At 44.8% G+C, this 70862-nt stretch overlaps 3 protein-coding genes, 1 long non-coding RNA gene and 1 pseudogene across 10 annotated transcripts; 2 read left to right on the forward strand and 3 right to left on the reverse strand.

Annotated features, from left to right (window-relative positions):
- Positions 1-3557: 3557 nt before the first annotated feature.
- Positions 3558-7857, forward strand: LOC120706179. Of its 3 annotated transcripts, none has more exons than XR_005688216.1 (3): positions 3563-3725; positions 3837-4042; positions 5265-7857. It is a non-coding gene; the product is annotated as an uncharacterized LOC120706179 (long non-coding RNA). The 3 variants fall into 3 exon arrangements; XR_005688215.1 differs by having other exon boundaries at positions 3566-3725; positions 3815-4042; XR_005688217.1 differs by lacking the exon at positions 3837-4042 and having other exon boundaries at positions 3558-3725.
- A 6819-nt stretch (positions 7858-14676) lies between these two features.
- On the reverse strand, positions 14677-18440 carry LOC120706180 (LEAF RUST 10 DISEASE-RESISTANCE LOCUS RECEPTOR-LIKE PROTEIN KINASE-like 2.4). Its single transcript, XM_039990762.1, has 3 exons — positions 17872-18440; positions 16124-16314; positions 14677-16014 (listed from the first exon to the last, which is right to left on the reverse strand). The coding sequence occupies exons 1-3, from the start codon at positions 18423-18425 to the stop codon at positions 14918-14920; spliced, it is 1842 nt and encodes a 613-aa protein (XP_039846696.1). The 5' UTR covers positions 18426-18440; the 3' UTR covers positions 14677-14917.
- A 12531-nt stretch (positions 18441-30971) lies between these two features.
- LOC120706181 lies at positions 30972-33598 on the reverse strand (annotated as a pseudogene). The gene is made up of 5 exons (XR_005688219.1): positions 33198-33598; positions 32971-33066; positions 32759-32899; positions 32589-32669; positions 30972-32473 (listed from the first exon to the last, which is right to left on the reverse strand). The product of XR_005688219.1 is annotated as an alpha-1,3-arabinosyltransferase XAT2-like (transcript).
- Positions 33599-40372: 6774 nt separating this feature from the next.
- Positions 40373-43475, forward strand: LOC120706182 (alpha-1,3-arabinosyltransferase XAT3-like). 3 transcript variants are annotated; one of them, XM_039990765.1, is made up of 7 exons: positions 40373-40806; positions 40913-40993; positions 41187-41282; positions 41370-41442; positions 41476-41639; positions 41793-41885; positions 42071-43475. In XM_039990765.1, the coding sequence occupies exons 1-7, from the start codon at positions 40659-40661 to the stop codon at positions 43258-43260; spliced, it is 1845 nt and encodes a 614-aa protein (XP_039846699.1). In that variant the 5' UTR covers positions 40373-40658; the 3' UTR covers positions 43261-43475. The 3 variants fall into 3 exon arrangements, with proteins under 3 accessions (XP_039846699.1, XP_039846697.1, XP_039846698.1); XM_039990763.1 differs by having other exon boundaries at positions 40376-40526; positions 40599-40806; positions 41370-41639; XM_039990764.1 differs by having other exon boundaries at positions 40377-40524; positions 40607-40806; positions 41370-41639.
- Positions 43476-49734: 6259 nt separating this feature from the next.
- On the reverse strand, positions 49735-56290 carry LOC120706184 (CDP-diacylglycerol--serine O-phosphatidyltransferase 1-like). Of its 2 annotated transcripts, XM_039990766.1 has the most exons (12): positions 54823-56290; positions 54562-54627; positions 54329-54388; positions 53672-53762; positions 52619-52673; positions 52452-52531; positions 52231-52347; positions 52077-52161; positions 51509-51600; positions 50736-50989; positions 50258-50346; positions 49735-50158 (listed from the first exon to the last, which is right to left on the reverse strand). In XM_039990766.1, the coding sequence occupies exons 1-12, from the start codon at positions 54987-54989 to the stop codon at positions 50031-50033; spliced, it is 1284 nt and encodes a 427-aa protein (XP_039846700.1). In that variant the 5' UTR covers positions 54990-56290; the 3' UTR covers positions 49735-50030. The 2 variants fall into 2 exon arrangements, with proteins under 2 accessions (XP_039846700.1, XP_039846701.1); XM_039990767.1 differs by lacking the exons at positions 54329-54388; positions 54562-54627; positions 54823-56290 and adding an exon at positions 54152-54313.
- Between the last annotated feature and the right edge of the window lie 14572 nt (positions 56291-70862).

Raw genomic sequence — 70862 nt, forward strand, 5'->3', positions numbered from 1 at the left:
CTGACTGCCGAGTTCCTTACGACAGCCCGTCATTGCTATCCAATTGGACATAGATGCGGAGGAGCATCCGTGCCAAGCAAAACCGCCTATAGAACTAAATGCGAATGTGAGGGCACAACCATACTGTGCTGTCACCAACAACGTACAGACCCTACGACTCCGTGGCGTAAAGAACCACTTGATGATGTTCTCTAATCTAAGCACCGCGCTTACGTTATTAAACACTACTCTATATCCCCTAGGAAGGCATAGAGCAATTACTTGCGTAAACACCAAACCCATACCAGTGCATCTCTCTAGTAGGTCGATCACAGAATTATGACAAAGCATAACTAGACTATAGTCATCAACTATATAGATATCAATATAAAGCACAATACCAGAACTAGAACAACTAGAAGATGATTCCATTCTTATTGAAATAGAGCAAAGTCTTACAAGAGGAAATGCTGAATATAGAACTTAGGACTAAGCTTATACCAGAAATCCCGCCGGTGAGGCTTGCTCTTGAACTAGAAGACTAAACTAATTCCTAACTCCACTAACTAGAGAATATAGCACAAATGAGAGCTTCTTGAGTGGATCTTCATCTTGTGTGTCTTGAGAAGAGTGAAGGGGAGCTCATTTTATAGGCCAAGAGATGACTTGGGGAGTGTGGAGATGCTCTTGGAATATTCCCCCCCCCCCCCAAGTCCCTCTCCATCCTCCACGTGTACAGGTGGTTAGGCTTGCTTGGCGGTGAATCCCCTCTGCACCGACTCAGTTACCGACATGAGCAACCGCCTCTCCAAAGGGCCAGGCTAGAGGCCTTTGGGCTTGGGTCGGCTGACCTGGGCCTGGTCCCTCTGGCCCAGGGCCTTGGCAGGTGAGCTCCAGGTGGTCTTTGTGGGCAGGGGCGGATTTAAGGGGGGGCTAGGGGGGCTCTAGCCCCCCTACTGCCCAAAACCTCCACTGAAATCAAAGGAGAAAAGTGAGAAGAAAAGAGAAAAAATATGAAGAAAAAGAGAGAAAATGAGTGGAGATGAGAATGAGGAAGAACCAAGCCCCCCTAAGTTTGTAATCTGCGTCCGCCACTGTTTGTGGGCTCCTGTCTTCGGGGATTCATAGTGGGGCCCCTAGATGCTGACATGTGGGCCTCTTTCCCCTTTGATCTCCTGTTGACTGAGTTGACTTTTCTTCGATATGGGTCCAGGTGGTGTACTTCTCCTCTGATTCTTGATAAAAGCCCTGCATTCACACTTTTTCCAGGTACAAGTGGAACTACATTCTTTATAAACCTATATGCATGCAAGCATTGCTCTTTCTCTCTGGATTTGGGACAAGTTGGCGGTCGAATTTGTGTTATAACGACCGTCAATAGTAAACCTATCAATCTCGGCAAGAAAAGCCTGAGCGTCGGCGGTCCTGGCAACTTCACGAATCTATCTCAAGATCTCACTCCACGCCCAAGGAGCAACAATGACAAGAACCCATCATCAAGACCGCCCCCAATCAAGAGCGCATAGAAGGGAAGGCGATAAGATGCCAGCAACCTCAAGGCAGCACCAACTCCTGAGCACGGAAGGCACGAGCACTCATCTTCACAGATCCAGCCAGCGTACCAATCGAGCGAGCCATCCCTATGGTTCCTCCCCTCCAAACTCCTGCCAGCGCACTAGCTGGCCCAAAAGATCTACGGGACCTGACACTTGGCCTCCATCAGGGTCGATCTGGCACCTTGACAAACCAACCGAGCGTAGGGCATCCAACCCCAGACCGAGATCTATGGAACATTGCTCCAATTCTGGGGCCACCTCCGACTACACGCATCAACGTACCTTTCTTGGATGGCATTGTCATCGACACCACGATCACCTCTGATGCAGGGGTAGTCGGTCAGGTTCTCCAAGAACTCAGAGGACCAGCAGTACGCCGAGGAATGATCGTGGGCATAGACACAGAATGGAAGAAACTCGGCAAAGGGAACAGCCACCTAACAACCCTCATACAGATATGTGTCAGCACTCACTGCCTTATTGTTCAGGCTTTACATGCAACAGATGGTCAAATACCGGAAGATCTTTAAAAGTTCTTGGAAGAAGAGGAGCACATCTTCTGTGGCGCGGCGATCGACCATGACATCCGATGACTGCAACTGGATCACGGCATCACCCCATCACACTCTAAAGATTTGCAACTAATTGTCCCGACCCTACATCCATCTTATGCAGACCTCAGCGAAAAAGGGAAACCGTCTCTGGAAGACATAGCAACTGCGGTGCTGTGACTAGACCCTCCGTTACGGAAGGAGAAGGACAAACTAAAAAGAATCGAGATACAAGAGTCATGGCACGCACGCCATCTGACAACAAAGCAAATCGAATACCCAGCTAGAGACGCGTACATGCCTTTCGCGGTGGCAAATCAACTCAACCTGAGTTGAGCAGTCTTCTTCTCCCAAGCCATCAAAAGACGAATGAAGACCCAAGAAGCAAGCTCGAAACTTCTTGGTAGATGAGACCCTTCATACCGAGGGAGATTGACCCATCGCCTGAAGATTCGGAGACGGACCACTACTTCATCCAACGTAGTGCCAGTAGTAACCTACATATAATCACTCCTTTTTCGGGACCTTGCTCCCATTGTATCTTAGGAGTAAACAATTCATGCAATAAAATGCCCTACGCGGCACCCTTCTCTTCATTGTTGGAGTCAACCCCCACGGCCAACCAAGCCGAAGCTTTCCAGTGCTTTTTTTTTGAGACAGCTTTCGAGTGCTTCTTTCAATTGTATACTGGTCAAACTCAAACAAGCCTAACACGACCGTCCTCACCACCAACCGTGGCGTCGTCATGGGCAGAGCCCCAGAAGGCGGCTCGGTCGTTGTCACGGGTCGGGATCGGGACGCAGCAAGCCCGTTTATTTGTAGTTCGTGTACACGTGGCCATGCAATGCATGCGGCAACGGCAAGGCACGGACCATGGCAGGACTGGACCATGTGTCAGTGGGCCTGTGGCACACGGGTGCACGCGACCAGTTGATAAAAAGGCGAAAGCTTCCTACTTTTGTTTCCACAAAACAACTGTTTTCTCAAGTTGTGTGTGAGCATCGCTTTTGTATCTTGGGTGAATTAGCTAAAAAAACAAAAAAAATCTCATCCAACAAAAATTTTATCTACCTCATCTTCTATCCTCATTTTCTATTCAGGGGTGTTGCTGGGCATCTTTGCCTAGCGCTGAGCGCTAGCCATTTCTTTTTGGATTTTGGAGAAACTGTTGGATTTCATTTCTTTTTCACTAGCTATTTCGTTTTACATAATAGCTATATCAGGATTTTAGCTATTCATAAATACAAAAGTTTTTGGAGATGGTTTTACATATGCAATCGATTTTGCAACATAAATGATTAGAAAAGCCCTGGACATGGAAAAGTAGATTTTTAATATAATGTTTCTAGAATGGTAATGACTCTGATACGGTCACTCGTATTTTATTCTAGTCGCACGGCCGCTCCCTCTTTTATCCTGGCTACGTCCAACGAAGAGCCAACTATCTGGCCGGTCCCACATATAAGGAATTGAATAGCCAGCGGCGGACCATTCATTTTATCTGCTCACCCTCTCTCAAGGGTTCTCTCTCCTCCGTCACTCCGTCAGGGGCATCTGCTTCAATCCCCCCACCACCGGCATGCACATCTAGTCTCCTGGAGGACATTTTTGGGGGTTCAAGTCCAGATCAGAGACCTAGGTGAGTGCTCCCCCCTTGCGCCGCATCCATTTCCCCCTCCCCCTCCTGGCCTCCTCGATTGATTTTTTTTGCGGTTTGTTCTGTTGGAGTTCTCTCTCTCTCTCTCTCTAGGGCTCCTTTCTTTCCCCACGCGTTCAGCTGTGATGCGGGAGGGGGCGACGCCGGGGAGCTCTCTCTCTCTCTCTAGGGCTCCTTTCTTTCCCCACGCGTTCAGCTGCGATGCTCGCATCCCCCTCGCCGGCAGCGTGCACTCCCGGATGCTGCCCCCCCCCCCCGCGCGGGGCGGTATAGGGATCGGCGGCGCAGATTAGGCCCAGGTGAGAGATCCTCGCTCCTTGGAACATCCATGTTTCCGCATCGATTTTGACTGCATTTTCGTGTTGGGTGGAGATCATCAGTTCGCATGTGGAATCTGGAGAGGGCACCCGCTGTGGTTGATTTAGACAGATCTGTTCATACGCACCCCCCCTCCCTCCCCCGTGCACCCCCAAATGCTCTGCATCGAGCTCGTCACATTGATTTCTGGGGGATTTTCGTGGTTTGTTCTGGTTTTTGGGGAGGTCAGGGGTTAGGGATTTCACGCTCGCGCACTAACCGCTGGGAATCGTAGCACACATCAATCCTCTGCATTGGGTGGGTGCAGATGCAGAGGATTTTTTTAGCATATACATGTTCATTGGGGTGTCAGGAACACACCCATGCTCACATCCTGTTGGTTTTTTCGCATCAATTAGCAGGGACTTTTACCGGTTTTTGTTTGCATTTTATTCACATTTTTATTCCACAATCCATGAGCGACTAGGGGGATTTTTTGTTGCTTCACTTAGTTTCAGTTCACAGAACAGTATACCTAGTTGCTAGATATTAGGATGTGTGGGTCAAGTATGTGCCTCCACGCTAATGAGCCAACAGTGCTTGATTTTCAGTGGCACTTCCTCTGACATTTAAACATGCTAGTGAACAAGCTAGTGAACTAATATATTTCAGTTACAAGTAGTTCTGCATTTCAGATCGATAGGTTCATCTAGTTGAACCAATGCAAGCAGCAGCGAAATACAGTATAGAGTAGGTAATTAAGGTCAAGAGCTAGCCCTTATAGTTGTCTACTGTATTCACCTATTCTAACATAAGGCCAGCTCACTTCCATAACATGCTTCACATGTAAACATGCAAACATGCTAATAAACTATAGTAATTCAGTTATTTTTTTAGTTCAGTTTAGTCCTGCATTTTTGGGTGGATAGGTTGATCTAGTTGACCAGCACAGGCAGTAGGACTTGTAAGGTATTTAAGATCAGGAGCTGGCCCTCATAGTTCAATTATTTTTTTCATTCACCCCATGTTTTTACTAATGATCAACACATAAGTCATCAGCATCCGCATTTGGATTTGGGCTAGTCTTCGATGTGGAGGAGAGGAACTTGAAGCATAGATTTTTCGATGGGTTCATGCCCTGCGCACCTAAAATCATTTGCATCAGATTCATCGACTAACTTTTGGGTGTGGGACACTCACGCTCACATCCAGTTGATTTTGCAGAGGTCTTGGCGTTCAGAGTGCGCCTGGCGGCGGCGCCAGTGTAGAAAGAACCCGTGCTGGGGTTCAGCTTCGCCGGGTGGCTGCAATCAGCTGAGTTGATCAAGGTGGATAGCAGCGGCTCGTCTTCTGGCTCTGACAAAGATATGAGCTGACTTGAAGAAGAAATTAAAGAGGGCACGAGTCTGTGCAATCAGCAGCTGTCTAGTGATTGCAGATTCAGACACTGGCACATCTGACATCTCTTGATTATTAATCTGCTCTTTGATCAACTAAAAACAGAGTAATGTGGTATATCAACCTCTCTTTTTTTTCTCTGCTTCTTGTTTTCTCAGTAGGCAACAATACATTTTAGTATATAGCATTTTACTTCATTAGGAAATAAAAATGAATAGGAACTTTAGAAATAAATATGGTTCTGCATTATCCAAAAATATAATTCATTAGGCATTAATATGGTTCTGATTAGGCAATAATATGGTTCTTAACCAGGCAAAATAGTTTACTTCATTGGGCAATGTTTAATTTAGAATTTAAGAATTCATTTTCATTGGTTGTTTAAAGTGCAAGGTAATATAAAACTATCAGCACTGGTATTTAACACAGAACCTAGTTCCTTAGCCTGACCACATGGGAGTTAATGCTATGTGCGCAGTCATCTTGAGAGTATATATTCAAAATTCATTAGGCTATAATATGGACTAATTTAGGCAGTTATGTGGTTTTTAATTAGGCAATAATATGGCACTGAAAAAGTAATATAGTTTACTTCATTAGGTAATGTTATTGGACATGTAATTTTTAGTATTTTGTATAGAGATTGCAGCATTCCCACTAGATCTAAAAGAAAAAACTATTGTTCTGTTTTTGAAGCATGATCTGAACTATTATCACAAAGAAATAGGAGCATTCCTACTAGAACCCATATGTTGCTCTTTTCATTAGACTTGTACTTCCTTTTTTCTGTATTGGATTGGGGGGTAGGGGTATCACACTCTTTGGCAAACATTCATGATAGCATGGATAAATTTAATTCACACTGTCATATTTTTATTTTTCAAGGGTGCTTCCTAATTTTTTTAAAAAAACTAAAATCTAGTTGTTAGACTATGCAGCCTTGTTTTCTTTTTCTATACACATTATGCAGCTAGCCTACTCGGCTCTTTTCCTCTTATTGTGGCAGTATTTGTGCTAGATCCTACAATTTTTTATGATACAAGCACCATTGGTTTTTTATTAGGTAATAATATATATAGAAATTAGGCAATAATATTATTTCAGATAGGCAACAATATGTGTTAAAATAAGTATTTTTTGATAGAAGGTTACATGCGGATTCTTAATGCCGCTAGTAACAGGAACAACAACAGTTCGTTTAATATGTATGTGCAATAGGATACTGAACTCATTTTAATTAGGTCTAGTAATAGCAACAACAACCGTTTGTTTAATTATTCATTAGGAAAAATATACTACTAAATTAGGCAACTTATGCTACATCAATAAGCAATTTATCCACTGTGGTTCAACACTTCTATATTCTGGTTCTAGTAGTCTTTTCATATGTCGCTGAATTTTGCTATTTTAGTGTACAGATTAATTTCTAAAAAAAAGTCAGTTTGTATTTGCTTTGCAAAATGGTGCGGCTGCTGCGACGCGAGGCAGCTCGTGCATCCACATGCAGTATGCCCTGAAAACCAAATCTGTTCCTATCATTCCTAATATTTTCATGCATTTTCATGTTGGTCTTTAGCAGAAGGCAAATTTATATATTTCGTTAGGCAATAATACTTGTTAGCAGAGGCAAATTCATGCATCTGATTAGACAACTTTAATTTATTATACTTTTTTACATCTAAAGCATTTTACCCTGTTATGCTATTATGTGATTTCTGAATTAGGCAATAATTATTTCAGCAGAAGGCAAATTCATGTATTACATTAGGCAACTTCATTGAATAATCCATTATTTTTGCCTGCTTGTTTGTTTTAAATTGCTCCTGAGTTTATTATAATATGCCTACAAGCAAGAATGCTTATTGTTGTAAAGTATCATCAAAACATATAGTTGAGCAAAATGTTATGTTCATTCATCATGGGAGTTTATCTATGCTAATACACCACTTTTAACTGTTCTCTATCCTGATACTATGAAATAATATGATTCATGATAGGCAAAATAGTGTACTTCATTAGGTAATCTTTTATCGAGCATTTCATAATTTTTCTTTTATTGGCAGCCTTGAGTAATATGTTACATACAACTACTAGTATCTCTGCAGTTGACAAAATGAGGATAAGATGCAGCTTCATGGGTGAACAAGAACTGAAATAACGCTATACTTAGCTGCCAGTGTGTTTTGGAGGGTAGCATCCTCTAGATTGATGCCTAATTGGTCCCAAATTCCGTTCTGAATCCACAATGTTTTAGTTTCACTACAATGATTCAAAAACATGTATGGTTTTTGGGCTCTACATGCCCTTCCTCATCACCTAGTAATGCATCATCAGCGCGACACTATACATTCATAAGAGAAATGTAACAATTTTGAGGTTTGGCAAATCAATATATTATCTGTGCAATTTTTGTTGCTTCCTTTAGTGTTCAGTATGTGTGCCATCATTTTCTTCCAGCAAGCAGCGATATCCAGGAACATGCACTTTTATTTTATTAACAAAGAAGAGGTGTCATTTCATATTAGTAGAGCTTGCATATTTAAGATCAGAAAAAAATGTGTAGGCCATCTGCAAGCATGTGCACCGTCTAGTGCAACTTTATGCGTGGGCAAAAATATAGCGCCAATAGCTTTTTGCTAAAAGAGGAAAGTTGCCTTATGGTGGACTGCAGCAATTCCAAAAATAGGGTGGCCGTACGGCCGGCCATAAATTAGCCAAGTCCTTCTAGAATTGCACTCAGTAGGGTTTGCATGCCGGAAGAGATAACAATTTTTTATTTATTAATATTTCCTTCCCCCAAATAACAGGGTACAATACAGGTAGCCTATTTGGATGCTGTTGTTTTTCTAATAAAGAAAATCATGGTATAAAAACACAAGATGCGTGCAAAATCATGGTTTCAAAAAAGAGGGTTTTATAGAACTGCTAAAGTACTACTATGCAAAACTGCAATATATATAATTCTCTAACATGCAAATACACCAAAACCTTGTATGTAAACATGGCCTAGCCGCCTAGGATTTTCTTAGCAGGTACTGTAATTTTGTTCTTCGGCTCCTTTATCTGGCATGCATCCACTCACACACTAGTGGAAGGAAGCGAAGTGGGCCCTTCAAACCATCATAGCTGCAAATTGGGCCTCTTTCAAGCCATAGCCTTACCGCATACCAAACAGAGTCTAGAGTGGAGGGCATAAAATATGTAGTCTGCGAATAAATGAAGTTAAAATTCCAAGATAGTATAACAGCTATGCTACGTAATTTTGTGAACTTCACTCATATCGAAATTGATAAATGAGAAATAAAGGAAATAGAAAAAGGCCAAAAATGCAAACTGAAGCCAGAATGGGGCTCGTATCTATCTTTTGGAAGATAGATAAGACATTCATCTTTAAAGCCCACCTTGACCCAATTATCTGCTGCAAACGTATTCAACATTTTAGTAGAATTAACTCAACATTTTGTTAAACATATTCAACATTTGGCTTTCAAAATGTTAAAACTGTAAAAGATAAATATTGAAATTGGCAACATAAAATGTTGAAATATTGATATGAAAATATTGAAAATTTCTTTTCTAGCGACCTCAGCTTTTCTTCTCCGACAGTGGCGTGCAGCGCGCGGCTCGGCGGCGGCGGCAGCAGCGCAGCACGCAACGGCGGAGGCAGTGCTGCGCAGAAGCAATGCTCTACGGCGGAAGCAGCATTGCGCAGCAGCAGCAGCGCTGCAGTGCAGCAACCGTAGCGTGCAGGAGCGCGGCAGGCCGGCGGGTGGGGCGGCGGCGCATGGTGAGGAAGCTGGTTGGAGGCGGAAGAAGATTAGGATTGAGGATATTTAACAAATGAGATGATTTGCATGAATCTCAAACACTGAGGGTAGGGAAGAAAAAATCTTTCGGAAAATATATAGGATTTCCGAGCCAGAATATAGCTCGAATATTAAAATGTCTTGGCCCAGAAGGGCCCAGGAGTATCTTGACTGGGCCGTTCTTTAATGATTTCAGCATCCGGGCTATGACTACATATTGGCTCTTGCGGACGGAACGGTATTTATCTGCGTAAATTTGTATGATGCAAACCTCTCATAAACTGCAGACTAAGTTCGTTATCGAAAAGAAAACTTCAGACTAAGTTTCAGTGCTTTTACAGCCTACTTCGTTCCAATCAATTTTCAGTTTCACGCCAGTGACTGGTGCGTGATGACCTAAGAGAGATGATCAGTAGTGGTGAATCCATGGAGACATGAATGTGAATCCATAGTGTGTGGGTGCTGATTCAGTGTTTTCTCGAGTGTGTGTTTGTTGATGTGGACGGGTGATGTGTCAAGCCGTCGTAAATACAGTAAAAAAGGAAGAAAACGTAACTAAAACTGACAGTTTTAAAACTTGCTTTATTTATACTTTTACATATGCTGGCCTGGGAGAACGCCGTCATGAAGTACATTTAAAAGGAAGACACACAATTAAAACTAGGCAGTTCTTAAAACTTGCTTTATTTACTGTTACATATAGAGACAGTTTCTTCCACGCTTTGCTAACTATTTGTGCAATATTTTGAGTAGTGATGTGCAGGATATAATTTATGAAATATGTGGATAGATGCACATCTTATTTGGGAAATACTTGAAGACCTATATGGATCACTCAAATGCATTGATCAAGAGCAAGTTGAAAATAAGTCACCTGAGGTGTGCTTAACATCAGAAACTCGGACAGATCCTCAGATGACTTCACTCAAAAATCTAGTTGCAGGCCTCGTTTGGTTTTTTAAGTAGTCACATCAAATATTTGGATGTCAATTCGAATGTTTGAATGACAACTTAATATAAAGCTAATTGCATAAGTTGTAATTAGGGCTCTAGACAAATCTATCAAGTATAATTAATGTATGATTAGCAGATGGTTATTGTAGCAATTAATGGTCAAATTATGGACTAATTAGGCTTAATTGATTCGTCTCGTGATTAAATCACGACTTATGAAATTAGTTTTGTAATAAGCCTATATTTAGTAGTTGTAATTGGTGTTTAAACATGCGATGTGACGGAAAGCCTTACCTCATCACGAAAGTTATATCACAAGGTCCAAGGCGCTGGATATCACGTAAGACAGCATCACCCCGCCGATGCGGAACAAGCAAGGATAGTCAGTCGTGGCTGCGGAGATGATGCCGACAACCATCACCGCAGTCGCGACAGCTTTTGGAATCTGATCCCTAACCCAAGTGAGCCACCTCGCGGCCGACAGACCGGTGGCCCTAGCACAGGCGTACACAGGTACCAGAATGGCGAGCAGTAGCATCGCTCCAACCACGGTCCCAATGGCCAAGCCCACTTCAGGCATGCGCCAAGCAGGAGTCACCATTGTAGATCACTTCAGACATACAATCAGGGGCGGATCCAGCACTGGGTTTAGGGGGGCTCCTGCCCTCTAGACCCCAAAAAACAATGGAGCACCCCTTTGAACCCTCACTCTATTTTTTAGAAGAAAGGAGGAGGAAAAAGGAGAAGAAGAAGAAAGGGAGGTAAAGGACGAAGAAATCAACCCCTCCTTTAATCATTCCTGGATCCGCCACTGTGTATAATGTGCGCAGTGGTGCTTGCTGTAAGCTTATTGGGTCAGTGGTAGTACCGATGGCTTCTAAGAAATCGACTACACCACTCCCCTCTTTTTATAAACAATCAGTGTGCGCTTATTGGGTCAACACGGATCCTAGCCTAGTTTGCTGTCACTATCGCAACGAGATATTGATTCTCTTCGATGGCATGTTCCACTGTCAAATTGCTAGTTCTAGCAACTCTCAATATGATTGCTTATTTAGTTTGGAAATTTTCACTATAGTCGTAAGAAGAGATACTCATCCCTCCTTTTTGAAGAAAGAGTAAAATGCATCAGAGGTCCATCAACTTTTAGGAGTGTGTCACTTAGGTCCAACAACTTCAAAATTACACTTCTAGGTTCATAAACTTGTAATTTGTGTCACTTAGATCCATGAACTCTGAAAATTCATTCCTAGGTCCATAAACTTGTAATTTGTGTCACCTTGGTCCATACCCCTCCACCTAACTTTCATGCATTGATATCGCACTAACATGAATCTACACGGTTCCCAGACATTGCTGGAGTTTCGTCATAGTGGTGAAATTTGAGCTCCAGTTTCAAATCAAGTGCATAGGGAGGGGAGTGGGGGATGAAAGATTTGTTTTGGAGGTTATCGACATGTATTGGGATTCAAAGATGGCTTCCAGACTGCCATTGGTGAGTTCTGGACCTTATATTCAGATATAATCCCGTAATATGGGTGGAGAGTAGGGCGTGATTGCTTTGGAAAGATGGAGGAGGTTATAGAGGGACTCAACAATATGTGTACCGTGGTAGGGGATATTATATCCTCTGTAGCGTGGGTGGCCGGATATGGTAGTGCACGTTGTTGTGGCGAAAAATCTTGTGACGATGTTAAACTTGGGTCAACCCAGAGTGGTTCTCGGTGAGGGGTTGAAAGATATTCATGGACAGCTATATCGGGGCGACTTTTAAGGGTCTATAGCCACACGATTGCTCATGGATGAAGTTCATAAATCTAAAAAAAATTGCAATTTCGGAGTTTATAAATTTAAGTGACACAAATTACAAGTTTATGGATCTAAAAATGCACTTTCATAGTTTATGGACCTAAGTGACATGAATTATAAGTTGATGGATCTAAAAATACACTTTTGAAGTTCGTGAACCTAAATGACACACCCTTACAAATTGGTGAACGTGCATTTTACTCTGGAAGAAAAATACTCATAGAGTGGTCACATTGGCTATTCCGAGCACGTCCAACAGTGCACATGAAAAGAAAGAGTGGGAGCTCCACCCGAAGAGAGGACTTTTTCCCCCTTCTTTTACCTTCTACCTTCTCTGCTCGCACTCTCTGGTGTGGGTTTGTTTTTCTACTACTACTTTCCTACTACACTATCTACCACCTCCTTTATTGCATCACAAACGAGATATTGATTCCTCATTCCTATCTATATGGTTGGTTATTTTGCAATGGTCATATTTTGCAATGGTCACTATCAGAGATACCCGTTCACTACTAAAAAACAATTAACCGAAGCGGGCATAAACGATTAACCGAGATGTTTTCCACAAAAGCCTCGGACTCATCGTCACGGTTAATGTGATATTAACCGAGACGGTTTGCTGCCCGCCTCGATTAATCGAATAAAAAAATAAAAAAACAAAAGCCCGCCGAGCCCATCTGCCGCCGCCGCTACTGCACGGGCTATCACGCCACGCGCCGCTCAACCTCGCAAAAGCCGCCGCCGCCGGGGAGGTGCACTGCTTCCGCCGCGGCGTCGTCGGCCTGCGCGCGCACCGGGAGCTCGTGATAGAGCAGAAGCGCAGCCTGGACGGCCTCGGGATGCCGGACTTCACAAATCACACTGTTCCTCCGGAACGCGCCCATGCGCCCCGGCGGCGGCACGGGAAGGAAGCCCCGGCCCGCCTGCTCATCATCTCCCGCCGTGGTACCCGGCTGCTCCTGAACACTGAAGCCGTGGCCAACGACATCGCGCAGGTGGGGCAGCCGGGCAGCTGATCAGCATGATGTTCCTGCCGCGCTGGTAGGTGTGCACGGCGCGGGCTTGACCGGCATGATGTTCCTGCCGCAGGGAGCGGCGATGGTGCAGATCGATCGTGCCGTGGGACGAGCACAGGTGGCTTGCACGGATGGACTTTTTGGTTACTCCCAAATGAACGTAGAAAATCTTTAAACTTGGAGATATCTAAGGGGTTCTGGAGCATTTTAAGACATCTCAATCAATTTTAGATAGGTTCTCAGTTCTCACACATCAAAGGCTAGGACGAGTGGCGCCTCGGATCCAATTTTTTCGTATCCCTAATAATTGTTTGCTTGTAGTTATCCTTATAATTTTTTAATAAATAAGATTTAAATAGATTATAAATATATATGTTATATTTTAAAAAAATTGGTACTTGTTTCATATTTTTTGGAAATGAAAGGAGAAATATGAGAGAAAAAGAGAGAAAAAAAGTGAAGAAATGAGTGGAGATAGGGAGGAAGAACCAAGCCCCCCCAAGTTGAAAATCTGCGTCCGCCACTGCTGGCCGCCCTCACGCCAGCCTCCAACGGGCCCGCCGCAGCCTCCGCTCGCCAGCCCGGGCCGCCTTGCGTTGGCCTCCGATGCGCCGGTCTCCGATGGCATGAGGCCACGGGGGAGGAGGCGTCGGCAGAGGGAGGAAGTGCCGGCAGGGAGGCCTGGCGGAGGGAGGAGAAGCGCCGACGCGGGAGGCCCGGCGGAGGAGGACACGTGGCGCGAGGTCCAAGGAGCGCAGGAGGGTGAGGCCGAGAGCGTGATGGCTAGCATGCGGCGCTAGCAAAAAATGCCAAGGGGGCAGGTGAAGGATGGCGAGCGCGGATATATAGTGAGGAGGATGTCATTGCTGTTGGATAGAGTTTTTTCTCCTTTTCTATTTTTAGCCACCGGAGGCAGAATATAAAAGCTGTTGGAGATGCTCTCGTACAAACATTTCATAATCTAGCTAGATCACAAGAATGTCATAGTAGCCAAGTCATAGAAAAAAATCCACCCGCAATGACCGACGACTACCTCACAATCGCAAGGTTATGTTTTGGAATGAGACGTCTTGCCCCATAGTTGAGGGCATTGGCATCACTGGTCAGTCAAAGCGATATGCCGTGCGGCTGCATCTGAATAGTAGCTTTCACATATGCCGTGACCGCTGGGTTAAATACTAACTTTCATTCCACCTGCCGCCGGGAAGCCGCAGCAACGCGTGCCTGGTGTTCGATCAGGAAAAGAACTGCTGCAATAATAGGGATGGTGCCAACTGCCAAGACTTGCGAACCCACCACTGAGTCGGTGTTCCTCATCCAATGTACCTAGACGCTTATAGCTACATCTTCGAGAGTAGCTCGAGCGCTGTGTCTGTGTGTTCAATTGCAGTAAAAATATCATCCCAATCCATTCGCTCACATTTCAGAACTTGCATTGCGTGACCTGATCAACAAGTCCTCATTGTTAACGGAGGCATTTCGACTGCGCATCCTGAATTCCTTACCCATGTAAAGGAGAGAGGAGTAGTACACACGTATATGCAAGGGTACAGAAATCATGTCAACAAGTGTTAGGAATCTAGTGAAATGCTAAATTGGACATTTGGAACTCAAATCTGGTAACTCTTGCCACAGGAGGATAATACAGTGGAATGATAAAACATTAAATGGCAGTACGTGATGCTAATAAGCATCAATATTTCTGCATTATATTAAGCATAGCTGCCAAATACTCATGAGGCAAGAGAGAACAACTTGTGCCCTCAGAGATCTTTTTAGGAAACTACACAATCCTGTCTAACACACTGACAACCCTGAGCTTAGTATGACAAGCTACAAACGGACAAACATATGTCTTCATACATGCATTTGAGACACGCAGGAACAAAGTATTTCACTCATCCTCCTCCTCAATCACGTTCAGTTCGGAGGACAGAGAGTACGGAGCCACTTCAGGAAGCATCTCCTCGTCACAGAAGAACGGCCTCGGGGGCATTTGCAGAGCGCCTGCATCCCCTTCAAGCATCTCTATGACCTCGCTCATGGTCGGCCGATCAGAAGGCTTCATCTGGATGCACCAGAGCCCAACGACGCACAGCTTCTTCTCCAGCTCGTGCATGTTGACATCTTCACTGATCTCCCCAACCTGCTCCCCAGTCAGCTGGCCATACACCAGCGATGGGTAGTACGCCTGGCTGGAGCTCCCGGCATGCGGGTCAGCGTTCCTGCGCCCTCCGTCCATCTCCAGCAGCAGCATCCCGAAGCTGTACACGTCGGACTTGCTGGATATGGCGCCGAAGCTCCGTGACACCATCTCCGGAGCTATGTAGCCGATCGTTCCCCTCATAGCGCTCAGCGGCACGAAGCTGTTATCCTTTGGGAACAGCTTGGCGAGCCCAAAATCAGCAACTTTTGGGACGAAGTTACTGTCGAGAAGGATGTTGTGTGGCTTGATGTCGAAGTGTACGATCTGCATGTCACACCCCTGATGCATGTAGTTGATGCCTCTAGCAATGCCCAGGGCAATCTCGTTGAGCTTGTCCCACGAGAAGCTCTTCTCCGACGAGAAGATGTACTTGTCGAGAGACCCACGGGGCATGAACTCGTAGATGAGTGCCCTGACCGTTTCCTCGGAGCAGAACCCGACGAGGCGCACCACATTGACATGGTGGATCTTGCCAATGGTGGCGACCTCGCTGATGAACTCTTCTCCGTTGCAGCTGGAGTTGCTCAGCATCTTGACAGCAATGGGAACACCGCCTGGCAGCAGCACACCCTTGTATACAGAGCCATAGCCTCCTTGGCCGAGCTTCTCTCTGAAATGGCCTGTGATCGCAATGATGTCTGCGTAGGCGTATCTCGTTGTTACAAGCATTATTTGCTGCATCCGTAGAAACCTCTCGACTGCATTGATGGTTATTCTTGATTTCCAGTATCTATGGGCAAGGAAGGCAAACACCGCCAGAGGCACCAATATGTACCTGCAAAAAACTGCACAGAAACCAAGGTTGTGCATACGAAAAAAGGAATGCTTTAGGGAGGATGTGTTGATACAATACTGATGCAGCTTAGATGATGTATGAAGATATGAAGTGAGTACCATGAATTAGCTTGAGACCCAACATAACAAACAGTAATGTTTGAATGATGACGAGGCGGAGAAAATTTGTCACGCCAATGGCTGGCATAAATTGCTCATCAGTAACGCACGACCAGAAATTTGTGTCAGTTGCAAGAATGTCCCAAATCTGATACTCGGTGCTCTCGTTATGGAAATAATAACGGAAGTCACTGCAATACCAAGCCATAGCATAGAGAGGAATTACATGGGGAACCAAATAACGCCTTGAAACGAACATGGCACTATTTATGCCATTTCGAGTGATTTTGGTGATCGTATGACAACGCAATCAATGAGACTAATAGTTTTATTAAGTGAACATTTTTAGATCCCAGGGATGAAGTACAAAGAGAAGATAGGTAAAGCTAGGCCCGAAGGGCCGCCCCTCGCGGGTCTCAGGGCAGCGCCCTGAAAGCTCTTCGGATCAGGAGCACCGGAAGAACCGATGCCTAAGCATCGGTGCATCCGACGCTTGTCGGAAGAACCGACACTATGGTGTTTGGTGCAGATGGGAATCGAAGCCAAGTCAGCCTATAGGCACCGGTTGAACCGACGGTACAAGAAAGAGCATCGGTGCATTGGGCGTACTATGTACCAGAGACGATGTCAAGTGCCCAGGAGAAGTTTCTTCAGCACCGGTTCAACCGACGGTGCATCGGAGCATTGCGTCGGTGCATTGACGTCAACAGAAGAGAAGAAGGCTGTTTGAGTGCTGTGAGTGACCGGTTTAACCGACGGCAAAGCATCGGTTCAACCGGTGGTCACTGTGTCAGTTGGCAGGAGCTCAACGGCTACTTCGTGCCTTAGAGTGACCGGATGAACCGACGCTACCCATGCCAAAGGCATCGGTTCATCCGATGATACGCAGTTTTCTGCTGACCGTTGGAGCAACGGCTATAAGACTTGGTGGCCTATATATATGCCTCACCCCGGCCATTTTAAGTTTGCTGGAGTTGCTGGACATCCCACACACATACAAGAACATCTCCAAGCCATCCAAGAGCATAAAGATCATATCCTTAGCCCTTTGCACACTTTGTGAGTGTTGTGTAAAGGATAGCTCTTAGTGAGTGAGTTTGCAAGGCTTAGAGCCTTTGTGATGTGGTTCTTTAGTGAAACAAAACAAGAGCTTGGTGCGCCGGCCCCTTGGAGTCTTGAAGACTCGCCAGCAACGTCGTGTGACCCTCCGACTTGGTGTGGAGCGGCAACGACACTTTGTGTGGGGGACGTGGAGACCCCCATCCTTTGTGGAGAAGCTCCTTAGTGGAACCCGGGGCCAAGGTGACCGTGATTGCGTTCACGGAAGAGACTTGGTGGCCGAGTAGCAATACTCTTAGTGAGTGCTACAACAACGTGGATGTAGGTGTGTCTTTGTGGCTAACCGAACAACGGGATAAACACCCGCGTCAAGAGTTTGCTATCTCCTATCCCGCTCCCTTAAGCTTCCGCATTTCATATTAGTACTTTTTATGCCTTTACTTTTATAGAATAGTTTCTTGATATGAAAGGCTATATGGTGCTAAATTCTTTTGGGATAGGGGTTTTCACACTAAAACAACCTAGTTGCACATCTAGAATAGATTGTTTTAGTTAAATTTTGTGCAATCTAGTTGGAGCTATAGGTCAAGGTTTTTAGATTGCCTAATTCACCCCCTCCCCCTCTTAGGCTAAGAGCACCCGATCACTTTCATGCCTTCACCCTTCGCATATAATGATCAAATACTCACCTCTTCAACTCTGCGAGGCACTCTCTGATGATGTCCCTACTAGCCATAAAAGGAAATTCAAGGGCAAATCCTTTCCCCATGAGCTTAACAACATCTGGATAGCTTGCATTCTCAGGCACCGTCGCGCCTGGACCACCCAAAGGAGTCATAGCCAAGAAACTGCATGAGGGCGCAAAATACTGAGCTTCGACAACGAAGTTGTATACGCCAGACCATATTGACATGTAGATGAAAGAATCTACTGTGCTCAGGCATTTGACCGGCTGGGAATAATAATCGTACTTTATTTCCTGCGAACAATTCATAAAGAGAGCCACAGGCCAACCAGGGTCCTGATTAATGCTGCGAAGTGAGTTGTCATGGTAGTGATAATAATAAGGTCCGTAATCCCACGGCGGAAGGGGGCAACTGTTTTGCATGTTCAAGTTGGCATCAACAACCCAGAAGTAAGAGCCAGTATAGTTGATGCTAAGCACGTTGTATGTTCCACTGCCGATGCGGATCGTAGCTGGTCTCCGTGCAAACCAGCTCGTGCGATTGAACACCACACCCATGTGGATCACCTTGCCGACGGAAGGGATGTGATACGTTGCTAAAACCACCGCAGGAGAATTGGAGAAAGGAGGGCAAACAACATGATGCCGCCCCCCTACATCTGCAACAAGAACCGCGAACACAGATAACAAGGTTAAGGCTCGCACGGAAGTAGCAGTAGAGCGATGAGATGCCGCAGACATCGCCATGGCGGAAGCTAGGCTCGCGCTACACAGAACGGCAAACCAACGAATGGGGCAAAGATGAGTGAGTAGCTACCAAAGTCACCACTCAAGGGTTAGCAGCAGGAGCAATCAATCACTATTTAAAACTGCATATACACTGGCACTACATGATTGTGATGCCACTAACTTTTGAATTGGTAGTCTTTCTTTTCCGTTTCTCTTCTTTGGTCCGCATGGGCCCCTTTGACGATGCCATGCCACTGACTTTTGATGTAGACATTTACATGCATACATGTACACTCTCCCTTATATAAGCACATCTATGTAACTGAACTGGCAAATCTTAAAATTGACAAGTTGGCATATACGCCTCACCGTGAGCGGGCACGCCGTCTACTACTACTCCCTCCTTCCCTGTTTATAAGGCATACACGTATATCAAGATTCAAACCTTGTCATCTTTGACCAATAATTTGACTATTAAATTTTTATTTTTATAATGCAAATTTCGTATGATTGGATTCATAATCAAATATATTTTACAATGATTATAAGTTTATAATCAAAAGTGATATAATATATGATAAATAAATGGTCAAAGTGTTGTTTAGAAGACCGTGTCATGTTCCATCATGCCTTATAAACGGGGAAGGAGGGAGTACAAGAATAGTTTTGGGGCCCTTTAGTAATAATAATTAAATAAATAAATAATATATGAACAAATAGTATCATAAAATATTAATATTGAGCAATCTATATATTACCTCAAAAGTTTCTTCTAACATTTTTAGATGTGAAATCGGTGATGATAGTATCAATATCGATTTTCATCAAATAATTTCTTCTCGATACATAAAATTGCCAAACTATTTAACTTTTCTTGAGACATTGTGGACCTCATATAATTCCTCAATAGGTTTAACTTTAAAAATGTTTTTTCAGCTGATGCTACAGTGATTGGCACAATAAATAAGATCCGATAAGCAATAGAAACATGAACAAGTTATAGAATTAAAGATAAAATAAGTTAGTTATTATGAATACGCTACGCGGTAAATTAAAAAAAACAAGACACGATCGATCTAGGAGAGAGACGGTTCTGGAATTAGGAATTAAACTAACATGAATAGATTGTAGATGAATATGACTTGTCTGCCGGCTTGCCGCTTGGGCTTGCTGCGTGCCTGCGTGCACCAGCAGACAAGCAGTTCAGCCTCAGCACATGGGTGATCAGACTTGGTCAGGCTTCCCATCGAGCCTTGAGCGCTGCGTCTTGCCTGCGGCCTGCCGTCGCCCGTCGGTGCGGAACTGCGGAAGCAGGCGCGGAAACTGGAAAGACAGACGCGTCGCGATTTGCATTCTCGATGCACGGCACGTGAGCGGGGAAAAGGAAACTGGCGATTGGAATTATAGAGTAATTGCACTAGCCTAATACGTACACTACATGTATACCTAGGGTGGGGGCCCCTTGGCATCGGGGGCCCGGGGCGGCCGCCCCGCTCGCCCCCCTCCAAGGCCGGGCCTGCAACCGTACCGAGTCAATACACTCGAACCCGGATGTGCAAGTTACACCACAAGAAATTTTACCAGCTAAACTACCTTCAATCTGCCTGTTCTGTAAGTTTTACTCCTTAATGGGAAATAACACACCTGGTGTATTCTAAAAAAAATGCATCCTTAGTAGCATGATAAAAAAGTGCATCCTTAGTGGCATGATATGAATTTTCCATAGGCTACAGAACCAGAGCGGGCATCAGGCCACCAACAAAGAAGATACAAAAGAAAAAAAAATAATTCATTAGTAATAGTGGTAGAAAATCACAATTTCAGAAACTATAAGAAAAATTCTCCGGTTTTAAATATATGGTATTATTTAAACTAATTTTGTCCATAACACCATAATATTTAATACCGGAGTACGTGACCTTACTTGGGCCTTGTTTAGTTGCAAAAATCAAAATTCTAAATCTATCACATCGAATGAGAATCTTACATGCATGGAGTATTAAATCTAGAAAAAATAAAAAAAACTAATTGCATAGTTTGCATGTAAATTACGAGACGAATCTAATGAGCCTAATTAGACCATGATTAGACATTAAATTGCTACAGTAACCATGTGCTAATGATGGACTAATTAGTCTTAATAAATTCATCTCATAGTTTACAGACAAGTTCTGAAATTAGTTTTGTAATTAGTCTATGTTTAATACTTCAAATGTGAAAAGATTCCATTTCAAAAATTTTATGAGACAACTAAACAAGGCATTGGTAGATTTTTCAAGCACTTCTGTGGTATCTGGTTGTTTCTTGCCAACTAGGCAAGTAAAGCCCTGTTTGGTTAGGTGTTTGATTGGGTGACTAGTTTTATCCAGACCAGGCCAGCTCAAACCTGGCCAACCTAGTGCAAGGTACATGTGTTCGGTTGCTTGCCCAGATTGAAATTGACTTGTTTGGTTGCCTGGTTTTTGCTTGGATAAGTCACCTCTTCCTCGTCCTGGTAAGTTTAACACTATCACTGTTCACCGTACACTGAAGCGAAATTTTGGAGAAACACCAAAGTGACATGCTTGCACCAAATGAGCTCTCTAATTTGCAGATAAAATTGGAGATTACTTGTATCATTTGTCTTTCAGTTTTCAAATCACCTCAAGAATCTCGCCAACGAGATCAACGGCGGAGTGGCTTGACTGTATACATGCACAGCGGCGAGCTAAGATCGAGATTCAAGAGCATTTAGGAATAATCCTATGCTGAAATAAGCTATCTAACCGCAAGTGTGCAGCAATAACACGAATCTAGAATCAAGAAAAACACTGAAAACAAGATCGATCGAAACTCCAACAAACTAATTCAGTTTAGACCAATCATGCTAATGCACTTCCTGCGCACTAGAGATCTAGCATCTAGAAGCAAAATTGGTGCAAATCGATCCCGAACTGGCCCTCCTGGCTGCAGAACCAATCGAACTTGCCTCCTCCGAGCAGGACGTCAGCAGCGTGGCTGGTATTCATGAGCTTCTTGAGCGGCGGCACCGCCGATGCTAGGAACCGCCGGCCCCTGCAGAACAAGCTTGCTGCAAGAACACCCCTCTTCTGGAATCGATTCAGCAGCTTCCATGCGGATGAATCAAGCTCCGGCTGCTATGCTGTGGGTGAATCTAGGGGATCGAGGGGGATCATGGCCAGGGTCCTGATCATGGCCGAATCGACCTTTGCTCAGGTTCTTCCCCAAGACGAGCTTACAGTCCCCACAAATCCCATCATCAAGAACTCGTCTGTGGCCGCCCCGCGAGCCTCGCCGGAGGCCGCGGCCAGCCCCAGGCGCCGTCTCCGACGGCCACAGCTTGCCCCCCACCGGCCGGCGGCCGCGTCGTCGTCACCCTAGGAGCCACAGTCGATGAGGTTGACGCGTAGAGCAACAGCTATCTGCCAGCGGGCGGCGAGGTCACCCATCCGGCGTCGATGGACGAGCTTGCGAGCTTGGTGGCGGCGCAGGCGCGGAACAGTAAATGGCACTTGGTACGGATGGTGAGCGGATGCGATAGTGCGGCTTTGTACAAGCCTGGCTGAGGGTGTGTTTAGTTCATTTTGTAAAAATGTGTAAAGATGTAAACAGGGCATTTGAAGTATTAAATGAAGTTTATTTGTAAAACTTTTTGTATAGATGGGTTGTAAATCGCGAGACGAATCTAATGATGCTAATTAATCCATGTTTAATCAATAATTAGCGGATGGTTACTGTAGCATCACTGTTGCAAATCATGGATTAAGTAGGCTCATTAGAATCGTCTCGCGATTTACAGCCCATCCATACAAAAAGTTTTTTAAATAGACTTCATTTAGTACTTCAAATTAGCAAGATACCGTTTCACTTTTATGCGTTTACGGCTTTTTTGCGTTTACACGCAAAGAACTAAACAGGGCCTGAGTTTTTTTTTTACACCTCTCATCTGGGTACAGCTGTAGCATCTGTTCATACACGCACATACGCACCACCCTACACACGCACCCCACACTCACACCACACGTGTACAATCCGACCTACAACTACACACAGATATGAAAGCTGCGTCCTTCTAGAGATCACTGGAAACCTCCAAGGCTCCGTGTGCGACGAGCGCGTCGCAGTCCCTTTGTGGCACCACGCGTGAGAGGCAACGGAGATTATTAAAGGTACTGAGAACAGTACCTGGTGAGGCGCGCGAGTTGCGATTCCCAGGAATCGAACCCGCGCCCGGCCGCTCGCGCACCTGGCGAGCGAACCAACCGAGCTATCGCTCGTCCTCACAAGCCTGGCTGAGTTAGAGGCTCTTTGGCATGACTCCGGCTTCTTCAAAAATGACTCTGGTTCTGGCTTCGTTGGTGGAGCGATTTTTATGGTGGAGCTGAAGTTGTTTTAGAAAAATATTTGGCAAAACAGTTCTATCTACCTTTTAAAATATAAAGAAAATATAATATAAAGAAAATATAAAATAACCATAATACCCTCTTCTCCTTATTTTCTATTTTCTTTCTATTTTTCTTCTTTCTTTCTCTCTCCACCTTATCCTTTTTCACAGGCTTACGGTCACCTCCTGATTCCCAGCACCCCCTGCCTCCCGAACTCGCCGCACCAGCCTCCATGCTCGTCTCCGGCCTCCACAGAGCCCGCAAGCCGCCTCCACAGCAGCTGCCCTGCGCGCCTCCCGCACAAGCCGCAGCTGGCCTCGCCCGCCGCCGCACGGCCTCAGCAGCCGGCCGCGCCATCCGCCGCCTGCAGCCGGCCTCGCCCGCCGTGCACGCCTCCCACAGCTCGCCCCGCCCGCCGCCACGCGGCCTCCGGCAGCCGGCCGCGCCATCCGCCACCCGGCTTGCCGCAGCCGCAGCGCCTTGAGGAAGCGGATCGTGTGAAATGACTGGGGCAACGCGGGAGGAGGCGAGCACAGCGAAACCGGGGGGCAAAGATGACAGTCGCGATGAAGCAGCAGGAGGAGCTGCGCGGAGCTACGTTTTGGGGCTCCTCCTCGCGTGTGGAAGCCGCGAGGGGCTCCAGGGGCAACTCCATGCTGGGAGCTGGTGCAAAATATACCGTTTGGCAGAGCTCCGGCTCAGAGGGCCTTAGAACGACCGATTCTTGCAGAAAACACCGTGTTTGGATGGTCCTAAAAATTTTTCATAAAAGTTTTCCGCCACTTTGACCACTAATTAAAGGTATTAAATAAAGTCTAATTACAAAACAACCTCCATAACTATAGTACCGTAGTATGTACTATAGCTAATTAGGTTTTTGATTGCATGATTAGAGGAAGATTACTGTAGCATTACTGTTGCAAATCATGGATTAATTAGGCTCATTAGATTCGTCGCGCTAAACTGCACTCATCTATGAAAAGGTTTTGTAAATAACTTTCATTCAGTGCCCCATGCATTGAAGATTCCCTAGGCGAAAAAAATTTTAGGATCCAACCAAACACCGCACTGATTGGTTAACCAGATGGTCTGAGTCTGCATTGCACTCAGTGGCGGAGCCACCACTAGGGCGAGGCAGGGCGTTCGCCCTAGGTCCCTCCAGGTGAGATTCAGAGTATATTTGTTAACAGTAAAGGTAGTAAAGAATGAGAAGGATGGATCTGAAAAACATAGAAAGAACATAAGAGAAGAGGGAATTGATTTCGCATAACATGTTACTTGAGAAAAGAGTAAGAGTTCATACAAGTTGTTTGATACCTTTCCTCCTCGCACGCATTCAGTATTTAACTAGCGACTCTCTTGTGTTTATATGGATTGGGCCTGATATGTGCGGGCAGGCACATCTAGCGAACCCATTCGCGCCAAGACAAACACTAGACTTCCTGGTGCGGCGGCCCATAATAGTAGATGTTTCCTCCAGTTCGTGGGTGTTAACGATATCCCCCGTTCTCAACTCCGGTAGGGGCTCATAACGATGTGGCGGCGCCCCCTGAACGCGAGGTCGAGTGGGCTGCGGCCTCTTAAGTGGTTCAACCTAGCGCCCCAACCCAGCACTGCATCTTCTTGCCACCATATGTCGCTGCCAATTTCAGCAGTTCACCATCTACCCCCCTACAGTCCTGCTCAGGCGCTCACGCTGGCGCGTCGCTGCCGTTGCGCGACGCCACTCCGCACCTGTCCGTCCTGCAGCCTCATCTCGGCACCCGTCGGTGGCGACAGCGGATCCGGTGCGCCGCTGACGTGGGCGCCTGTTACCGGGCAGCAAGCCTCGGCGTCTCGCTCTGGCCGTGCAAAATTTTTAGCGTAGATGTCCGCCCTAGGTCATTTTCTGGGCTGGCTTCGCCACTGATTGCACTAGTGAGCCGGGCTGCGCTGGGCCAGGCTGTGAGCATACAATCTCTCTCTGGTTGGTTGCATGTATCTATGCAGTATAATCTTGATGAGCATTTGGCAAGACAGGAATCTGCTCCAGCTATTTTTCTACTGTGCGTGTGCTCAGCTCGCACCGTGCAAGCTAGACCCGCCAGAAACGGTCGATTCCCACGTCTCTCGAGAGTCTGGTCGGGGGGAGTGATGCATGGCAGGAGCCTAGCTCACACACGGGATCCGACAACCAAACTGGCGCCTCCTGCATCCAGCGAGCCTGCTCCGTCCGCTCTAGGTAACCAATCGCCTCGGTGTTTGGTTGATGAGCAATGTAGAATAGGGCGGATCCATTCTTAATTTTAGGGATGGAATAGTTTCGTTTTGTTTTGTGTTTGGTTGGAGGGTTGGAGCAATTTTATTTTTATGTTTGGTTGGAAGGACAAGCGCATCATAAATTAGACTTTTATGAGGTCCATCTATCGGTAAAATAGAGCACAATATGTCTTCTTCCTCGCGCTCGCCTGCTGCTGCTACGTGCACCGCTAGCCTGCTCCTGCCGCCTGCGCCACGGCCACTCGTTCGGCCCCGCACGCCTGCTGCCGCCCGCGCCGCGGCCGCACAGCGGGCCCCAGGCACCTTCTGCCACACACGTCGCTGCAGCCTATCAAATCGCCATGCCGTATCCACCGACGGGAAACCCGTCCCGACTACGTAGCGGAATAGGACGAACAGGGACAGGCGCTCGTCATGGAGGAATCAGGCGGCGGCTGCCCCTACGTCCCGACTGGCAAAGACGACAGAGAAGAGAAAGCCCCGATCGACGAAGCTAGCCTAGCACTTTTCTTAGGCAACACGGTAGCTATTATGTAAGAGGGGGTCCCTGTATAGAATAGGGAGGTGAAGAACACACATGAGCAACAGATAGAGAACTCATTCCGACTGGCAAGCTTGTACTCCCCGAGTCTTTGAGCACCTGGACTCGAGCTACGCAATAGACCACTCCGTAACTGGACGTAGAGCATTCAAATCTGAACCAGTATAAATCTTTAGTAATTATATGTTAGATCATCTCTGATCCAACGCACGATAACACGTGCACAAATAGATTAGTAGTCGGCCATTTTCGAAACCGACAAACGGGGAATATTAAATTGAAAGAGTGCATGGTGGGGTGTCAGACGCACTGCGGTGGTGCGGGATGGTTCCAAAAAATGGAATCTCCAACGTTAGGTGAGCAGTACAAAGGGGATTAAAACAAAGCTAGCTTGTATCTAACAGTTGATTTAATATTTGTTGAGACGGGAAATATTAAATTGAAAAAGTGCAACGTGAGCTGTTAGGCGCACTGCGGTGGTGCGGTAGTGAGCAGTATAAAGGGAATTAAAATAAAGAAGCTGGCTTGTATCTAATTGATTTATAGTATTTGTTCAGACGGGAAATATTAAATCGAAAGAGTGCATGGAGATGCATTGGGGTGGTGTGAGATGGTTCCAGAAAATGAAATCTCCAACAGTAGGTGAGCAGTACAAAGGAGATTAAAACAAAGAAGCTAGTTTATACCTAACAGTTGATTTAATATTTATTCAGGCGGGGAATATTAAATTGAAAGAGTACATAGGGTGTGTTTAGATCCGCGAAAAGGTGGTAAAAAGATGATACGAAAAGTCACATTTGACACTGTAGCATACTGTACCACTTTTCGTTTGTTTGTGGTAATTATTGTCCTACCATGACCTAACTAGGCTCAAAAGATTCGTCTCGTCGTGTACATCAAAACTATGCAATTAATTTTTTTATTTACCTACATTTAATGCTTCATACATACGTCATTTGTTATATTTAATGTTTCGATGTGATGTCGATATGATGAAAAATTTGGAATTAGGGGTTTGGGAACTAAACACAGCCATAGTCGACTGTCAGATACACTGCGTTGGTGCGGGATGGTTCTAGAAAATGGAATCTCCAACAGTATGTGAGCAGTACAAAGGACATTAAAACAAAGAAGCTAGCTTGTATCTAATAGTTGATTTAGTATTTGTTCAGACGGAGAATATTAAATTGAAAGTCCATCGTGGGCTGTCAGACGCACGCGGTGGTGGGGGACGGTTCTAGAAAATGGAGTCTCCAATAGCAGGGGAGCAGTACAACAGGGATTAGAATCAAGAAGCTAGTTTGTACCTAACAGCTGATTTAGTATTTGTTCGGACGGGGAATATTTAATTTAAAGAGTGTATCGTGGCTTTCAAACGCACTGCAATGGTGCCGGACGGTTTCAGAAAATGGAATCTCGAACAATAGGTGAGCAGTACAAAGGGGATTAAAATAAAGAAACTAGTTTGTGCCTAATAGTTGATTTAGTATTTGTTCAAATGGGGAATCGAACAATAGGTGAGCAGTACAAAGGGGATTAAAAAAACTAGTTTGTACCTAATAATTGATTTAGTATTTGTTCAAATGGGGAATATTAAATTGAAGAGTAAATTACATCTATCATACAACAACTTGGTCGGTGGGTGCAAATTGATCCAACAACTTGTAAAATCCTCAATTTTGTATAATAACTTCATATTTTGGTGCAAATTGATCCAACAACTTAGAAAATACTTAATTTAGTACAATAACTTGGTAAATTGGTGCATTCACAATCCAAACATTACACGACAATACATTTGCTAATGTCAAGTCACAATAAAGTGTATATTCATGTTGGAACGTATTATTTGACCGTAGGTTTTTGTGTCGCAATGGACACTAATAATTTTATTCTCAGAATAAATCAATTATGGTTTTATTAAAAATAATATATTATTTAACCACCATTACAACAAACAACATATTAAGCAAAGTAGATGAACGTCAATAATTCTTAAATTTTATAAATGGAAATTATTGATGGTGATCCGGTCGTTGCTTTTCAACTATGTACAATTTTTTATTAGTTAAAATACAAACAAATTTTAGAATTATACTATTAGCATCACTCAAACACTAAAGTCGATAAGAGAGACCTTGAAACCTTAGGTTTCTTCTGCGCTTCTGCTCATGTATTCAGCAATGCTCGTGTTTGTTTCTATTTATTTAGCTCATTTTTTCTTTCTAACGAACATGAGGCTTTAAAAATATATGTACCAAGCTCCATAAAGGTATCAATAGTTTGTATTAGCGTATTGGCTTTTTTTAGTTTAACAGTGCATATAATCAAACATATCATAAATAGTGAGGGTGAATTTTTCAATATTGAATATCAAATTAAATAGGTTTAATTAAAATTAAATCACTATACAAAAATAATTAATGTAAAGACATAATATTTATTTTCTAAACAGTGAGGGTTTTTATTCTGGCCAAATACATTGCCACGCAGGCGCAGCACAAAAATCTATGATCAAATAATACTTAATAAATTGTCCTAACATGAATATACTCTTTATTGAGATTTTGTGTTAGTTACATTGCCGTGTAATGTTTTTACTGTGAATGCACCTATTTGCCAAGTTATTGCATTAAGTTGTGTATTTTACAAGTTGTTGGACTGATCTGCACCCATCTGTCAAGTTATTGCATTAAATTGAGCATTTTATAAGTTGTTGGATCAATTTGCACCCACCTAACAAATTATTGTATGGTGGGTGCAATTTACTCTAAATTGAAAGAGTGTATCGTGGGCTATCAAACGCACTCCAGTGGTGCGGGAAAGTTCTAGAAAATGGAATCTCCAACAGTACTCCCTCCGTCCTATAATAAGTGCACATCTCATATTCCGAGGAGTCAACAAACATTAAGTTTAACTATATTTATAAATAGTAATATTAACATTTATATCTCTAAACAAGTTTTGTTATGAAAATACATGGCATAATTAATCTAATGATGTTTATTTAGTACCATAATAATTAATATTTATATAATATATATTTAGTCAAATTTAAAAGTGTTTGACTCCTTGAAGTGCGAGATGATTACTTATTTTGGGACGGAGGGAGTAGGTGAGTAGTACAAAGCACATTAAAATAAAGAAGCTACCCTATACCTAACAGTTTGATTTAGTATTTGTTCATATGGGAAATATTATTGGCAGCGTTTGGTCAGGGCGAAAAAAAAATCATGAAAAAAAATCTTGCATATATAAAGTATTAAATAAAGTCTATTTGTAAAAAAAATTCATAGATAGGTGCAACTTTGCCAGCTAAATCTAATGAGCTTAATTAATTCATAATTAGATACAGTAATACTATAGTAACCATACTCTAATCATCCTTCAATCATGCAGTCAATGATCTCATTAGCTACAGTAACTGCTATAGTATAACATAGATCTTCATGCTTTTCTTGGCCACCGTCTGATGTCAAGCTAGGTGTCACCCTCGGCCAAGTTGGGAGGAAGATTCAGTGACTTACCGCGGCCATATATCAGCCATCCAAAATGGATCTAATGGCTGCAGATGATTAACGCTTTGGATTGCAGTTTCAGATTTGTAAGTCATTCAGATATTCAGACTTGCAGCCGGCATTCAGACATTGATAAAAAACAACATGGGCTTCAGACATTCAGCACTAATACGTTCAGTACTTAGACACGAAATTAAAATAGGAGAACTTGACAGTGAATTTAAACCAATACATAATATTTCGGCAAAATAGCCAAATTGGTCCCTGAACTCTTGCCAAAGGGTCAACTTCATCCTTGTACTTTTGTTTAGGCCAATTTGGTCCTCCAACTATTAAATTTGGGGTCAGTTACATCCTTCATCCAAACTGATGTTACTAACACCGTTAAAACAGCTAACCCTCGTCAAAAAAAGACCCAATTGCCCTTCTTCCAGCGTTCCTCTACTAGACCATTCTTCCAACGTCAAAAAAAAAAAAGAACCGCGGCATGTTTGTAATTGAGAGCAAAGGGGAAAAAATAAAAAAAGAACCGCGGCATGTTTGTAATTGAGAGCAAAGGGGAAAAAATAAAAAAAGAACCGCGGCATGTTTGTAATTGAGAGCAAAGGGGATCCGTGAGACATACGGAACAAGGAGACACACCCCTGGCGGATCCTTCATCCGCATGCCACGAGGAGGCGCAACACCATTCCCTCCCCCCTGCCCACGACAGGCAGAGGAGGAGAAGCAGTGGCGGATGGCTGGTGGTGTGGAGGATCTTGGCGATGACGAGCTTCCTCCCGCCATCGGTGTTGCGGTTCTTTTTTTTTATTTTTTTGACGCTGGAAGAATGGTCTGGTAGAGGAACGCTGGAAGAAGGGCAATTGGGTCTTTTCCTGAAGGGGTTAGTTGTTTTAACGGTGTTAGTAACAGCAGTTTGGATGAAGGATGTAATAGACTCCAAATTTAATAGTTGGAGGACCAAATTGGCTTAAACAAAAGTACTTGTTTCATATTTTTTGGATTTAAAATAAAATAGTTTTGATTTTTTTGGATCTAATTATAATTTTTTTAAAATACAAAATATCTTTGAAACCATCTCAAGAGCTAAATTTACCATTTTTTGGATGACTTTTGTTATCTGATTTTGTAGTTAAATATTGAAAATCAGATTTTTTATGATAATTCGATAATGTAAAGTGGACTTTTCTCTAAGAAATGACACCCATACTCTTCACCTCTCGCGCACTGATACCACCATATAGCCGCCAACATATATCATTCAATTGAAATAGAACATAATAATACTTCAAATAAATGAATATCTCATTTGTAACTAAGAGCAAGTATTATGATTGGCGAGGAGCTGGCCACATGTCACGTGGAGGTGAGAGAAAGCAGAAGAGAGAGTAGAGCAAGCGACTCGCTAGACACCAGTAGAAAGCGGGCGAAAAGCACCGCGCCTCGACACTTCTCGGTTCCATTGACTGCATGTCGCTGTTTCAGCACTGCGCCATGATTTACCCCTCCAGCGCTGCATTATTAAATGCTATACACACTGAACTTTATTTCGCTAGCAGCGAGCACAACCATTAGCCCTGCTCTAAATAATACATGCACCACTGTAGTGGCACCCACAACATCCTATCCAAAACCATAGGATCATCAATTCAATATGACATATTGGAGCAGGTGCGGGGAAGCAGTTACACGTGATTTTTTTTTTCTAAAACTCGTGACAATTGACATCGTACACGTCGGCTTATCAAACCCAGACCCACGGTATAATTTGTGCATTGCCATCCCTATCAAGTACTATGCATGTAGCCTGTAGCCATGACAATTCAGCCCTTCTGTTACCATTCTTACAGTCACCTTTTGTGCCTTGTGTGACAACACAGACACCCATCTGCAAATGTATGGACACATATCCTTGTCCATAAACTACACATGCGTGCACGGCACACAAAAACAGCTATACCTACTGCGCGAGGTTCTCGAGCGCCTGGAGCAGCACCGGCCTGAAGCGGTCGACGTCGACGATGATGTCCTGGCCGTTCAGGAACGTGCGCCTCATGAACGTGAACCCCTTCCTGTGCAGCGCCGTCGGGTTGGTGAAGACCTCGTGGTCCCTCGGGTACCTGTCCTTGAGCGTGCTCTCGTGGACGGCGACCTCGTACTGGATGTACCGGAGCCCCATCGCCGCCGCCGGCTCGCCGAAGTCCAGCCGCGCGATCCACCGCAGCCCGCCCCACGGCACGATCTGCACCATCGCCGCGCCCGGCGGCAGGAACACCATGTTGGTGAGGTCCGCGCCGTGCACGCCCACCAGCGCGTCGAACGAGTTCACCAGCCGCCCTGCTTGGGAGATGTCGTCGCCGGCCGAGCTCAGCTCGCTCACGACGGCCTCGAAGCCGGCCTCCTCCGCCGCGCGGGCCACGGCGTTTGCGTTCAGGAGCAGCCGGGTGCCGCGGCGGGACACGACGAGCAGGCGGGGCTTCCGGCGGCCGGGCCGCGTCGGCGCGTGGCGGGGCAGCCAGAGCGCGCGCCGGAGGAACATCGTGAAGTCCGGCATCCCGACGCCCCCGTCCAGGCCGCGCTCCGGCTCGGTCATGAGCTCCCGGCGAGCGCGGAGGCCGAGCACGGCGCGGCGGAAGCAGTGCACCTCCCCGGCGGCGGCGGCCTTGGCGAGGTCGAGCGGCGCGTGGCGCGACAGCGCGCGCAGGAGCGCGCCCTACTTAGCGAGCCACCGCGGGGCCGCGTCGGCCACGACGAGGCGCGCGTCGCCGCGGTAGCGCTGCGCGGCGCCGTACAGCGGGACGATCACGTCGGTGAAGTCGTGGAAGAGGTTGCCCGTGTAGCCGCCGATGGAGAACGCGACCGCCGGCTCGGCGTGCGTCGCCGTACACCGCGGGGGCTGCACCCCCGCGCCGACGGCCGCCCGCACGGCGATCTCGGTGACGCGGCCCATGCTCGTGGCGTCGCCCTTCCGCGGGTACGGCCGGACCTTGTACTCGGCCCCGTCCGCGTCGCCGTCGCCGTCGCCGTCGACGACGACGAACGCCGACGCGTTGGCGTCCAAGCGGACGTCGCCGGCGAGCTCGCAGACGTCGGCGCGGAAGCCGGAGGTGTCGCACAGCGGCGGCCGCCGCTGCTGCCGGCCCGCTGCATCCGCACGCGTCGTGGTGTCGTCCGCTGGAGAAGAGTACAAATCCACCACATGACAAATGCCGTTAACGTGCATCGGGATTGGATAATCTTTATTTTCTCCGAATTTCCGGTGCATGACACCATGGTTGCAATAACACACCTGGAAGTCCGTGCGGAGGAGGAGGCGTCGTCTGCACGGCGGCCCGCAAGGATTTGTCTCGGTCCGCGTCCTCGGCGGCGGCTGTAATGGACTTGCAGGTCAAAATTTTGCGTCCGTCCGTGCACTGATGGACTAGCGTCCCCGCACTTTGCGCGAGGAGGAAGACGTACCCGGTGGTTCTGCTCGCTCGTCGGAGCTGGGAGTAGCGGCGGCGGCGGCGACGTTGCTCTCACGTTCTGCCTCCTCCGGCGCCGCGTCTCTCTCGACGTCGCCGTTCCTCTCCCCTCCGCCGATCACCGCGTCGTTAACCCCTGAAGAGAAGGCTGGGGGCCGTGTAAATAAACCTCCTCGTGAGCAAAGACTACGATTAACTACTACGTACGTTCTGTGGCTGCCATGGCGCTGCTCCGCTCGGCGCTCCGCTGCGGGTCGCCGTGGCTCCCCACCCGCGGCCGCGGCCGGACGACAGCGCCCGAACCTGAAAGCGCAAGTCCACCCGACGACGAGTCTGAGCTCAACGACACCGCCTCTTCACCAGCTCACGGTGCTAATCCGGCGACTCAGAGACGATCCACAAACGAAGAAGCTCGGAAAAGCGGCAGCACTTACGGTTACGGCCGCCGAGGACGACGGTGGCGTCGGGCCGGGCGGAGAGGAGGAGGACGAGGAAGAAGAGGAAGCAGCCGACGGCGACGAACAGCACCCTGCCCCCCACCTGCTTGCCGCCGCCTTTGGTGCCCGCCGCCGTGCCGCGGCCCAGCGCAGCAGCCATCATTGTCGTAAGCTAGTAGCGACTAGCGAGCCATCCGAGAGCTGCTACAAGAATGGCATGGCATCAGAGGGGCAATGCCGTTTCTGCCGTCCTTGCCTGCCCCGGGAACAAAACGGAGGTCTCGAGGAGGAGAGCAGATCTGGCCCATCCATCCTTCCCGTCTTATTATACGCTCCCGCTTTGCCCTGCATCAGTAGCTAGCATGTGCCCCGTTCCCATGCGCGCATGATGAGCAGTGCGGGGTGGAGAAAGCGGGCAGGCCATGAGGCCAAGCTTCCTTGCTCGTTTCGCCGTGCCCTTTTGGCTTTTGCCATCGCCAGCCTAACACTGCCAACCAAGCCGACGCTTTTCAGTGCTTCCTTGCATTCTGTACTGGTCAAACAAGCCTAACACGGCCATCCGCACCGCCAACAGTAGTGCCGTCATGGGCAGAGCAGGGGTAAAACAGATGGGGATGCAAGTCCCACTTTTTTGGGTTATTGGGTAGACCCAAAATTTAATAAAATAAACTAGAATAATATGTTCGTAATTAATTTGAGATAAAAAATAAACTAAAATAACACATTCAAAAGCACCAATAGATATCAACTTGCATCTCTAGTAACAGATTATAACATCTCTTCATAATCTAATCTGATCTTTATATATTTCTAATTCAGAATTATATAAAATTAAAATCCGATCCGTAAACTACTTAAACTAAATCTTCTAAACTACTTAAACTAAACTTTAAGATGCTTAACCAGCCTTGGAGCAGAGCCCCGGAAGGCGACTCGGTGGCTCGGTCTTTGTCACGGGTCGGAACCCAAGCCCGTTTGTACGTTCGTGTACACGTGGCCATGCTATGCATGCGGCAACGGTAACTCGCAAGGCATGGACCATGGTGGTGGTACCATGTGGCAGTGGGCCCGTGGCACACGGGTGCACGCTACCAGTTGATAAAAAGGCGAAAACTTCCTACTTTCTTTTTCGAGAAAAAAACAACTATTTCCTCGAGCTGTAGTGTGTTACACATGCAGTGGATTCTAAAACGCAAATGATTATAAAGGTCCTGGCCATGGAAAAATAGATAATTAATATAATGTTTCTAGAACTACACTCAGTAGGATTTGCATGCTGGAAGAGATAACGATTTTTTATTCATGAATATTTCCTCCCTCAATAAGGGAGGAAGAGGATTGGAGGGGAATGAATGGGGATTGAGTCTAAAATCATTCCACTTCAATCCACCAATTTCCAAACGAGACCTAACAGAGTACACTACAGGTAGCCTATTTGGACGCTGTTGCTTTTCTAATAAAGAAAATCATGGTATACAAACAAGATGCGTGCAAAACCATGGTTTCAAAAAAGAGGTCATGAGTGGAGTTTTATACAACTCCTAAAGTACTACTATGCAAAACTGTAATATATATATATATATAATTCTCTAACGTGCAAATACATTAAAACACCTTTGTATCCAAACATGGCCTAAGATTTTTCTTAGTAGGTACTGTAGTTTTTTTCTTCGGCTCCTTTATATGGCATCCACTCACACTAGTGGAAAGGAGGCGAAGAGGGCTCTACAGGCCTTCATAGCTGCAAATTGGGCCTTTTTCAAGCCTTATTACATTACCGCATACCAAACAGATTCGAGCGTGGAGAGCATAAAATCTGTAGTTTGTGAATACTAGGAGTCGCTTGACAGTCAAATCATCGCACAAGGTTCAATAAATATTTTTTATTTTAGAACAAATTTTTTGTATTGCTTGAATAATTAAAAAATTGTTCGGGGATAAAAAGTTTTTGTTCAAATACAAATTTGACTGGATTATACATGTGGACCGATTTGTTGGTCTAGTTTAGACCCAAAACATAAAATCTGAACTAGTGTGACAGGTTGGCTAGAGGTCATTCGCATGACCCCAGCAGCGCCCGTTTGTGAATACAGTAAATTAAAATTCCAGGATAATATAGCAGCTAAGCTACGTAATTTGTGAACTTCACTCAGATGGAAATTGATAAAAGAAAAAAAATATATAAAAAGGCCAAAAGTGCAAAACGAAGCTAGAATATAGCGCGCGCATTAGAATGGCTTGGCCCAGAATGGCCAAGGAGTATCTGGATTGGGCCGCTCTTTAATGATTTCAACGTACGGCCTATGACTAACATATTGGCTCTTGCAGACGGAACGGTATTTATCTGCGTAAATTTGTATGATGCAGGGCCTGTTTAGTTCCAAAAAATTTTCTAACTATCTATCACATCAATTTTTTGATACATACATGGAGCATTAAATATTATTGAAAACAAATAACTAATTACACAGTATAATCATTTCATACGAGATGAGTCTTATAAGCCTAATTAGTCAATGACTGGATCTTAATTGTCAAATAACAACAAAATGTGCTACAGTACCAAAATCCAAACTTTTTCGGAAACTAAACACAGCCAAAGCTCTCATAAATTGCAGAAAAAGTTTGTTATCAAAAAGAAAACTGCAGACTTAGTTCCAGTGTTTTTACAGCCTACTTCATTCCAATCAATCTTCCGTTCAGCACTACTAGCCCGGACGTCCGATCAGACTTTTTTCATCAGACGGTCCATTGCGATATTGATAGATAACAGTTGCAAGAACAGAAATCAACGCTTGCAACTTCAGAACAAATATGTATACAAATAATTCTGATATCCGATTTGAGGATGGAAATTGCCACTGCATCATTGACACTATATTCCGTGCAACATCCACTATAAAGTATAAAGAAATAATAATTGCAATAATATTGGTGCTTATCTCTTGCAACATGTGTCGAGTGCCCTATCGATGAGTAGACATCGGACGTCTGATCCGCAGCATTACGTATTTCCCGTTTTCACGCCAGTGATGGTGAATCCATTATGGAGACATGAATGTGAATCCATAGTGTGTGGGTGCCTAGGTGAGGTCAACGCCGGATTGTTTGCAATCACACAGCGGTCAGCAATAATGCAAGCATTATTGTGCCATGCACGCACGTTATCATGCAACAGCTAAACAAAACAAGCACAGTGGAATGTGCCACACACCACTGCTAGCAAACGATCAACGAGTTGCCCCGGCCGGCAGCCAAGAAAGTTCCAAACTCTAGCACAGCAAAATTTGGATTATTGGCCTCCGACTCCGTGATCGATCAAGTTGTTAGCTTCCTTAATCATTCAAAAAGAAGTTATTGCTAACTGTTAAGCCCGGCCCCAGGCCCCAGCTGATCTAGCTGTGCCACCAAACGATCAATGACAGGGACGTTACGCTCGAGTCCATGTATCCATGCTGCACTTTCAATTCGGACCAGTATGTGCGCGGCATGGCTGGATACACGCTATAATTGGACACGTCTCTGGATACAGTAGGCCGCCTTTATTTTGTATGCGCTGGAAGTGTAATGAGGCTGAAGTAGTGAACCAATTTGTCCTTGAACAGAAAAGAAGAAAATAGCCGAATCAGTTGTCCTTGCTTGATAGCCTTGATAGATGGCGTACATAGTAAAAGAACAACTAAAAGGATGGCAGTACTGTACTGCTCTGCACAGCTAGAGATATTCTGTTTGGGATGTACTCCGTTCGTCCATCGATAAATTGACAATGTTATAGAATTATTAGTACCATCTTGAAAGCACTTTCAATGCGAAATTGTTGATAAAATTTTTGTACACTAAACATATATATAATTTAATTAATTATTGATTTTTTTTAAAAAAATCAAGATATACCTCTTACATTTTTATTAGGCTAGGGCATGCCGAAATGCACCTTACGTTGATTAACGGATGGAGTATGAATGTCATGTGAATCAGATTAGTTTTAGGGGAAACTTCCACGGACAATAATAGTCATGCTACGTACATGCCTAACTGCAAAAAAAAAAATCTAAAAATGAGGGGCTTGATGTCTTCTGTTTTGAGGCCAAAAGAATGAACAATTTGATGTTGCATGTGAAGAATTTGGTAGCACATAGAGCCGTAGCTTCTATTCAGAGAGAGAGAGAGAGAGAGAGAGAGAGAGAGAGAGAGAGAATACCGGAGGTTAGTGGTGCATCACTATCTGATCTTCCCTCAACTGTACAAGGAAAGAATATCGCTGTCCACGGGCGAGGACCACATTCATGATTCATGGCAAAGGCGATGCGTGTCCAGGCATCCCAAGGCACGGAATATGTCCCCTAGCTAGTTGGTCCAATAAAACACGGAAATCAATCCGCTAGCTTTGTTTTTTTTTTCTTCCAAAAAAGGTAGCAATGGTAGAATTTATTAGGCACTTTGCTTTGTGCTGTATCACTGCACCACGATAAGTGGCCCTGTTTGGATTTTAGGGGGTAAAGATTTAACTAAAGGTAAATGTTCTACACTTCACATTTGCCCCTAACTAATTTACTCCATGGAATGTTTGATTTTAGGGGTAAAAGTGGTTGGAAATAGCAATTAGTGCCTCTCATTTATCCAGTTTTACTCCAATTTGACACCCTCTAAGAGGTAAAGGGGTAAAGATGGGGCAAATGGGTAAAGTGGCACATTTGCCCAACAAGTTTGGATTTTAGGGGTAAATGGAAGGCAATTTACCTCTTTTACCTCTTTACCCCACCATCCAAACATGGCCAGAGTTACCATTGGCGGGTAAAACTCCTAATTTTATCGATGACTCCAAACAATGAGCTATGTTTTTGTGCAGTGGACCTGTGGTGTAGTAGTGCAAGCTCTCTGTCCCTTCTCCCTGGCTTGTGTGTCTCGGACTCTTGGCCAACTATCATGTCGGGGGAGCAATGCATGCATTAGACGTTATCAATTCGGAATTTGCATGTCCGGCCGCCACTTGGAATTTTATATTATGTTAAGCTAGATTACCACTTCCACACTGTATAATCTTGTCTTAAGAATGCCTTAATTCTTTTCGAGATTTGCATGTGTTTGGAAGCTCATTTGGATATCTTTTACTCCCTCCGTTCCAAATTATAATTCGTTTAATTTTTTAAACCAAAAGTTTGACCACTCACCTTATTCAAAAAATTTATAAATATAATCAAATTAATTTAAATTATTTTGAAGAACTTTTATTAATAAAACAAGTCATAATAAAAGAAGTGATATTTTGCACAAATTTTTGAATAAGACGAGTGGTCAAAGTTAACAAATTATAATTTGGGACGAAGGGAGTAGTAGCTAGCCGCCTCGTGTTAAATTCACTTTTTATGTCCATTTTCCAGAAGAAAAATGTTTCTGGTTTCTTTTATCAGTAGGACAGTGTGTTAAATTCGGATGTCTTTGTTTCAGTGAAGTTATCAACCACGCACCGTGCTCGTAGTGGTACAACAGTACGAGGCCACGCCACATATAATAATACAGCGTGCAATATTACTTTTATTTGACAAAGATATAGTAGTACTACTAACTACGGCGTTAATACTAGCTCGGATCATGGACCATCAGCCAACCAATCGTAAGAGTAATGAATGGTCTTTTCCTGAAAAAAAAAACAAGAAGAATTCTACAAGCATCGTCTTCGCGTTCCGTTGTCAAATTAAATTCGACGTTTACCCCATTTGACACCATCGTTATGTTCACTCACACTGGGTTGGTCTGAAGAATGCCACTTGACATACAAGTACAATGCCGCCCGAGTACTGGACTGTCAGAGCGATTTGCGTTCAATTGGCTACTACGCCAGTTGATCTCGTGGTGGCCATCAGATCAACCTTCCCATTCGGTGAACATTGAATTCTGCATCTATATTTGTCTGTCTCTGACACGTTTGACTTGCCCATGAAACTAGGAGAATGGGGGCGAGATCTAGGTGAAGAAAGATTTGGTCTTGTGTGCTAAAGTCTTACAGAAATTTGAGCCCAAAGGAAAACAATGGGGAGGTATTATAAACTTGCATCTCTGTCTACACTCAGATTTTGATTCATCAGTAGACCTGGATCAATAGCGGCTGTGGTCATTTATTTCTTTTACCTCTAACTAATTCCCTTCTTCCTCCCTATCTTTCCGGCCTAGAGTAAGCTTCTTCGCGGTCTCTTGCTCCCACATTCATGCTAAATCATTGGACACGATCACCCCCTTTCCTGCACCACCCAATGCTTGAACCCCTCTTGCAACCACCAATAACGTAGAAGGATACACATAAACCGCCTCCACCACTAGGGCAGTCTTTCCTATGGTAAAAAAAAAATTAGAGGGGGACTTGCGGGCACACATTTTGTAACTCACAACCAGAGTTAATTTCGATCACACAGGATGAAGAATGTAGAGTGCGAATGGAAAATAAAAATAATTAGGCAAATACCAAATTGTAAAATCAAACAGTAGCAATCCCGAGTCCCGGTTGGTCGAGTGGAATCTCATCACAACAGCCTTAGCTTGGTTATGCGCATTGGGTGGTTGCAAGAGGGGTTCAAGCATTGGGTGGTGCAGGACGAACATATATACTAAAAGATGGTTATGTGCAGAACTCGAAAAAAAAAAGAAACTCATTCAGAGGCGAGTATAGAGCTATCCTATTATCTAAAGAAACTTGTGATAATTAACAGTCCCAAATTGAAAAAAAGATAAAGGTCAAGAAAGAAATCAACGCAAACATGCCATCACCGCTGGTGCACGCAAAGTGCAAGAGAGAATCATCACATGGGAAATTCCAAGACTCCAAGGAAAGAGAGAAAAACAAAAACGCCCCTGCACGAACGCTCGGGTAGTGCCCGGCACGACGTGCTGGCTGAGCTGGGGAGACGAGGAACATGGCCGAGTCATGCTCCCAGCTCCCTATCAATGACACACACACACACACACGACCAGCCTCGCAACGCACGCGCCCACTCCCGGGCAGGCGGGCGTCGCGGCCCGCGCCGGGTCCATGCCCGCCGGTCCAATCACCACGCGATCCGCGGCGGAACGAGACGTCCGGTTCGGGTGGCGGGCGCCTGGCGGCACCCCGAGCCGGACGCTCCGTCACCAACCGGCCGGCGGCGCGCCGCCTCGTGAACGCACAGGCCAAAGCGAGAGGATACATAGGCAGGAGCTGCGCTGCGCTAGCCTACGCGCCCTACGACGACCCGCACGCGAAGAAAAGGGAGAGAAAACCAGAGCGAGTTCTCGGATCGGGCGACGCCATTGGCTGGGGCTAGTCTCGCTCCGGGCCGGCTTTTGCGTCCTCACAGAGAGAGAGAGAGAGAGAGAGAGAGAGAGAGAGAGAGAGAGAGAGAGAGAGAGAGAGAGAGAGAGAGAGAGAGAGAGAGAGAGAGAGAGAGAGAGTAAACCACCAGCTAGACGTACGGCGGCGGGCCGGGCATGAAGGGCGGCGGCGGCGGCAGGCTGCAGCAGCCGCTGCGCGTCGAGTCGCAGCGGTTCAGGCTGCTGTCCATCGTCGGCGGCTGCTTCGTCTTCTGCCTCGTCTTCCTCCTCTCCTCCCGCCCCGACGCCACCGCCTTCGACACCGGTCAGTGTTCCATTTCTCTTCGACCACGCACACTTCACTTCCTGCCGTTGCGCTCGCTCCGTCGTCGTCGATGGCGTGCTGACACGTTCACGCTGCTTGCTCGCAGTGAGTCCCAGGGCGTCGCTGGAGGGCGCGCGCCGGCCGGCCGCCGTCAAGACCCTGCGAACCTCCTCCGGCGCCGGCTCCGGTAGGTTTCCTCCCTCAGCTTGCCGCTGAATATAATCAACGATTACCACGGTGAAATGAACACGTACATAGAAGATCTTTTTTTTAGAAAAAAAGAGAGAGAAACTATTAGTTGCACGATGAAGTGATGAAGCGGCGATCTTCTCCTTTGCTTGGACCCGTGGCGTCAACGTGCATGTTTTTTTTTTGAACAGGTGGGGATTTCCATGTGGACGTCCTGCCGCAGCAGCAGGGGGGCAGCCTGCGGCAGAGCGTCGAGCAGAGCGCCGGCGACAAGACGGCAACAGAATGTACGTCGTCAAAGCCCAAAGATACACTAACCTTTGTCAGCGTCGTGGTTTTGTTCGTGAAAATCTTTCGGTTTTTTTTTCAATCAGGGGTCAGAGACACGGTGATCGTGGAGGAGAGGAGCGACGCCGAGGCCAGCGAAGCTGCGGCGGAGCCGGAGGAGGCCGCCGAGCGCGACGGCGACGGCAATTCCGCGGCCGCCGAGTCCAACCCCGACGACCAGCCAGCACCAGGTACGCGCTCACGCGGGAACGAGCCAGGTGCCGAGGAGAAGAAGGTCCGAGACGACGCCACCGTGGTAACCACGGCCGCCGCGCAACCCGCCGCGGAGACCACGGCGACCGCGCCCGACCGGCCAGGTCCGTGCTCCCCGACTAGGCCGGCTGCCTGACCGACAAAATCCACCATGCCGTGCACGGCGGGTACCTTACCGGGTGCCAGTTAGCCGGGGCAGTAACAGCATGTGTGCGACGTGACGTCACGTTCTTATTTCGATTTGGTGTCTGGTGCAGAGGGGAAGCCGCGAGCTGCCGGCGGCGGTCAGAGCAAGCTCCAGGAGCAGCCAGCTCGGCAGCCGCAAGAGGAGCGCCACGACGAGCCAGCACGTAGGTGCAACGGGACGGCGAAAGCAACGCCGGACCAACCCCTGTCAACTGGTCAACTTGGCGTTTTTTTTTCAAAAAAAAAAAAGAGGAATTCATTTTGAGAAACAATCACAGACTTGTCAGTCAGGGAGTGCATCATCGTGGAGCCTAACGAATTAACCAACGTGACGTCACGACGCGTGCAGGATCTGGCGGCGGGGACCACCACCGGAAGCAGCTGCCGCCGCTGTGCGACTTCTCCGACTTCCGCAGCGACATCTGCGACATGGCCGGCGACATCCGCATGGACGCCAACGCGTCGGTGTTCGTGGTCGTCGACCCGGCGAGCGGGGCCGGCGGCGGCCAGTGGCACCGGGTCCGGCCGTACCCGCGCAAGGGCGACGAGACATGCATGGGCCGGATCACGGAGGTCACGGTGCGGTCGACGGGCGGCGACGCGCCGCGGTGCACGCGGGAGCACGCCGCGCCGGCGGTGGTGTTCTCCATCGGCGGGTACACGGGCAACATCTTCCACGACTTCTCCGACGTGCTGGTGCCGCTGTACACCACGGCGCACCGCTACGGCGGCGACGTGCAGCTGGTGATGGCCAACGTGGCGTCGTGGTGGCTGGTCAAGTACGACCGGCTCCTCCACGCGCTGTCGCGCCACGCGCCGCTGGACCTCGCCAGGGCCGGCGCCGCCGGGGAGGTCCACTGCTTCCGCCGCGCCGTGGTGAGCCTGCGCGCGCACAAGGAGCTCATCATCGAGCGGGAGCGCAGCGCGGACGGGCTCGCGACGCCGGACTTCACGCGGTTCGTCCGGCGCGCGCTGTCGCTGCCCCGCGACGCGCCGACGCGGCTCGGCGACGGCACGGGCAGGAAGCCCCGGCTCCTGGTCATCTCCCGCCACCGCACGCGTCTGCTCCTGAACCTGGACGCCGTGGTCCGCGCGGCGGAGGAGGTCGGGTTCGAGGCCGTGGTGAACGAGTCCGACGTGGGCAACGACATCTCGCAGGTCGGGGCGCTCATCAACTCGTGCGACGCGCTGGTGGGCGTGCACGGCGCCGGGCTGACCAACATGGTGTTCCTGCCGCCGGGGGCGACCCTGGTGCAGATCGTGCCGTGGGGAGGGCTGCAGTGGATGGCGCGGGCGGACTACGGCGACCCGGCGGAGGCGATGGGGCTCCGGTACATCCAGTACGAGGTGGCCGTGGGGGAGAGCACGCTCAAGGACAAGTTCCCGCCGGGGCACAAGATCTTCACGGACCCGACGTCGCTGCACAAGAAGGGCTTCATGTTCATCAGGCAGACGCTCATGGACGGCCAGGACATCGCCGTCGACGTCGGCCGCTTCAGGGAGGTGCTGCTCCAGGTGCTCAACAACCTCTCGCCGTAGAAGCCTGCCTGCTTGCCCGGCCGATCGAGTACACACATCAGCTGCATAGTAGTGTATACGTACAGTACACCGGTGCCATGTATACGTATATTCATTTAGTTGGAGCTTAATTTGTATCATTATACGGATAACGGATGTACACTTTGGCGTAATCTTTTTTCCCTGAAATTGAAAGATTACCATGAGACCTCTGGGGTCATCAGTTCACCACATCACACAATTCACGTGAAGGCTTATTACAGTGGAAGAGGGAGGGGGGCAATGCTTGGGTGGATACCATTTTAGCACTGGATTTATTTGTCCCTATTTTTAGATTAAAGGAATGCATTTAGGAGTATGGGCTCTTTATGAATCAGAAACTCAATTGTTAATTGTTATTTATAAAGTTCTAACCATAGGGTACTTGTCCCCACTTGTGCTTGACTTCAAATGTATATGTGGGGGACCAGATACTATCATGAGTAGTCCATGATCATCAGCTGTACTGAATACCGACGTACCTAAGAAATCGACTGAGGCTCTGTTTAGTTCTCACCCCATAAACCCCGTAAACACAAAAAAAAAAGTCACATCGAATGTTTCGACACATGAATGGAGTACTAAATGAAGTCTATTTACAAAACTTTTTTGCATGGATTGGCTGTAAATCGCGAGACGAATCTAATGAGCCTACTTAATCTATGATTGCAACAGTGATGCTACAGTAACCATCCGCTAATTATGAATTAATTAGCATCATTAGATTCGTCTCACGATTTACAACTCATCTGTGCAAAAAGTTTTGTAAATAGACTTCATTTAGTACTTCAAATTAGTAAGATTCTTTCGAAAAAAAAATTTACGTTTCAACTAAACAGGGCCTAATATGAAAGTTCTAACTACCATCCCATCCTCCATCATTCCATCCGCTCTAGTTCCCTATGTTCCAAAATATTTTTGGATGGTGTAAATTAACATAGTGCATGCCCCTAATAGTTTGGACAAACATGACACATTCATTTTTTTTTCAGAAAACATGATAATGGAACAAACTAGGATTATGGGTTTTTATGACTGGTCGGTCATCTTTTTCAAACATGTTACTTAGGTTTCACCTGCGGATCTCAATAAAAGTAAACTAGTCATTCAAGAAAAAAACAATTGCATCTGTATTTTTGTTACGCAATTCATATGGGGTTCGGACTTATTTGTAAAAGAATTTACCTACTACTTAAATAAAATATTTGAGATTTGAGATTTTTTTAATACTTGATATTTTTCAGCATTCCAAATTACATTTACTACATTTTTTTATTTACACCAACTCTGCTTGAAAAATTAGAAAATTGGTTTGTAAATTAAACTAACTCTAGCATAAATTTATTATGAATAAGGGTATAAAAAATTCAAATATGGGATATTGTGAGAATGCATAAGTTTTTACTTTTTACACAAGCACAAAAAAATCAAGTGGTTAGAGGCTTAGGAAGACTCAAGTGTTCTTAATAACTTCGTATAAAATAATACCAGAAAAAAGAAAAGTTTTTTTTAAATAAGACAACACTTACACTGAACAATAACTACCTCTAAACTGAAATTTTGCAAATCTTACTATTACTAATTGGATGATCCTTCTGAAGCCTCCAGGTGAAGCCACCTAGGATCATAGATGGACAGTCTAAAAAAAATAAAGAAATCCTACAAATTCTCACAAAAATCAGAAACATTCGGCCATCAATTCGGCAACTCTAATCATAATAGCCATTGGATCTATTATTTTTTTAATAAATTATCCACCTTTGCCATTATAAAAATAGACTAAAGTAACTCCCTAAATATGTGTCTAAATTACCCACCTCTGCCATTATAAAAAATAATCCAAAATAACCCCCTAATCTTCATGTAAATTACCCACTTATGCCATTATAAAATAATATCAAATAACTCCCTCAATTTTCATATATATTATCCAATGATAACATAATAAAAGTTAAAATCAACCCCAAATCTGAAACAAAATTATGTTATTATAATAAAATTTTAAAGTGCATCAATATAAAATTCTAAAATACTATTCCTATGATTATTAATATATTATTTATTTTATTATTTATATAAACATATATACTAACTATAAGGTGTTTATCACCATATATTCATGTACAAAAGAAGAGATAAGAATACCAATTTTTATGTTGTTCACATAACTCAAACAAAGTGTTCAATTAAACACATATCAAATATATATAGAGATGTGACGCAAAGTGAGAAAAAATTATTAGTAACTAAACCTATCACATTTATTACAATTATATAATGATAAATATGTATCTTTGCAGTACTGGATTAGAATATTAATTGGTTAAAGAGAGCGTGAGATAGATAATTATTAGATAGATATCTCTAATAGCCCGTGCGGGAGCACGGTTTGATAGACTAGTAGAAAGAAACGGGAAAAAGACTCTCACAAAAAATAGAAATTTTACAAAAGAAAAGAAAAGGAAATATAGTATTTAACATAATGCAAAAGGAACTAGGGTTTCCAACTTTACACATTAATTAGTACACTACCGAAGTAAAATACACCATCAATCCATTCGTCCATCCTCTTAACACTCCCTCCAGGAAAAAAGGAAAGCAAAAGAATACGGCATTTAGCATTATTTCACCACTTGCTATCATGAAGGGCGGGATTAAGTACGGAAGTCAAATGATGTTAAATCCATCTCCGGAAGCAGCTCCATCTTGCGTGAGAAGATGGTATCTACTAGTCCTTGATGTGAACCTTGCTGTGCTAAAAAAAGGACTGCTTCCTCGCACGGCAAGGTTGCATGCAGGGTTCACCTAACCGGTGGGAACCGGTCCGGTTTGACCGGTTACCGGTCAAACCGGTCCGGATCGGTTCCGGTTCCGGCCGGTACCCAATCGGCCAAAATTCAAAATTTAAATTTGAATTTAAAAAATGAAAAATTTCTAAAAATACTTCAAGGTACGATGAATTTAATGGTGTCAAATTTTCTCAAAAATTCATTCGTTTAACATACTTTTCGGGCATTTAAAGTTAAAACAAAAAAAGAAAAAAAAATGAGACGACCCATTAAAGCCCACTTGGTAAACCAGTCAAACCGGCCGGTAAACCGGCCTAACCGGCCGGTATACCGGTTACACATGCGATTTTAAATTTGGATTTGAATTCAAACCGGTCAAACCGGCCGGTAAACCGGCCAAACCGACCGGTAAACCAGTCTAACCGGTCGGTATACCGGTACGAACCGGTTGAACTGAGTTTTTTTAATTCAAATTTGAATTTGACCGGTTTCTACCGGTAACCGGTCAAACCGGTCCGGTAAACCGGAACCGGTGGCCGGCGGTTTGGGGTGTCCGGTCGGTAAAAAAAACCCTGGTTGCATGTGCCAAACGGAAATAAAATAAACAAGCTCCGATGCTCCATCCCATCAGAGCCGCCAAGAAACCAATTTGTGCAAGGTAGCCAGCTGATGCTGCACTGTGATGCATACGCGTCCTATAGTCCTCGAGTTCAACCTGCTGCTTACAAGTATAGTCAAGTAGCAGTAACTAGTCCAGAGCACCTGCATGCATCACCTCACCTGTCAGGGTGTCACAAGTGGATCACAGCGACTGGAACTGAAAGGCCATGCTTGTGTTTTTGCCGTTAGCCTCTCTGGATCCCGCGGCTTGCTGCAGCAGGTAGCTTGGCGGTGAAGATCACAGGGTTAGATGGCGAGTCGCCGTCTGCTATACATTCTCTGAGGATGGTGGCCTGGTGGCTGGTGGGCACAGCACAACACAGCGGCATCGGCCGCCGGGTCATCGGAATACTTGATGGCATCTCGTGCTTCGGCGTGCGCCAGCTGAGGCTTAAACTTGCCAATCATTTGCGTCAACACATTGCAGAAGCATGTGAGTGTAATTTTAGTTTCCTCGTTATTCAAATATTTGACTTTTTTTGGGGCGAGGATATTTGAACTAGTTGTTCTAACGAATTACCTGATGAGTGATGACCTTTGTTCGTTCGTCAAAAAACCTCTGATGAAACCGTCAAGGGAATTCAAAACCATCAATGAAAATCAGTAACCGACACAAGCTGAGAGTGAGAGCCGCTGACAAGCACTCTGTGGACGCTGAAGCTTCGTTTTCTGTCTGAATTCTGAAAACGAGAACCGGAGCTCCGCCCGCTCGTTTAGCCGTAAACATCCATCATCTCCGAACATGAACAAGCCAATTTAATTTCTTGCAAAGGGAGAACTATCGGAGGCTTTCAGCGTCGTGTCGGTCGAATTACGAGGCACGCCACCACACGCTCTCGGCTCCAAGGAGAATCCTTCTCCTTGCCAACCCTTGCTGGGCGCCTCGTACTCAGAGGCAGCAGCATATACCTACGCAATGCGAGGCTGATAAAGACAGCGCAACAACAGCAGCCGCCGCCGCCGCCGCCGCCATGGCCAGCCCACGCGGTGGTTCGCGGGGTCACGGCCGTGTCTCGAAGAGGGCCGCACGTTTGAGTTCGTTGGCTATGCCCATGTACTAGTTTATAGCTCCGGCTTGTCCAAGACATATCAGTCACGGACGACCAGAAGATGTGCATTATATATTCAACCGAACAAACACATATATAGGGACACACACACACACACAAACATGTAACCACTCCATACAGTTTCCAAATGAAAAGAGAGGCGGATGTACAGAAATGGCGACGAAGTGCAGGACGAGCAATCAAGCTTGATGACGACCGACACGATCAGATCAGATGCCATCCAAGTAGCAATCAGTGCGAGCAAGTAGCAAATGAATGGGATGATGCGATTCCAGGAGGAGGAATGAAAGGAAAGGTCGTATCGCATCGATCCCTGAGAAAGAGTCCGGCATAGTATAGTAGAGTTAGATCGACCATCGTTCTCGAGCCACAATTCAGAGGCTTTTTTTCTTCTTCTTCTTCTTTTCGCAAAAGGCATGGCATCACATACGAGCTAGTCCGGCGGTTAATGCATCGGGGCCACGCAAACGACACCGATCGTGATGCGTGTTCTGGTTCTGGTACCAAAAGTGTAATCGCTGGACGCTGGTGGTTAGCAACTCGCGTTTATGGGCTGATTGGTCAATCATCGCGAGTACTTCAGGTTACAGATTTGCTTCTTCTTTTTTTTTTTTGATAGGAGGTTACAGATTTGCTGGCTGTTGTGTTGGCATCTGTCTCCATGGGCCATGGCTATGGCTAAACAAACTGTAGCAGTCGGATGGTTGTTGCTTGCGTGCCTCGTGCAGGTGGAAAGCGAATCGGGCCTTCGTTTGGAGGGACCGACCCAAATTTATTGGCCCGATAACATTCGATCCACAAGTTGCGGCCCATGTATATGGATTAGCCAATATGTAGGCCCATATAAACAGGCTACCACTTGGGCCGCGCCCGTTAGATGCTGCTGCTGCTGGCAGATTTGGTGGGACTAGACCTGAATACTTAGCTGGGCTGCTGCCAAATTGGACGGCGGCCCAAATCTCTCGAAAGGACAAGAAGAAGAAAACTAGAAAAGTTCGGATGGAGCTTGGGCCGTGTACACTAGCTCCGTTTTCTTCCTGATCAAAAAAAAAAAAAGCTCCGTTTTCTTCTGCAACAATTGCCGCGCAGCACCCTCATTCTTGTGCTGAAGCCTGAAGGTCTGACACCGAACAAGTGAACCAGCAGTGGAGCGAACAATAAGAATCTTTGCATAGGCCTGCTGGAACCACACGGAGGCCCAATCTAGAGTGGACACGAGCACATTCATCACCAGCACAGGCCTACCACCCCCCTACCTTCACACATCACAAGACACCTGAATCTCCGGCCTAATCTAAAAAAAAAAAAAACTGAATCTCCGGCCATTTACACATCAGGTACAGCGCACGCAGTACTGCCACACTGTAACACTGAAAGGAAGGCCGTGTTTAGTTACAAAAATCAAAATTCCAAATTTTTTTTCCGGCACCTACATGGAGACTTAAATCTAGACGAAATAAAAAACACATTGCGACTGCTGTCTGTAAATGGCGAGACGAATCTAATGAACCTAATTAGGCTGTAATTAGATGCTAAATTGCTACAGTAATGCTACAGTAAATAACCTCTAATGACGGATTAATTAGGCTCGCTAGATTCGTCTCGCGATTTACAGACGAGTTCTGTAATTATTTTTGTAATTAGTCTATGTTTAGTACTTCAAATGTAGAAAGATGTCTTTTCAAAAACTTTACAACGCGCAACTAAACACGGCCGAAATCAAAGTAATTCCCATGCCCAAGGTCGTTGCTGCAACCAGCAGAGCCCTCTGAAAACATACCCCCTCCCTACAGAGAGGTGTCAGCGCACAGCGATCTTCAGAGATCAGAAACGAGGGGCACTGTAACAACTTGAAGTGTTGCAGAATATTTTTTTTTCAGGTGTTGGATCCAGAGCTCAAATGATTGCATCAAGATAACTCCACATTTTTCAACAACTTTGGACTGAAAAGATTTGAATCTTCATTCATAATTTCATAGGTTGCATCAAGCTAACTCCACGTCTCAAGAGCCGATGGGCAAAGTACGTCATTACAAATGAATTAAAGGGGAACTGCTATCCTACTTCGCTGGTGAAAAATCGAACAAGGCATAAAAATTTCTCATGGATAATCCTCTTCAGACCACCAAGGTCGGCTACCACTACATGTACACAATTTGAATATTTTTTTTATGTACACGGCAACACTGAATTGGGCAAAGAATGGAGGCAAATAAATAATTTTGGTCACAATTTATAACCTTTTCCTTATCATTGTTCGGTAAATTTTGAAAGTCCAGACAAGAAGGAAGAGCACGAGAAGCAAGGCGACCCCCGTCCAGAATGTGATCAGCCACGACGGCATGGACTTCGGAAAGAGACCTGTTCAGGATCCAGTGCAGTCAGCACGGTTTACGGAGGAAAGAACTAAAGATTACTACTTGCAAGTTACATGCATAGAGAAAATGGAGCGGCACTCACCATGTCCAAACTTGATGCAGATTAGGAGCTCTACAATGCATATAGCCAGGGAAAGCCAACAGAAAGATCCTACCTTTTTAAAGGGTTTCCTGAAAACAATTATTACAAAATTATCTCACTAAAAATCACATAATAAATATTGGGGACTTGGTTCCTGTTTGTATAAATTAACTTGTTGATTCCAAAATGTTATATTTTTTTGTTTGATTCCAAAATGCTATCATATGCACAGTTCACATGCAACCCATGTCTAGTAGACAGGAGCTTATTATAGCCAACATACAAGCACATGTCCACTGTCAGGTCTAGCATGTGAGCACGGCAATAGTTCATAGTAAGCACTCAGCAGACGGAGCATCCAAATTTTCCTGCTGTTGGAACAGCAGTAGTGTTGGGATGAAACATGCCAGGGCAATTGCATACTGATTACTGCAGAGCAGCTTTGTAAAATCTGAACCAAGTGACTTCAAAATTATACCTGTCTTGCAAGTAGGTATTATACTCGCGGATGGTTGGTATCGCAATTAACCACCAAAGAACCAGCCGATAGACGATCAATGGGTTCCGAGGAGGAATCCACAGGCAGAACTTGAGAAAGAATGTGTTCAGCTCGACAGCCATGAAAACAATGCAAAGGCTCAGAACCTGGATGAATCTCCAAGGACCCAGCAGGGGGTACCACTCATCCTTGTCCCACTGCGCTGGTGTGAACTGGCCTAGCGTCCTTTTGACCTAAGGAGAAGAAAATGCTAAAACAAATAAATAAATGCTGCGAAAGGCCAACTCTTGATGTTAATCAAGATTCCAAGGCTGATGATAATTTCTGAAACAAAAAGCCATGCATAGTTTGAAAGAAAAATTGCTGGTTGTGAAACACGAAATAACTTTGCATTTTATTAGTTTTATTTTATGTTAGGGCCTATGTGTTGCAGTTAATCTATCAAACATATATTATAGTGTGAGCTGTTGCACTGAAACACTTGAGAGATTGTATCAAATAACAAGTTCAGGCCAGCCAAGGGACATTTTAATAGACAGAACACAGAGTGTCCTTGTCTTGGTTTCCCAGCACATCCCACATGCTCACGACTTATCACCTTATCATGGAACTAAAGCAGGACAAACATCATGTACAGTTTGGGAGCCAATATGTTCCCTCAAAGAGGAACATCCACCAAAACTGGGAAAAAGGTCCAGCGCCACTGCATGCTTTGAAGAACAACTCATTTGCCTAACATCTAGTGGACGTACCTTACTGATAATGTTGGGTTGGCGGCTCAGGCCAACCCATACATATGTCTTCCCATCAAAGTACCGCACAGTTCTCATTCCAGCCCAAATACCTGAAACAAAGACAAAATGGCATCAGTCAAGAAGTGTTAGTCTAAAACTTGTGAAAATGAGTGGTAACCACTAAGTTTACAGAGACATGAATGGAAACATTCTCTAAATCCAGCAACTAATAATCCAGTTCATGAAGTACAATTCCTGCAACCATTTCTCTGTTCCTCATCCAAACCTAAGAAAAAACTTAATTGAAGACCAATCTTTCTTGTTTGCAATCATCGACTCATCACAGTGCCATGTTTAATGTTGCCAGGGCATGTAAAAGCACTAAGGTATTGTAATGTAATTAAAGTGTCAAAGGCATCAGAGGGCATGTAAAGGCACTAAGGTATACTACAATAAACCCATATCGCCAGTGAGTCAGTAAAGCCATAAATCAAGGTTGATTTCAATATGTGCTAAATGCAGGTATTCAGGGGCAAAACCAACAATCCTATGCAGAAAAATACTGAAAGCCACATAAAAATCTCACCAAACCAATTGCAGATCAATATGTCGAGGACAATGCTATCCCACCAGCATTCGTTGAAATTTGGCAACATATGACGAAAAGTGAGCTGCAGTGCATATACATTACGTTATGAATCTAGGTTTGGAAGCTACAAATCAAAAGGAATATGGCATACCTCCATCAACTCAAATCCAATTGATAACACCCACAAAAGTGGTTGGTTTCGTATCATTATAGCTTTACCCCACCATCCAAGGATATGAGCGATAACAAACTCATCAAAAATGATCTCCTAGAAAACCTATATTCAAATCAGTAACTTGAAGCATAATGAACAGTCAAGGCTGCTTAGCAAGAAGTATATGAGTAATAGGTCTGTGAATGAAGTCATCATACATTAACATTGTTAAACCTGCTTTTTGGATGGTCAGGTACGTATATGCGGCAATCAGTTCCATAAGATCTTTCAGGCAATTCTGCTCAAATTAGATATATCAAATCAGGATTTATTCAAGCACTTAAATCTAAATTACTGAACCATATTTGAAAATTGAATGCGTTACCAACACCAAGATCGGGATGAAGGTACTTCATGAATTGCCTAGCATCATCACGAGTCTGCAAAATGAATTAAATGAAAAAAATGAAATGCCATGTTTACTAGGTTTTGCTGCTTTTCTCTTTGATATCATTGCCACTGAACTCTTGACTTGTTGAAACACTGGTTTTATCTTATGAGGATGATCCCTCGAGTAATTTTTTTTAAAAAAAAAAGAATACAGCATCATAGCTGGTTTTATCTTATGAGGATGATCCCACGAGTAAAATTTTTTTTTTAAAAAAAAGAATACAGCATCATAGCAAAGATACGGAGGGAAATCTGGGACTGTGATTGCTTCGCATGGTGGAAGCACAGGAGTGCACAGCTCCTGACCTGGTTTCAATCCTCAGCAGGAGGCTTTGAAGAAAGATATGGAAAATATGTGATGCAGGATGAAATAAATTTGAGCTGAAATCAACTTCTGACAAAGCAGTCAGTTAATTTATTTATTTGTCTGCAAATATCATACGATACTTGACAAAGTGCCGTTGGAATTTTGACCACCTGTATGAATATCCTCTACAATCTGAAACACAGGAGTATAATATGCCACCTATAAATGTTCCTACTGCATAAACAAGCTAAGGACTACAAGCAAACATTATAACTCACTTTAGTCACCCTAGTTTCAAACTAAACTATTTGCAAAAAAGGAGTTTCAAACTAAGCTATACTAATTCCAGATTACACGAAATTGGTAGTTACATTTGTTGTTGATACTTTTATATCATGTTGCTGATATGATTGCTAGATACCTCTTTTTTTACAAAAAAAAAACAATGGTATGTTGAAGAATGAGGTCAGGTACTTGTAAAACTAAGGTAAATTTAAGGACCTACAGGGACATCTGGACGTCTATGTGTCTCATTACAATGTGTGAAACTGTAGGTAATGATACAGAATTACAGATTTTCTCAATAGATATATAAAAAAATAGAATTTAATTCTTTTGACATGTGCAGTGAATGAATCTTAAAAGAATTATTGAACAAGGTTAATGAAAAACTGAACATACCTGGAAAAGCAAAAAAGTGAGGGCCACAAGGTAGACAACTGCCATCCCGTGGACCAGCCTCCAAATGGCAGGATGTGGTCTAATGAGTACACTAAATCACAGTGGAAGTAAATGTCAGTGGCAGCTCGCTGAAACTTGACATGCTTTACTAACAAAATCTATAGAGAAGACTTCGAGGAAGTCCTACTTTTCTTCAGAAAAAAATGAAACAAACCCCTTGCTTATTTATTTTAAACAGCATATGATCCCATGTCATCAGGGAGAGACCGAAGAGCAACAAATTTATTATCAGAAGATGTGATTCCACTCATAAAACTGTACTGCGACAGAGGAAATGAAGCAATCTACAGAGGAAGGTTGTTTATTGAATCATATTAACAAGATGATAAATTTAAACATCGAGTATGCAGGAATGCACCACTTTTGTGCCAGCAAGTGTCTATTATCCTTATTATATCTATCTATATGACAAAGCGCTACCTCACTGCTTTCAGAGATATAAGCGATTCTGTCCTGGACAGGGGCAGCAGGCGTTCCATGCCTTTCTCGACTTTAACTGCAATGCCTTGGGGACGTCTCTCTCAACCCCCTTGGGTTGAGTTTTTTTATATCGTGATAGAATATAATAAAAATGAGGTAAAGAGCTCTGCAACTCACGTTGAAGGTGCCTGAAGAAAAGAGTAGGCCAAAAACACAGCAATCATCGCAAATACACCCCTGTTGACAAGACATAGTACAAATTAGTGCAAAAGCCCTCGTTAAAATGGCGATCAGCACATGAGGTGAAAAAGAATGGTGATCAGAAAAGATCGAGTGCAGAACCAGAAGAGCTTCTTACCAAATATCAATGAAAAAGAAGGGAGAGAGAAGAAGAGGATCCTTGCACATACCTTTTAACCGACGAAACGCGGTCAGCAAATAAGCTCCTTTCTGGATCCAGAACACCACTTTCCCAACTGACAAAGATCATGAAACAATCTTCTAAGTAATATTTTCAGTGATACTAACAATGGTGGTTCAAAACGAAGAAAAAGGTTTACCAAAAATGCAAAAAAAAAACAGACCATAATCAACAATACATCATTATTATTTCTAAAAGGCATATGTTCCATTCTATAAAGTTTCCATAGATAAAAAGACTCCAAACTCACATTAAAATGCCTGTTCCCATCAGCAAGAGTGAGATCGTTCGAGGTTTGTAAAACCATTCTGTCAATGGATCGACATCACCAAAATTATTGGGTGATCCTACAGTACCATTGCAGCCGGTGCCATTATATTCTCCGCGAGGTTTGTGATGACCGTTGACCTCCATCATTAGAGCCTTGGCAATTTACTATCTGCGAAATATTCAGAGTAGCATATGAGAACATATAATCTTATTGATCGTCAGGAAGGCAAAAATTTCACCAATCCACTAGAAATAGAGCAGCATTTTGCTACAGATGTACGGTATCGAGTCTTCCAGCGAAATAAAGTTCTAGCATCTGGATAATGTACCACTAAGGCCAAGGAAATAAGGGTTACCAGTAGGTACAAGTGGATAATAGTATGTCATGAATGGTCCAGCATATCTGGGAATAATCACTTGCATAGAACCAAAAAACAAATTTGCCGTTCGAAAAAAAAATTTGTTTGGAAAAAAAGGAACGAAACATCAAGCTGTACCCTTGAAGCATAAAACCTACGGTACTTTCCTAAGGACAAGTTCTGTACTGCTTGCTTTATCATTTTGCCAGAGATCACTCAATGAGTCCTACCCATCACCAAAACGATTTCAGAGGCATTCCGGCTTGGAGGCGCCACATTCCGAATGGTTTCGGATATTCCCAAACAGCAGGAGGGGTGGGTGTGTGCTGCAATAATCAGAGGCTGCACGAGAGCAGAGCAACATACCAAACCTGAAAGCAAGAAGCAAGCGCGAGAAGAACGGACCTGCACGAAAAAGAGGAGCAAAAAGGATCGAGCAATTCAAAAAAAAGAAGAGAGCATGTAAAAAGGCCCCCCGGTTCAGCAACTGTGGAAATAATTAGGGAGAACAGTGATCCGTACGCCTCCTCCAAATTAAGAACGCAGAAAAGCTAGGACGCAGCAGCTTTTGCAACGCAGCGGAAAAAAAGGAAAAGCCGAGAGAATTTGAAGATGCGCACATCAAATCCGGTCGAATCCTCCGGCGAGCCCCTCCCACCCACGAACGCGAGCGCGCGCGTAAAGGCCGACGAGCAGTCAAACGCGGAGTGATGCAGGCGACGAAAAAAAAAACGAGGAAAAAAACGAGCTCTCGGGAGGCATTGGGCATTAACAGCAAGAGACACCGGAAAGCTGGCGTCTTGTCGCGCCCCCCGCCCGCACGCTTGCGGCGGCCGCACGCGCGGCCGCGAGGAGGCCTCCTCGGGCTGTTCGCCGGCGAACGGCCAGGCAGCGCATTAATCCACGCCGCAACAGTCCAGTCAAAGCGCAACCGAAACAGTAACCGCCGCCGCCGCCAGCAACAGAACAAACCCCGGAGGGTTTCCAGCACCGGCAAAGAAGGATTAGGGCGGCTAATCTCCGTCCACATCGGGAGAGCTAATCCGGGATTCCTGCGGCGATGGCGACGGGAGAGCTGGGAGGGGGGGAGCATGGGGAGGGGGGCGGGCGGGGGGAGAGAGAGCACGTACGCGGTGGAAAGCGACAGCCGCCGCGTGGCCGCCGTACGATCCCGCGTGCGGGGGATCCAGGCCGTCGAAAGCGACCCAGGGATTCGCTCGCGCCCCCCTCTCCCTCTCTCCTCGCGCTCGCTTTCCTTGGCTGTCTGCAGCTGCAGCAAACTGTTTAGAGAGAGAGAGATGGGGAGAGATAACAATGGTGTTGTGTTGGAGAGAGCGCGGCGATGTGCGAATCTTTTTATAAGAGAGAGAGAGTCGGTCAAAGGGAAGGGTAGAGAGAGAAAGCGAGGAGAGAGAGAGGGAGGTGCCGATTAAGGATGGATTCGGATGTCTATTCGGATGTCAGATTTTTGGTCATTTTTCTTCGATTATGGACAAATAAGATATAGACTTTACTATGTAAATTCATAGCCTTGTATTTAACATTGATCTTGTAAAGATTCATAAAAACTAAACCTCAAATTTATCATATATATTCTCAAATAATAGATATAAAAATTCGAATACGGATCGGATACGGATACGAATCTTTTTTCACCTTTTTAATTGTAGGGAGCAAATAATACATAAAAAAATTTATACAAAATTTTATTCTTATGTGTAATAATATGCTTGATAATATAAAAAAAAGATTAGCATAAAATTTTAAACATATCTATTTTAAAATATCAAATTTGTTTGAAGAATTCGGATGTTTAGATCCATCCTTAGTGCCGATTGCGATAGAGAGAGAGAGGAGAAATCGGAGTCTCGCAAGGGATCATTGGGGCATTGATGACCCGCTCGATGATGCTCTGTTTCTCTCTCCTCTAGCGTAAGATGGGACCCGCGCGGCCCGTAGAAGGAGGTGCCACCACCTTCCCCCTCTCTCTCTTGATTGATTTAAACATAAGAATGCCAAAACCAACTTAAATCCATGGTCTCCCCGGCCAGAACCACTGTGCCGGTTAAGCACCGCTAATGCGACACATGGGGGCTTTGTTTAAACTTTCAAATTGTGAATCTAGCTGGTGCCATTGTTTAATTCAACATTTGGCAAAATGCGTTAGCGGTGGAGGTATTACTTACCTTGTTCGATTTCTTTGGATTAGGTTTTTCAGCTGAATTTGCATCCGGACAAAAATTTTCCTTCACTTTTGTACAAATCCCTGATTTTCCCCGTTGTCAATGAGTAAAAAAAAAGTTGCCTAATTTTTTTCTTAGCAGTACGCTTGAGAATTGGAATTTTTCATCCCATATAGTACCAAGGGGGAAAAGGAAAAAAAGGCTGAGGTAAAAAAACTACTTTCTTGTGCAAGGACCCTGGAGGATGAGGATCGACAGGATTTCCATGCCGCTGATGCAAATAGTACTTGCCACAAGACAGCCATCAATCAATCCCTTTTTAAAATTATATATGTGGACAGGGTTTTGACCATGTGGGCAAGGAAAATGATGGTCACCACATATCAGAAATCAGAAGAAAATCATAACGCATTCAAGTACAATTGCAAAAGGGAAAAAAAACTTGATGTGGTGGGGTTGAGTGCCAAACCATAAATGGCTGGAAGGAACCCCATCTGGTCCATTCTAGCAACAGCTATTGGGTCACCTGCCATGCCCTTGAGCTGATCAGGCACCCAACCACAAATTGGACATTAATCCTGAGCTTTCCCGTTTTGGGAGCCTAATTCGGGTACCACCGCTTGCTTTGATGCCTTTAATGGTGGCATGACATGACATGACATGGCAAACCATGTTAGGGGATTGGATCATCATGGGCGAAGAATTTGCATGTAACATGCAAGCGTACTCCATCATTAATTAGATGTTCTAGATAAGCAATGGACGAGCGAGTGCTCCGGTGGGGCAGCTTAGGACATCTCACACAATCATTGCACTTGCAAGACGTGTTATTCACATGGTACAAGCTAGATATGAGTGGTAAAACCTAAAATAACGACAAACAAGAAGTAATCTCTGATTTTCTGACACTCGTATATAGATCTATTTCGAAAAATAACATACTTTTTCACTGGTGAGGTGTTTGTGGTAACCTCATCGATCTTAACATGTGTTATCTACTGGCTTAGTCTCTCGAAGGTATCCAACGAGACAACGTGTGCATGAGTGTGTGTCCATCACGCAAGGGTTTTTACACACGTGTTCTATACTATGAAAAACTGAAAAAGACTACGAGATCAAGAGAGAGAGAGAGAGACTCGCGTAAAAATCCCATTATATTGCTCCTGATGAGCAGCTCAACGCGCGTCTAGCAGATTCACAGCCGAGCTCTGTCCGTGCAGATTTCATGGCGCGCCGGCCAATGATTGGGCTGCACAACCACTACTGGACAGGATTTAAATCGGGAGGGCGATGAAGCCATGGACGGCAAGGAAATGAAAGGCACGAGCACGCATGCCAGCGGCAGCCACCAGCAGCTCACAGGGGTGGGGGGCCTCCCTCCCTCAATGCATGCAAGCATCGCCGGCCGGCCGGCCGGCTGGCATACCCGGCAGTACGCCAGGCGTCAGTGTACGGGCAAATGCGCCGCCGGCCAACGCCTGACTGACCGCCCGTCGTCAGTCGCCGTCGCCTTTCCGATTCGTTCATCTATCCTCGCTCATACCGCTTCGCCGCCGCTAGACTATACCATGTACGGCGGCGTGTATTTTTTAAACAAATCAGGAGAGCTGTCGATTATATTAAAAAAAAATAAAATCTAAATTTGGCAATACAACAAATGGAAGAAAAAAATGAGCAGATTGAATTAGGACATCAACACATAGGAATACACGCCGATGTGCCGTGGTGTTGCAACCTTCGACCTTCCCTCCCATACGGAAATATGCTCGTCCAGCGCCTCCAGAATATTCCCACCAACTGTCGCCATATTCCAGCTCGGTTTTCACTTTTCAGGCAAGATCAGAATTTTGAGTTAGTAACAATAATCAATTTTCGTAGTCACTTGGGTAGTAGCAATATTTTGTTTTCCCTTGTCCATGAATTAAGGACACGTTTGTAAACTGTAACGCAGGAATTTTACAATCACTTCATAAAAATAATTCGATTTTTAGTGAATTTTTAATTTCCCCGTGATCCAAAAGGAGACAAATAATAAATAGGTTTCAGGAGCAACAATAATATGGCTGGAGATACGGTGTGTGTCACACAAAAGCTAGCTGTACGCAACGGTACGGTGGTGAGTCGTCACGTCGAAGCGCGTGAGACGGACTGTTAGTACACGTACCAATAGTCAACTAGTGTGCGTAAAAAAAGATTATAGTGCCCTCCTCCCTTTCGCTATCGTTTCATCGAAGGGTCTAGACTCTAGAGATGGGCTAGTCATCAAACAACAAAAGGCAAATGCAGATGCTGTACAGGGCCGGTGAGGTGAAAGCTAGGTGTCCCAAGCACAGGACGGGACTGATCTTATGATTTTATTTCAGGGCATCTACCATCATTCCATCATGGATTGTTAGGTAACTCAGAATAAGAGTAAAATGCACAATGTCTGATGTTTTAGGTTCGACTTAAAATGCACATTTAAAACATCTCCACGAGTTCCACAGTTAACCCTTCTTCAATGATGTGTTATAAGAATATCTCGGTACTAGTATTTTTATGGGTTATCAGACGAGATGCTTTTAAATTTATTTGATAATCTCTTTCCAATACAACTATTATATCAATAAAGCAGAAACTCATCTATTTGAGGAGGTAGGGTGAAATAAATGGAGAGATACGATATTGGAGTACTGCTAAAACTTATATGTTTTTCAATAATGATAGCTTAGGAGATAAGTAGATTACTAGAGATTGTAAGGAACATGGCTCCACTAGGTCATAATTTGTGATTTTAGTGATTATGTGACAATATAATTAATGGCACTAACAATATTTGTGAGCTCATATTTGTAGGACTTTTAGATCCCACGGATGTAGTCCAATTCGCTGCCAAGGTGTCCAAATCATAGTGAAAACCTAGAGACAGCCAAGACGAATTGGATAAGTGTCCGTAGAAAATAGGCGAGTGGTTAAAGCGATGCCATGGAAAACAACGGAGCGGTGCAGTGCTGATCATGAGTTGCATGGCGATCAAGTGAAGAAAACCTAGTAGAGCCTGTTAAACCGACGATGCATAAGAAGGTGTCGATGCATTAGTAGTTGCATTGTCTAGAGATCATGTCAACCAACATAAAATTTTCGTGGGAAAGTTTTCAGGACCGGTTGAACGCAATGATGTCAGCAGAAGCAGGCATGTGGAACTCAATGGTTAGTTTAGCCAGATCAGTGTGATCAGTTAAACCGATGCGTTCTGCTCTTTTACCGGAACAGCTAGTATCGGCTATGAGTGGATCTCTAGCCTATATAAGGCCTCAAATCGGGTCATTTGAACTTGCCGGAGTCCAAGGAAGTTGCATACACACCAGAGAACACCTTCAAGCCACCATTGAGATTAGTGGTTGATCACATCCTTAGACCTTAGCACATCTTTAAGAGTGTTAGTGCTAGGTTAGCTCTTAAGAGACTGACAGAGAGCAAGATATTGGGCCTTGTGTGATGTTCTTAAGTGAATCTCAAGATTGTATCTTGCTAAGTCGTTCCCTTGGAGTCTTGGACTCGCCGTCGACCTTCCGCCTTTGCGTGGAGTGGTGACGACGGCTTTGTGCAGGAGACGTGGAGACCCCATCCTTCGTGGAGAAACTTTTATTGGAAAACAGGATCAAAGTAACTGGAGGACTTGGTGTGAGCCTTGGTGGCCGAACCATTGTGGCAAGTCAAGGTTGTTCCGGAAGAAACTTGGTTGCCAGGAAGCTCTTGTTAAGTGTTTCAACAACATGGATTAGGAGTAGTTTAGTGCCCACTGATACTACGGAATTTTTACATCAAGAGTTTGTTTCCCCTCATCTCTCTCCTTTATGTTTTCGCATTCCATACTTGTAATCTTGTGCGACTTTACATTCTTACAGCAGCATCAAACTAGAATTGACTATAGGATTCAAAATTTGTTTGGGATGAGAGTTTCACACTTGTTGAATCATAATTGCACATATAGATAGTATGATTTATGTTTTATTTTTATTGCAATTCTAGTTAGAGCTAAAGTATAAGTTAAAATTTTAAATTTACCTAATTCACCCCTCCTCAAGAAATCTAGATTTCACGGTCTCAGTGATGCAAGCAGGGCTTTAACAGTCTGGTTTTTCAAAAGTCTAAGGCTCTGTTTAGATCAGACCCTGTAAACACCGTAAACACAAAAAAACGTCACATCGAATATTTGAACACATGTATAGAAATCTAAATGAAGTCTATTTACAAAATTTTTGCATGGATGGGCTGTAAATCGCGAGACGAATCTAATAAGTCTACTTAATCCATGATTTGTAACAGTGGAGCTACAGTAACCATCTGCTAATTATTAATTAATCATGAATTAATTAGCATCATTAGATTCGTCTCGCGATTTTACAACTCATCTGTGCAAAAAAATTTAAATAGATTTCATTTAGTACTTCAAATTAATAAGATTCTATCGGAAAAAAATTTGCGTTCCATCTGAACATGGCCTGAGCATAACACGACAGTGCTAAGTCAATCATCAGATCCATCAGTACGGCTGTGGGCCCCAGCAGGCGGGCCCACGGTCAGATGCAAGGAAAAGGGGGGAAAAGAGAGAGAAAGAGAACCATAAAGTTGCTGTGTTTGCAAATTTAGCCCTGACCACGAATTGAGCATTCAAGCAAGAGACGCAACGAAACTGAGAATATTTCTTTTGAGGCTCCATTTTTTGTATAGTAACAAAAACAAGAGCATCTCCTGATGCCGACCCTCAAATAGGGCCCAGAGTATTCTCTTTGCATCTGCTCCCTTCATTTTTTTTTACTCTCACCGGTAATTGGTTCTGGCTGGAGAAATCACAAGAGCAGCATTGGATAAAAGCATCCAAATATACAAGTCCTTTTGACAAATAAAACATTTGGTGCACCATTTTTATCTAGTGTCAAAGACCATTCCATGGAAAACGAGAACCCCTTAACACAAGGTCAGGGGATCATCTTGTCCCATGATTGAGTGTTAAGTTGCGTAATAGCAAACGAGCTACTCCCTCCGTACTAAAAAAATTGCAACTCTCACTTCTGAGGAGTCAAATAATTTAAAATTTAACTAAATTTATATAAAAAGTACTAATATTTATATCTTCAAATAGATTTAGTATAAAAATATATTACATGATTAGTATAATAATACTTATTTTATAATATAAATATTATTTTGTATAAATTTGATTATACTTAAAATTGCTTGATTTCTTGAAAAGTGAGAGTTGCATTTTTTGTAGGACGGATGGAGTATATTACTACTTCTGCACAGCACAAATGAGATTTTCTTAGCAAAGAAGTAAGCAATCATCATGGGATCTGAATTGGACCGTGGTGGTTGCATTGCTTCGGCTGTGTTTGGTTTGGTGTGTAAAAGTTTTCGTGAATTTTTTTTGACCCTTTGACCACTAATTTAGAGTATTAAATAAAGTTTAATTACAAAACCACCTCCACAACCCTGTGTAAATATCGTGACGAATCTAATGAGGCCTGTGATTAGAGGATGGTTGCTGTAGCATCACTGTAGCAAATAATCAATTAATTACTGTCATTAGATTCGTCTCGAAAAGTTACACCCATTTCTGAAAAAGTTTTGTAAATAGACTTCATTTAGTACTCCATGCATACGAGATTCTCTTAAAAAAACGTGTGCAAAAAATTTACTGTAAAAACCAAACACGGACTTCTTAAATAATTTCCAGTCCAGGGAAGCAGCAGCAGGGCATTTAACTCGCACTGCCCCGTATATGTGAAGTTTCTGACCAAGGCTTGCACGGCAACTCGAGTCCAAACGGCAAGGAAACAAAATCCATCTAAGGCCTTTCAGAGCTTCAGTTCACCATCACTCCCCGCTGCCAGCTCAAGGACGGCACAAAGTCGGAGAGTGCTCCATGATGCTGAAGCTGGAGCTGCATCATCACTCTCAGTCTCAGTTAGGCCGTGTTTAGTTCTAGCGATAAATTTTTTTGTGTTGGAATCTTGCTAATTTAAAGTACTAATTGAAGTTTATTTACAAAATTTTTTGCACAGATGAGTTGTAAATCACGAGGCGAATCTAATGATGCTAATTAATTCATGATTAATCAATAATTAGCGGTTGGTTACTGTATCATCACTGTTGCAAATCATGAATTAAGTAGGCTCATTAGATTCGTCTCGCGATTTACAGTCCATCCATGGAATAAATTTTATAAATAGACTTCATTTAATACTCTATGCATGTGTCGAAATATTCGATGTGATATTTTTTTGTGTTTACGGGGTTTATGAGATGGGAACTAAAACTTTACTCGTGCGTACAAAAGAATGTCCCAAACTCCCAGTAAATGTCCCCAACAATCTGACCCCCACCTGACCCGCTTCTCATGCCTATTCATCAGTGTTTTTCTTCATGCTTGTGTACAAAATTCTCCCGTCTTTGTACTGCTATTTTCACTATCTGAAAAAATGTTATCCTTAGGCTAGGTGTGGCTGTTTTGTTTCTTTTGATTATTTGAGTAAAAGAAAGTTTTTTTTGCAATAATATTTATGATAATTGGAGTGACAGGAGAGATCTGGATTGTTATGGCACCGCTCATCTGATGAAATTAATATTATCTCGTGTTCTTGATCTGATCAGATGAGATCTCGGAAACAACCATGCATGGAACGCAGGGATCAGCTCCAGCTCAAAATAAGTTCTCTTCTTCTAAAAGGAGATGATCACATCAATCAAATCATCTACCAAATTGGTTAAAAAAATGCAGCAATAAGAAAAAGGACCAGAGGAAGACGACTCTATGAGCGACACACCCTTGTGCTACGCAACGTGCCATGTTTTGGTGTTCTTGAGTTTGAGGCCTCCTTCGCCTTTCTCCATGGGTCGTCTTGGATAGCTCTCCACAAGTATTATTGTTAGCATTCCAAGTTTATGCTGTACTGACTAGTCCACCACAAATCAAGTTGCCATCTGCTGCTGGTATTGGAAGAAGGGAAGTTTCTATGGCGTAGCAGAAGATGCCCTCGACGTGAGGAGATAGATACTGTAAATTAAAGTACAATGCATCAACATAATCCTGTAGTGTGTGTGTGTGCTATGTAGTTCACGTTAACTCCATCTGATGCTGTCCCCTTCTACTTTAAGTAACAAACAAGTACATGGCGGCCGTCAAGAGACGTGCATCAGCAACTTGTGGAATGTAAACTAACTGCAGACGGCTTCCGATGCATTTTAAAGTTCAGCATTGTCTCTCTCCCCTCAAAAACACAAAATTACTAGTTTCAACTTTCAAGGCCCCTTAATATGCGATAAATCATGACTGTGTCCTGTGTGCGCTGTTAATCCAAGAAATAAAAAAACAAAAGAACCAGCAAAAGTATTACAGATAGAAAGAAACTGATTTTTTAAAATCATATTTATGTCGTGGGAATTATTTGCTAGAGAGAAAAAAAATAATAGTGTCTAATTATTACGTGTATCAATGGTTACAAGAATAAAAAAGGTAAGATTTTTCACTTCCTCTTCACTGTTGGTCCTATTATTATGGAGGGATCGGATCACCGACGTTGCCACCACCATTTGCCTATCGCTCTAGCCGGTGTCCGGTCAACAGCACCCTAATACCGTAGGACCGCAAAAATGTCTGGAAAGTGAAGTAGAACAGCAGGAAAATTCCATGTTGTAACTTCAACTCGTAGCCTTACTGGGACTGTTTCAGATGCACGAAAGGTTCACAGGGCAAATTGAAAGGACGCTTCTGAGTTGTGAGAAATGACAAGATGCTGCATCAGGTTCAGGAGAACGATATACAGCAATGCAAAATGTGTTGTTAGAGTTTTGTGAAGACTTAGAGGCAGGTTAAGGCTACAGATGCAATGGAATGCGTCTCTACGGCAAGTGCCATAGACACAGCAGGGGGCTCTGTGCTCACCCCCAAAGATCATATGGATACTTCACAGGGACCAAAAGGCGTTCCCAAAGAAATAAAGGCCCGTTTGGTTTGCGCTGTGCTAGTGAATAGTAACATGTTTGACTGTTAATTACAGAGTCAAACAAAATCAGTTTACAAAACTAACTTCAGAACCCCCGCGCTAGGAACCCTGAAGAATCTAATGAGGCCTTTGACCGCGCGATTAGAGAATAGTTACTGTAGCATCATTGTACATAATTATCTATTAATTACTGTCATTAGATTCGTCGCGAAAAGTTACACCCATCTCTGAAAAAGTTTTACAAATTGACTTTATTTATTACTTCATGCATAAAAAATTCTCCCCTAGAATAGAATAGCGTAGCGTGAACCAATTGAGCCAAAATGCAAAACCGACGCGTCTCATGTCACCCGAAGGCTACCTCTGAACTCTGATCCTCACTATGCATATACAATTGCAAAGATTTACTAGATGGCTAAACAGAATCTATGCCGGCTGCCTTTGATTGCAAATGTGATCTGTGAGCTGGTTCTGAGTCATGTGCACTGTTGCAGTGTTGTACATGCGGCCGGCACACATAGGTGGTTTCCGGACACATTCCTGGTGCTAACCAGTGCTCTAGCACCAGTAGTCAGGTTACTGTCGTCGTTGGGGATCCTATTGCCTGCAGGCAACTTGCAATAATGAGCACATAGTAGCTAGGCCAATGTTGGAGCTAGCCTGACAAGAACATAGTAGCAAGTAGAATAGTCATCCACTGTCGAATTGGAAAAAAAAAGATAAAAAGGAACTTCACTGCTGGTGGTAGATCGAACTCACCACCTGTCTGAATCTTTGTGGTAAAACAGGAGTAGCCGGTTAGCGGCTCTCTCCACAGGAGAAGACAAGTCCTGTCCTGGACATTCCTGTTGGAAACAGTATGAGCCGTTGTTTCCTTCTTCGAAGAAAATTAATACAGTGCAGAGCGCGCGTATATATAGAATTAAATAGAGGGAGAGAACAGATTTAGCACTGCAGAAATCAATCGATGTATCTTTGCAACTGTTTACTAAAATCAAATCTGCATATACACATGCGCATGCCTTTGTCCAGGGATTGATGCCTCTGAAATTCAAGTCTGAATGAAAGGCCTCTTATCTTATCCTCTAGTGGTCAGAGGCAGCAAGTGGGATACATGCGTACATGTGCAGCGAGTGCTGGAGCAGATCAGAAATTCAGAAGACCGGGCAGATCCAAGGTTGTCTAACCGGAGATTAGCATTAGCTAGGGAGATGGGCTTAACATAATTGGCCAGGGCGCTGCAACCACCAACAGGATAGGTTGGAAGCCGCTGTCCAGGGAACATTTACAGATGACGACGACCCCAGAATTAGGCAATTAGCTAGGGCACGGCGCGTCACGGGGGCTGCCCGGCATCTGATGATCTCGAGCTAGCACGGGATGTACGAGGGACCGAAAGGGCGACCAGAGGGGAGTGAATGGGAGCCGATCAAAATTTCTCTCGAAATCGATCCGTCGGCCTATATCCCGAAAATCACCACAAACCCACAAAGTGAATGGGAGCCGATCAAAATTTCTCTCGAAATCGATCCGTCGGCCTATATCCCGAAAATCACCACAAACCCACAAACCTAGGATACGAGAGAGTACCTATGGACTAGCTATCTCTAAGCAAAATGTCCTAGGAAGCGAAACGGAAGCAATAGCGAGAAATCCTCCAAACAGCAGTTTCACTAGATCAGACCGGTCTGACCGCTCGCTCCGACCGGTCAGACCGGTCGGGCTGGAGTGGACGTTTTCAGACCGGTCAGACCGGTTGAAACCGGTCTCACCGGTTGCTCCCAGACAGCCCGCAAACAAAGCTTCAAATGTTGAATCTCGAGCAAACAAAGTCCAAATCCAAAGAAACTTGGAGGATACCTTCACATCTGTCCCGTGAACATGTCCCCAAGAGATCTCTCCCAAAAGATTAAAGGATCTTGAGAATTCGAGAGAAGATCAAAGTGGATTGAGGTTTTCTCAAGAACGTAAAAAAACTCCAATTCGTGAGAACTCGCGATTCCAGAGGGTTTGGCACTAGACTTGATGGATTAGAATCGTCACAAAGAGTTCATCAAAACACGAATTCAAAAGATTGTCTCCTCCAAACACAAAACACACCAAAAGAGGAGAATTCAAACCCAAAACGCAAGGGAGGAAGGGGAGGACGAGAACTCAGCACACAAATGTGAATCTCAAACGAATTTCATTCATGAATCTCAGAGGAATTCACCTATACAAGGCTAGAGCCTACCACACCATCATCCACCCTCTAGATTTGAGAGATTAGCTATAATCTAATCCTTCTTTGCGTTGGAGACCTTGGCCCTAACCTGGAGCACGGGGAAGGGGAAGGAGAAAATAGAAAAGGACTCAAGAGACTCAACCCCCACGACCAGATGAGGGGGGACTTAAATACGCATGGCTGTGGCCAGACCGGTCAGACCGGTCCTAGGGACCGGTCAGACCGTTCGGGTCTGCAGCAACCCTGTACACGATCTCAATCGACGGCGGAGTTTCTTTCTTTGACTCGAAGTCTACACTGCGATGCCGCCACGTCGATGAAGATCCGGTCCGCAGTTTTGGAGAGTCCGCGAAACCCGGGTAGGTGGCCGGTTTTGAGAAAACCGCCAAAACTTCACGCGCGGGAAGATTCCCGCCTCCACGCAGTGGCCCTAGACGCCGTTCCCGCCTCGGCCTTCTGACGGCCCTAGACGCCGCCCGATGCCCGACGCCCGTCACCTCCTCGCCCGCAGCGATGCCCTAGACACCGTCAACGCCTGTCGCCTCTGTCAGTTCCGAGACCGACGCCCGTGCCTCCACAACTTGGCGTCTTCAACCGTCGTCCACCTCCTTGGTTTTGTGGCGCAAACCAAGAAACCCGCATTCCGTCGCCGCTTGCGCCCTCGATCCAGGAGTGGACGCCACAGCTGCCGCCCGCCCCGAGCACCTCCACGGCAACTCTCCGTTTACACTCGACGCCCGTGTACCTGCAATCCAAAGACCAAGCGCACGATCACACCGCACGGTTGACAATTCACTCATCAGAAGCAGGATAGAGTACTCTCATTCCTCAATCTCCCCCTTGATGAGTGCATTGTCAACACACCACAAAGCGAACCAAGAGAGAAGCAAAAAACAGTGAAGAACAAAGAAACAAGAGAGAACTTGAACAAGTGACAAAAGCTCGAAAGAAGCAAGAACAAGTCACTTGACCAAGCAAAGATCGATTCCCTCAGACAAGGGCAACGGCTCGACGCAATCGATCAAACACAAGCATGACTCCTCAAAGACAGAGGCAGGGCTCGACACAGTCATGCCAGAAGCGGAGGGAAAACCAGGAGCTAAACAAAGCAGAAACTCCCACTGAATGCATTTCCCCCTTACCAGTGCAACTCTCCCCACATGTATGTAACCAGTGCAACCCTCACCACATGTATGCACTCTCAAAGCCCTATGCACAACAAGTTTTTGTTCGATCACTAACATCTCCCCCTTGTTGGCACTTGCACACATCAAGGCTAAAAGGACCTAAAACTCCCCCTGAAACTGAGACTCCCCCTGAACATATGCTATGCAATGAATGCAATGCAGGAGGTGTAAGTGAAAGCATTCAGGGATACAATGTTATGAGCAACAACTAGTCACAAGCACGTGTGCATCCATAAACAAGACCTGCATCTAGCTCAACAGGGTATATCAAATTAGTCTAGAGCTAGGCAAGTTCCAGTTTAGGAGGAAAAAAAACTTCACCCTTGATCTAGCACTAGCAAGTAGGGAATGAAAGACAGTGCTAATCAAACTCATACAGGTGAGCGAAAACAGCCATAGCAAGTTGCAAACATTCATTTTTCAATCAAATTATTAATGCCAGGGATTGAAAGCTTGTCATGCTTTACTTAGCAACGAGGCCAAGCCTATGCCAAGGGCAGTCAGAAGCTTAAGACACTCGTTTCAGTCATACACAGCCTTGCCCGGGTTCTCACAAGTGCAAAGTGAGCCGTCTCGAAAGCTCGATCAGTGCGACAAGCAATCCCACCTGGATCTTTCCATTCCATTTCAGGCACAATTCAAGCAATTTTACCAATTTTAGATCATGTCAAGTATGAATTGCTTAACGAAAGGCTAAACTAGCATGAATGAGATAGCAAAGCATATCAACACGCCCTAACATGCTAGTAGCCAAGACAAGGTGACCATGTTTTCAAATTTTCAACACAAAATAGCTTAACTCAGATGAAGTCATATACACAATGGAGCAAGCTATACATGATCACATTTATACACTCACACTAGCAAGCACTAGAAGATCATAGCAGTGTATACAAGAATACTAGTGCAAGTGAAGCAATGCAAAATGCAGAAATGTACAATGCATATGCACAATGCAACTACCAAACCTAGAAAACGAAGAGAAAAATAAACAAGACCTACAAAGCTAACCAAAGAAAAGTCAGCGATCAAAAAGGGTAACAAACCCCAAGCTCCCCTCGCAAGCGAGCAAAGGTGTCCTGCTCAAGAGTTTTGGTTAGGATATCTGCGGTTTGCCTCTCTGAAGGGACATGGATCACGTCTATGTGGCCTCTCTCATGGTTATCTCGCAGGAAGTGGAACCGGATATCGATGTGTTTGGTTCTGGAGTGTAGGACAGGGTTCTTTACAATGCTTATAGTAGACATGTTGTCTATAAAAATGGGAACCCTATCAAAAATCAGTCTATAATCCTGCAAGGTTTGTTTCATCCATAGGATCTGGGAGCAACAGCTAGCAGCAGCAACATACTCAGCTTCTGTGGAAGAAAGCGCTACGCTAGCCTGCTTGCGAGAGGACCAAGACACCAAAGATGTACCGAGAAATTGACAAGTGCCGGATGTCGACTTGCGATCCAACCGACACCCACCGAAATCGGCATCAGAAAAGCCCACCAAAACCAGAGAAGAATCCGCAGAGTACTAGAGACCAAACTCAGGGGTGAATTTCATATACCTGAAGATGTGTTTCACCACCTGCCTGTGGGAGGTGCACGGCGAAGCCTGATACCGCGCACAGAGGCCGACGCCGAACTGAATGTCCGGCCGCGTCGCCGTCAGATATATGAGAGAGCCGATCATGCTCCTGTACTCCTTCTGGTCCACCGCCTCGCCGTCAAAGTCCTCATCAAGCGCCGTCGATGTGCTGATCGGAGTCGGCTAAGGAGACAAGTCACTCATATCGAACTTCCGCAGCAGGTCCTTGGTGTACATCGCTTGATGGACGAACGTGCCCTGAGGGGTTTGCTTGATCTGCAGCCCGAGGAAAAACTGCAGCTCGCCCATCATGCTCATCTCGAACTCCCTGGACATCTGCTCAGAAAACTTGGAGACAAGAGCGTGAGAAGAGCCACCAAAGATAATATCATCCACGTATATCTGAACTAATAGAAAATCAGTGCCAGACCGCATGAAGAACAGAGTTTTATCGACACATCCCATTTTAAAACCTTGAGCCAGCAAAAATGTTTTCAGTCTATCA

Source organism: Panicum virgatum, chromosome 5K (assembly GCF_016808335.1).
Source record: "Panicum virgatum strain AP13 chromosome 5K, P.virgatum_v5, whole genome shotgun sequence".
NCBI classification, from domain to species: Eukaryota; Viridiplantae; Streptophyta; class Magnoliopsida; order Poales; family Poaceae; genus Panicum; species Panicum virgatum.

Excerpts from the sequence above, each read along its gene's own strand:
- LOC120706180 (XM_039990762.1), bottom strand. The coding sequence starts at position 18,425 with ATGGGTGTGGTGTTCAATCGCACGAGCTGGTTTGCACGGAGACCAGCT. Across the intron at positions 16,315-17,871 it reads TGCCTCGCAGAGTTGAAGAG|TGACTTCCGTTATTATTTCC; the intron begins GTGAGTATTTGA and ends TTGGTATTGCAG. Across the intron at positions 16,015-16,123 it reads GGGTCTCAAGCTAATTCATG|TTTTTTGCAGGTACATATTG; the intron begins GTACTCACTTCA and ends GTTTCTGTGCAG.
- LOC120706182 (XM_039990763.1), top strand. The coding sequence starts at position 40,659 with ATGAAGGGCGGCGGCGGCGGCAGGCTGCAGCAGCCGCTGCGCGTCGAG. Across the intron at positions 40,994-41,186 it reads CTCCTCCGGCGCCGGCTCCG|GTGGGGATTTCCATGTGGAC; the intron begins GTAGGTTTCCTC and ends TTTTTTGAACAG. Across the intron at positions 41,283-41,369 it reads CGACAAGACGGCAACAGAAT|GGGTCAGAGACACGGTGATC; the intron begins GTACGTCGTCAA and ends TTTTTCAATCAG.
- LOC120706184 (XM_039990766.1), bottom strand. The coding sequence starts at position 54,989 with ATGATGGAGGTCAACGGTCATCACAAACCTCGCGGAGAATATAATGGC. Across the intron at positions 52,348-52,451 it reads GCAGGTTTAACAATGTTAAT|GAGATCATTTTTGATGAGTT; the intron begins GTATGATGACTT and ends TAGGTTTTCTAG. Across the intron at positions 52,162-52,230 it reads TTGGATTTGAGTTGATGGAG|CTCACTTTTCGTCATATGTT; the intron begins GTATGCCATATT and ends TATGCACTGCAG.